Source organism: Bufo bufo, chromosome 6 (assembly GCF_905171765.1).
Source record: "Bufo bufo chromosome 6, aBufBuf1.1, whole genome shotgun sequence".
Taxonomy (NCBI): domain Eukaryota; kingdom Metazoa; phylum Chordata; class Amphibia; order Anura; family Bufonidae; genus Bufo; species Bufo bufo.
Window position 1 is genome coordinate 36,538,473 of NC_053394.1, and position 72,089 is coordinate 36,610,561.

Here is a 72,089-nt window from a genome sequence, read left to right on the forward strand (position 1 = left end):
TAAGTATTATCCCTGTGCGCATTGTAAACGTGAAAAATAATCTTTCTGATCACCTGTCAATCAACTGTCCTTTGTGCCCAAGGGGCGTTCTTTGCGCTGCATTTGTGCCCAGCCGCGCCCCAACTGCCGGATCCTTAGAAACGCCCATCTCATTAGAATTCACTTCGCTGGGCGGTATTTTCCTGTCCCCGACATTCGGAGATCCCGCGCATGCCCAATACGAAGTTACGGTCATCGGCCTCAATAGCATCATCTGCGCATGCGCCGGGCACCCTCACTAGTCGGGATCACATCGCGCCTGCGTCCCCTATGTTTCTTTGAGGCCGCTTCAGCCTCTCCATTCTGCGCCTGCCTAACTGCGCCTGCCGTAACTTCGTATTGGGCATGCGCAGGATCTCCGAATGTCGGGGACAGGAAAATACCGCCCAGCGAAGTGAATTCTAATGAGATGGGCGTCTCTAAGGATCCGGCAGTTGGGGGCGCGGCTGGGCACAAATGCGGCGCAAAGAACGCCCCTTGGGCACAAAGGACAGTTGATTGACAGGTGATTATAAAGATTATTTTTCACGTTTTACAATGCGCACAGGGATAATACTTATATGAATTGGAAACTTATTACAAGACCTAGGAGGGCATATAAAGATCTAAATATGCTCAGAAGGCCTGACAGTGTCCCTTTAAAGCCTCAGGAGCCAGGAAGAAAGTTCCCTGGCCTAACCTAGAGTCAGACCACAAAGTGTGGTACAGCACACAGAAGAAGCTTAGTACTAAGCAAGCCTGTGAGTACAGCAGAAAGAGAGAAAGCAAGCAGAGTTATTGAGCAAGCCTGCCAGTTTAATGCTAAAGCCTGCTGGGACCAAGACCGAGCTTGAAGACTGTTTCTGATGAACATTTATTCAAGTAAAGCTGCTGTTCAACTACATACAAGATCTTGACTCAATCTTTTTTTCATATCCCTCAATTATTCCCCCTATTTATTCCTTCGGAGCCAAAGCCTGGGGTCCAGGTAGGAGCACCGTGACACATAAAGGGACATTTTAGGCCACACTATACCACTCTGCATTCCTACACCTGGGTCGCATTACATAGAGGGCCCTAGGGGGAGGAGCCCGTTGCACATGATTTTTTGATCATTTTTTATGAAAAAATTTGGGAGGAGGGGAAGTCATGAAAAAAATGACAAATTGGCACTTAAATTTTTTATTTGTTACAGCGTTCACCATCCTAGATAAATATGTTTATATTTTAATACTTTTAATAGGCGATAACTATGACCTTCATTTTTTTTATATATTTTTTTATTTTTAATATGGAGTATGAGGGATGACAGGGCTTGGCAGTGAAAACGCCATCATGCCTTCACCATTGGCTCTCTACCTGAAACACCACTTTGCCTCTTTCACATGCAGCCACAGTAAAAACATGCATTTTTTTTTAAACAAAATTCTTTGCCGATTAATTTTATAATATATTTTTATAGGGGTCCAAATTCTATTTTTATGATACGGTGCTCCCAACCTCAGGCCTCTTGCACACGACCGTATGTATTTTGTGGTCTGCAAAAAACGGATCCGCAAAAAATACAGATGACATCCATGTGCATTCCGTATTTTGTGGAACGGAACTATCCTTGTCCGTAATGCGGAGAATAATAGGACATGTATTTTTTTGCGGAACGGAAATACGGACATACGGAAACGGAATGCACACGGAGTAACTTCTGTTTTTTTTTTTTTTTGCGGACCCATTGAACTGAATGGTTCCGCATACGATCCGCAAAAAAACGGAACGGACACGGAAAGAAAATACGTTCGCATGCATGAGCCCTAACAGTCTGATACCGTGACATCATTGCTGACAATATCAGATTGCGTACACACAGGCCCTTTTGACAAGGGAATGTCAATGTCCATTTGTCAATTTAGCAATATATTTCCAGGAGGACTAACAGAGGAACCACACATTGCAGAGATGCTTCTGAATTGTTATTTCATGGAGAATGCAATCATTTACTAAAACAGACGTGTCAGGAGAGGTGACAGCTCCTCTGTGCCTAAGGCCTCATGCACACGGCCTTCTTTTGGGTCCGCATCCGAGCCGCCGTTTTGGCGGCTCGGGTGTGGACCCATTCACTTCAATAGGGCCGCAAAAGATGCGGACAGCACTCCGTGTGCTGTCCGCATCCGTTGCTCCATTCCGTGGCCCCGCCAAAAAAAATAGAACATGTCCTATTCTTGTCCGTTTTGCGGACAAGAATAGGCATTTCTACAATGGGCCGCCTGTTCCGTTCCGCAAATTGCGAAAGGCACACAGGCTGCTTCTGTTTTTTGCAGATCCGCGGTTTGCGGACCGCAAAAAACGGAACGGTCGTGTGAATGAGGCCTTAGTTTGGATAAAATAAAAAAGTGTACAACAGTGAATATTCGTATTATTTTCAAAGCGACATTGGTTGGATTCTGGCGATATCTGCCTAGTTCCATACGGCCGCAATCCCCACCTCTGTTATATCGCTTCATTTTTAGGCATCACCAGAAGATGTGACAATGAAGGTGCAAGAGGGTGCACAATGGGGTTGTGAATGCGGTAACAAAGGAGATACTTTGTGTCAAGTCGGGACATACAATGAAATTGTATAGGATTTTTGTAACCTTGCGTGTCCAAACTGCGATCGTTCCCGGCCTAGCCTCTTACTTCTAAATTTGTACAATGGACTTAAAAAAATAAACCCGTGACGGCTTCACACCAGGTGGCTGCGGCAGCTGCGGTTTAAATGAGTTTAAAAGCGAGTTCATTCTCTCCAAGTTCTTTTCTTCTTTGTTTCAACAAGAGTTGAGGCTTCGCCGGGGGGGGGGAGGGTCCTATGTGAAAAGGGTTATTGGTTATAAATGTTCCGTAAATTTCCCCGCTGATGGGGGAAAAGAGGCCTCAGCTGATGGCTTTGTTAACAGACTCATCGCTGGTTCCTTGAGTGAAAGATGGAGAAGTAATGAGGCAGGTAACAGGTGTGGGAGGGGAACCATAATGCAAACACTCCCGGCCGAGGCCTAGATTCCAATCCAGTGACTGCGCCAGGCATTCGAGCTCACAGGAGGCTTCACGTAGGTTCCTCCTTCAACGTTGTCATTGTATACAGCACGCAAATAAAGGAAACCATTGTCGGTTTACTATGAGGAGATCTAGAAGGTCAGCGACACCGTCACAGGTTTAGGGGACCATATGCCCCAACTGATGCAAATGAAAGATGGACGAAGGAGGTTGTACTGATCACGGAGGGGATTATATGGTGGTATAGAAATGAGTGCTGAGGTTATTTCTGGATTTGATGGATATGTGGCTGATCATCAATCCTGTACATGTATGACTATGGGATGATTTTCATGGTGGCTCAGTGGTTAGCACAGGTGCCTCGCAGACCTGGGGTCCTAGGTTTGAATTTGACCAAGGACAACATCTGCATGGAGTTTGTATGTTCTCCCCGTGTTTGCGTGGATTTCCTCCAGGTTCTCCGGTTTCCTCCCACACTCCAAAGACACATTGATAGGGAACTTAGATTGTGAGCCCCATTGGGGACAGTGTGATGCTAATGTCTGTAAAGCGCTGAGTAATATAGTAGTGCTATATAAGCGCATAAAATAAATACTTGGCCCAGCATCTTTAATTTTTCTGTTTAAACTGCAAAAGACTGCAGGATCGCGCATGCGCTGACTCGGATCTCGGCTGTATCTAGGTAGTCAGACACTTCCCCATGTGGGATGTCAATGGGTTACAATAGCAGCTGAGGCCTAACAATGGCTGTAGGCCTAATATGTTGTCTATCAGGCCGTGTCTGTGGCGTACCTGTCAGGTCAGCTTTAGGCTATCGTATTTTTATCAGGCGGGTGTGCTGGGAGTCAAAACCCCCCCTGATCAGATGCTGATGACCTATCCTGAGGACAACCCCTTTAAAATTTTTACAGATCGGTAGAGCACATGCTACAGGCTTAGGGTTATTTCTAGGGATGAGCGAATCGACTCCAAAGTCGATTCGCATAAAACTTTGTACGGAGCGAGCGCTCCGCACAGTATTAGAGTGTATTGGCTCCGATGAGCCGAAGTTATTATTTCGCGAAGTCTCGCGAGACTTTGCATAATAACTTCAGAAATTGATTTATACTGTAAAAAAAAAAAACATTTCCCGAACTCGGGTTTGGTTCCAAGCGGTACCTTGAAACGAAGTTTTATGTGAATCGACTTTGGATGTTTCATCCGAAATCGATTCGCTCATCCCTAGTTATTTCCTACTTTGCCTGTAAGATGGACACTTTGTAAAATGATGTGGAAAATGTGTGGAAATGTATCTCATCGGCGATGAGAAGCCTGCAGAAAGAGGATGAGGTCATGGTATTTAATGCTTATTATTTTATATATACATATTAGTTTTAATGGTTAAATTTTGTAAGAAGTGAATTTCCCAAGTCATTTTTTTAAAACAATTTAGCAAAAAAAAATTAAAACAAATTGTGCTTCGTAGACTATGCAAAAGGCGCTCTTTTATTAGACCTCATCATTTCAGCAAGCCGCTTCTCTATTTACAAATCCCTTCAACATCCCTGAAAATTCAGCCTTTGACTCTCACTCCTCCGTGATAGGGCTTGCCTTAAAAAACAAGATGTTTTCTTAAGGCAGCAAAAACACTCAACGGGGAGAAGAAAATAAACCATTCAAGGCCAAAGAAGTGAAAATTCTAAAGCTCTGGAGATTCCTAAGAGATAAGAAGAAGAAAAAAAAAAAGAGAAGACTCTTAAAGAGAAGTTCACCGTGTGATGTTTTCATAAGGGAAAGGAGAAGAATCTGAGACGTTCAAGGTGGGAGAAGACATTGACTTGTTGTTTCAAGCCTTGGCTGAAGAGGATGATGCTGCTGATGGGATTGGTGTTAATGTAGTGGACAGCAAAGGTTTTCCCTTCATGTTCTAACAAGGCCTTGCTCAGCCCCGGCTTGTTTTAGGATCCCAGGAGGTTAAAAGTCCCAGGTGCACCTGTACTCTAGACCAAACATATAACTCTTTAGAGGCTCAGTCCCAGGACAAAAGGAACTGACAACTCGGTCAAGGTCCTTCTTCAAATACCTCAGATGTTACTGAGTCCAGCTCCAGAAAATGTGTCCTACAGCTCAGCCACCTGCTGGACATTCACAGCTCACAGATCTTGACCTTTTTGCTTGGAGATGTTTTTGCTTTGCTCCGGACGGAAGGGTATGATCACACGGGAGAAGCCATCATTGTTTTCAAAACAGTCCCAAATCAAAAGCTCATAGTCATAGACACTTATCATCCACCTGCAAGGCCTTCTGAATGGCTGCCATGTGTCTGAGAGCCCTGGTTGATGAGGACTTGGCAGCAGGCTAGTAAGGAATTGGCATTCTGCCATCACAGAGAAGAGGCATTCATTAATGCAAAGAATTAGGGAAAGGGTGCAAAAGCTACTGGTATCTCTGTAAGGCTGGGACTACACCTAGACTTTTTGTAGCACTTTTGATTTTAACAGGCACACGACCACATACAAGTCAATTTACTGTTTGGACCACAGCTGTAGCTCATTGCAGTAAAATCAGCTAAAAGTCCTACAAAAAGTCTAGTTGTAGCCTAGTAACTCGCGGAAACACTAATACTGGCCGCGTGCATGCTGCCGTTTCTTTTTTAACTCCTGCAGAAATGTCCTATACTTCTCCACAAAACGGACAAGTATAGGACATGTTCTATCTTTTTTGCGGGCCAGCGGAAAGAACGTGCGGATGCGGACAACACACGGTATGCTGTCCGCATCTTTTGTGGCCCCATTGAAATGAACGGATCTGCATCCAATCCGCAAAATATGGTCGCGTGGATGAGCCCCAAGTCTGAAGCTACACCTAGACCTTTTTGTAGCAGTGACAGCTGCAGTGCGAAAGATTGCATACAAGTCAATTTACTCTTTTGGACCGCAGCTGTCACTCAATACTAGTTAAAATCAATTAAAAGTGCTACAAAAAGTTTAGGTGCAGCCCCAGCTTTGTAAATACGTACTGTATCTGTTGGGAACAGTCAAAAATGAATGGGAAAAATAAATGATAGACTGCACTCTTTAAAGGAACACTCAGGGCAAAAGTGATACACAGCGCTATGCCTAGTGTAGTGTCAGATGGGGGCGGTACGTGACACAGGAATTTCATTGGTGCATTGTGAACGCCTGTGTCATGCACCGCCCCTTTGGGCCCTGCCTAGACACAACATAGCGTTCCTTTCAATCACACCTCCACCAGAAAATTCTCAAAGGGTTGATCATAATTCAATATACTGTATCCTTTATCTCCTCCTCCAGTGGTCCTGTAGAACAGACGCACTTGGATATGTGCACAATCGTTAAGGTTATTAGGATTAATCCAGTGTTCATGTGAATGGTTGCAGTGGTGCACCTGACCATGGATGGTCCACCGGAACTGGAAAGAGCAGGGGCGAGAGCCTTGGCGCTGGCATTCAATAGGAAAGTGAGCTTTTTGTTTTACATTTATTTCAGTTACCCGGCCATCTCAAATTTTAATGCCTATGGAACTGTATAGACTTCTGGGTTTTCCCACTTCCCTTCATTACCATTCTTTGGTTGAACTTGGTCGAAATGTCTTATTTCAACCGCACTATGTAACTAAGGGCTCATGCACACAAACCCATTTTCTTACCGTGTCCGTTCCTTTTTATTTTATTTTGCAGACTGCTTGCGGAACAATTTATTTCAATGGGTCAGCAAAAAAACAGGTACATTCCATTTCCATATGTTAATTCCGCAAAAGAATAGCACACGTCCTATTATTGTCTGCATTACAATCGAGGATAAGACTCTTCTGTTCCGTTCCGCAATATACGGAATGCACACAGACATCATCTGTATTTTTTGCGGATCCGTGTTTTGCGGACCGCAAAATACATATGGTCGTGCGTATGAGCGTGGCAACTGGTTCAAAAGTTTTAAAGGGACTTTCGGGATTTTTTATATTGATGGCCTGCCCACAGGATAGGCCATCAATAGCCGATTGCCGAGGATCTGACACCCCACTGATCAGAGTAGATCCGGCACCATTGCGTCATGGACGAAGCTGGTTACTGCAGCATTTACTTCAATGGGTAACCGGCTCCATCCACTACACAAGGGATGGAGATGTGCACTTCGAGCTATTCCCTGAAGGGAGTTGGACCCCCGCCAATCTAATACTGATGGTCTATCATGAAGATAGGCCATCCATGTAAAAATCCCAGGAATACCCCATGTCAAGTAATGTCACTGATAGTTTCCTTAATGACGTCAACACCCCTGTGACACATCACATGCATCCAACAAGGGACCCACCAGTCCAGGTCCCTTCTACAAACGTCACCAATGTCCTTACTTTTTGTGATGTTAGAGCTGCCCTTAAAATAACCTATAGGTGATTATGCATCTACAGCAGATGCCTTGCAGTGACACGTGTGTCCTCAGCTCCATTTTGCACCATGAAAGATGAAGGCACCATCTGAATATAAAAAGTAATGCCAGGGACCATGTTTTATCCTACATAATAGCTGATATTCCATTAGTGGGGGCATTGAGCAGGTTCTTTATTCCCAATGTCTCCAACAAAAAAATGATATTTTTAAGAGTCTCAGATATACAAAAATGTTCTGTTTAAAATCTGGGTTCCTTCCAGATGCGGCTTCATAGACAGGAGATTGACTCTTTTGGAGGAGGTAATTATGGCACATGGACTGTGGCAGGAATGTATAGCATCAGATATTTGCACAACAGCGCCCTCTGCTGCTTTCTGTAGGATGAATCCTGTTCACTCTCCAAATAAGCGACTTACACTTGACTGACTGAACACACAGAGCCCTGGATGTGCAAAATGCTCCAGTTAAGGTGTAATGTTTTACAGGCACTGGAATTTTCCAGTCTAATTTTGCTTCCCCCCCCCCCCCCTTCCCCGATGATGTCATCAATAAAGACATCACCAAGGCAATGATGTCAGCCCCGGCAGTATCATCACCCACCATGAACTGGATCACCACTGCTTCCGAGCACAGCTGACTCTCAATTTATAGGGACAGCACCCCTTGTGATGTCATCGTCCCGACCTATAATGTCTGTCACCGGTCTGTGCCCTGTCATGTCTGTACATTGCAATATCCCCGCGATCAGATATGAACTGGCTGTATCATAAATCACCATGATTCAGTCAGTTTGAGTCTGGGAAGCCGTGGTCAGCCTGGGAGATGCAGCTGATACATAGACGGGCGATCATGGTCATGTGCATGAGCCCTATATATAAGGGCGGGTTCTCACCAGCGCTAGGAATTCCATTATAGTGTTCCGTTATAACAGAGATGCAAAATGGAAGCCTTTAAGAGGCATTCCATTTTGCTCCGTCCTAATACATGTCTATGGGCACATATAGCAGTTCCGCTTTTTCCGTTATCCATGACGGGAAAAAAAAAAGTGCTGGCGACAGGACTTTTTTTCCCCCCGTCATAAATAACTGAAAAAAACGGAACCGTTATATGTGCCCATAGACGTATTAGGCTCTTGAAGGCTTCCATTTTTCATTTCGTCCAAAAATTCCGTTATAACGGAACACTATAATGGAATTCCTAGCGTTGGAGAGAACCCGGCCTAAGTCATAATGTGTTGTTTCCTGTCAAGTGATGCTGAAAATTGCAAAACTGAATTTCACATGTGGCGCGGATTTTAACATTTTCACCCTTGCAATGCATAGAGCGAAATCCATGATGACTCCACATCAAAATCTGCATGTAATAGATCCAGTACGTGGATGAGAAATTTATGTCTTGGCTTCATCATGTCCCTCAAAGCGCAGGATAGAAGGAGCAAAGACGAGGTAGTGGGTGCCTCCTGCTTCACCAGTGCCATGGTGAATGCTTTAGTGGATGTTCATCACACATTTCAGAAGTCATCTTTTTCTTCCTCTGGAACTAGTCACCATTCTAATTTTTCCCCACGGAAAATCTACAATAATTTTTTAATGGGATTTCTTACAGGAAATCATGTGTAAAGCCATCTGCTGGAATTTTCCAGGGCGCACGCTTATCAGCCACCCACACATCAGGTGACAACTACTTTTCCCCATGAAAAGCGTCATTCAGAAGGCTGCATCACAGCTCCTATAGAAATACATGCAGTCTTTACCATACCTCCAATATCATACACAGTGCAGAACAATGTGTGTCACTGTACAGCAAGTTTAAAGGGGCTGGACACTTTCTAAAAGAACGTCTAGAAGGCGCTAATCTAGTGGGCACCATTCTAAGAAAGATCAAGCAGGGTTGTAGAGTCGGAGTCAAGGCTAGATTTAGATGGAATCAGAAGTCTGAGGCGGTAGAAAAGTACCAACTCCAGCTTAAATTTTTTTATTAATATTGTGTAATTAATTTATTACCTATCATATAAATTTAGAAAAGTTTAGAAATGTTAATCATAAATTTATTTTATGTTCTATCAATCTAAGGCCCTTATTTATCAAAAACAGTGATCAATTCTCACTTCTCCTGTGTTCTCTCCTGTCTTTATACTATAAGCAGGGTGTTCTAGTGGTGATAGATAATCAGTTCTCACTTCTCCTGTGTTCTCTCCTGTCTTTATACTATAATCAGTGATAAGCAGTGTGTTCTAGTGGTGATAGATAATCAGTTCTCACTTCTCCTGTGTTCTCTCCTGTCTTTATACTACAATCAGTGATAATCAGTGTGTCCTAGTGATGATAGATAATCAGTTCTCACTTCTCCTGTGTTCTCTACTGTCTATATACTATAAACAGTGATAATCAGGGTGTTCTAGTGGTGATCAATAATCAGTTCTCCCATATACCGTGTTCTCTCCTGTCTTTATACTACAATCAGTGATAATCAGTGTGTCCTAGTGATAATAGATAATCAGTTCTCACTTCTCCTGTGTTCTCTACTGTCTATATACTATAAACAGTGATAAGCAGGGTGTTCTAGTGATAATAGATAAACAGTTCTTACCTATCCTGTGTTCTCCCCTGTCCTTTTACTATAAACAGTGATAATCAGGGTGTTATAGTAGTGATAATTAAGCTTGAGCGAATCGCGCTTCAGATCATAGATACAAAGTCAATTTGTAAAAAAAAAAAACGTTGTTTGTAATGCGGTTTCCGTACAGCATTAAAATGTATGGGCTCAGTGTAGCAAAACCTAATCTCGGCCGAAGTTGCGCGAGACTTCGTGAATGACTTCGGTATTCCTATCTGCAGATTTAAAAACTTTTTAAAATAGGAATCTGAAGTTGGCTTTGGTACCAAAACCAACTTCGGATTCCTTTTTTAAAATTTTTTTAAATCTGCAGATAGGAATACCGAAGTCATTCAACAAAGTCTTGTGCAACTTCGGACGAGATTAAGTTTTGCTACACAGAGCCCATACATTTAAATGCTGTACGGAAACCGCATTACAAAGGTTTTTTTTTTACAAATTGACTTCGTATCTATGATCCAAAGCTCAATTCGCTCAAACCTAATAATAATCAGTTCTCACCTCTCCTGTCCTTATACTATAATCAGTGATAAGAAGGGTGTTCGAGTGGTGACAGATAATCAGTTCTCTCCTCTCCTTATAGTATAAACAGTAATAATCAAGGTGCTCACATGGTGATAGAAAATCGGTTCTCACCTCTCCTGTGTTTCTAATCCCTTATACTAGGTATCTTTATGCTGCTCCAAGGCCCAAAACTGTACTGCACATGCTCAGAAGTGAAGACCAGAGTAGGAAGTTCACTAGTGGGCATGCCTGCAGTCAGAACTGCTAGACAGAACAGGAAGACATTAAAGGGGTTGTCCAGGAACCTTTTCAAAGGATCCTGCCTCTGCTATGAAAAGAATCATACTTACCTACTCCCCGCTGCTCTGGTCCTGTGTGTCCATCTTCTGGTCCACGGCTTGTTTCATTAGTCCCTGCGTGAGCGTAATAATCTTCTCTGCTGCAGCCAATAACCGGCTTCAGCGGTGATGTGTCCCTTGTTGATACCAGTCATTGGTTGCAGCGGAACAGATGATCGTATAGGAGAGGAAGTAAACAAGCTGCAGACCGGAAGTTAGACAGTAGACACACGAGGTGCAGTGTGCAGGACCGGAGCTGCTGATGAAAGTGATGTAATAAAGTGATTTATTCACAGACAACTCTTTTATGACAAGCACTGAATATAGCGGCTACACTTTTTACTTGTTTTTTTTCATTCCCATTTAGACTTGCACGATTCTCTGCTTTTCTAGGACGTGCAGAACTTTTCTAACAAATTCATAGATTTCTTACAATTAAGTGTATAACAGAAAAGAGGCAGCTCCTTATGTGTTGTATTGTCTTACAGGATTGATACATAGGAGGAGAGGTTCCCTGCATCTTTCTTTTCCTCTTTTAAGTGTATAACAGGGTTTTCCAGTTAAATGCATACTGCATTACATATATACTTCCAGGAATTTAAAAAATGTTCAGGAATTTCAGAAATTGTATCCTAATAAATATGGTTTAAAGGGAACCTGTCACCGGAATTTGATGTATAGAGCTGAGGACATGGGTTGCTAGATGGCTGCTAGCACATCCGCAATACCCAGTCCCCATAGCTCTGTGTGCTTTTATTGTGGGAAAAAAAACGATTTAATCCATATGCAAATGGACGTCAGACAGCCAGAGCGCCGTAATCTCGCGATGCGCGAGCTAGCGCACGCGCTGTCCTTCCCTGAGGCTGATGCCAGCACAGGGAAGGAACACTATGAGGACACTGCGCATGCGCTAGCTCGCGCATCGCGAGATTACGGCGCTCTGGCTGTCTGACGTCGGGGAGAAAGGAGGAGACTCTGAGGATGCGGGGCGGTGCTGGGCTCCTTCACGCTATACTCATCTCAGGTACACGACACATTTCAGGGTAATTTGCATATCGATCAAATCGTTTTTTTTCCACAATAAAAGCACACAGAGCTATGGGGACTGGGTATTGCGGATGTGCTAGCGGCCATCTAGCAACTCATGTCCTCAGCTATATACATCAAATTCCGGTGACAGGTTCCCTTTAAGTTCTAAGTAGTATCTAAGAAAAAGCCTAATATTATAGTTTACAAAAATAATTTTATTATTAAATTATATCGGCCATGTATGAACTTTGGGTAAGACCATATGTACACATTTGCAGTTTTTCAATGTGCAAATTACAGTCCGCAATGCACAAGAACAGACAGTGTGTCCGACGTCTGCGGTCTGCACCGCAAAAATGAGGTGCGTGCACTACTTTTTTGCGGTGCGGAGGCATGGTCAGAAAACCCACGGAAACACTCTGTAGTGCTTCCGATCCGTGTCTCCGTTCGGCACCGCACATTCCGCATTGTGGACACATTCAAGAGAGCCGCAATACGGGCACGGACCAGCTACGGTCGTGTGCATGAGGCCTTACCCTGAAATCAAGTCAATCATATCTTCACATGAAAAAATGGATGTTAAAAAACAGTCCCCTTCAATTCTATTGAAAACTGACAAAATAGGACGTCCTATTTTTTTTTAATAAACGCCATAGACTACCATTGTTTTTAAAACGGTCATGCGGTTGTGCGAATGTAGCCTTACCGGAGCACGGTTTCCTTTTGATCCATGGATTCGGTTTGTAAACAGCGGGCATCAAGATGGCAGAGATGTAGGTAAGTCACATGATTATTGCCCTGAATGCATCCTTCATTGCACCTGTACAGTACAGCACATTACACCGCTACCTCGAGGAGCAATCTATTTAGCTATTTTTGCAGATTTTATCATGCCGTTTTTTGTTGCAGATTTCTACATCCCCCATTGAAATGAATGGAGACATTCTGCAGCGGATCACAGCGCAGAGAGTAGGGTTGAGCTGTAAACCGGTGTCAACAATATACCGCGGTATTAAGATATGGCGATATCTCTGTTTCCAAAAAAACGCGGTATTTGGTGATGTCATAGGAGCAGTCATATGCGTGCTGACCGCTCCTAAGGCTCCATTCACACATCCGCAATTCCGCAGACCCATTCATTTCTATTCCGCAATTCCGATCCCAAAAAAATAGAACATGTCCTATTCTTGTCCGCAATAGCGGACAAGAACAGGCATATTCTATTAGTGCCGGCAATGTGCGGTCCGCAAAATGCGGAACGCACATTGCCACTGTCCGTGTTTTGCTGATCCGCAAAACATACACGGACGTGTGAATGGACCCTAAATCTGTGTCAGCCCGCCCTTGCATATGCGTACCGTACATATTACTTCCTTCCCCCGGCTCCCCCTCGCTCCCATATTCAAGTCTCCGCCCACTGGTCGAGCACAGGAGCGAGGCGCGCAAAGTCAGGCAGCAGTCCGTGTCCAAGCCAAGGTGGGGGAAGAGGAGTGAGAGACCCTGACGGCCCAGGTGTCAGAAATAAAGGTTGTACTGTCTATGTCTTCTGCGGCCCTGGTCCTGCCTGCAAGCTGCACTGCACATGGTGATGGCACTTGATAAACTATAATGTTTCCCTGTTGCCCCCATACAGGAGCAACAAGTGGACATTACTGTATGGGGGGCCACAAGACATTATTATACTGATGGCGGAGGGGGTTACAAATTGTTGTCCCATACAGTATAATGTCACCTTGTGGCCCCCTAACAGTATAGTTCCTAAATCCAGACAGTATAATGTCTCCTGGTGGCCCCATGCAGTATAGTGACTCTTGTGGCCCACTGCCTGCCGAGCAGCCAGACCATATAGTATATAAACCGACCAAAAGGAGTGGGTCAATACAGTACAAATAACACTAGTGGTACCAAAGTAATCCAAAAATAGCATAATTTTTATTAGAAAATCACAGAAAAACACATGATTGACACAAGTCACACAATGACATTTAATACAGGTCACAATACATATTAAAAACCAAGAGTACCGATGGTGAACTGCCGGTACATATAAATAAAGTGCATGTGCAAAAAAGCTTCCTGATTGGTCATTCGTAGGAAGGTATGTCATACCTACACACTATGGCTCCAGATTTGCATGATTTAACCTATATACATAAATTGTACAACAGATACCAGAATTGGGGGTGATAATACACACCACAAGTGGCTAACTGAGGCAATAGGGTAAATAGAATTATAACAAGCACATAGAAAATACTGACCAAGCAGTTATAGTATACCGTACAGCAACACCACCGGTCCACTCCCCAACGCAAGTTTTGCGTACAGCTTTTTCAAGGGGTACTTAATATACACTGCTCAAAAAAATAAAGGGAACACAAAAAAAACACATCCTAGATCTGAGTTAATTAAATATTCTTCTGAAATACTTTGTTCTTTACATAGTTGAATGTGCTGACAACAAAATCACACAAAAATAAAAAAATGGAAATCAAATTTTTCAGCCCATGGAGGTCTGGATTTGGAGTCACACTCAAAATTAAAGTGGAAAAACACACTACAGGCTGATCCAACTTTGATGTCATGTCCTTAAAACAAGTCAAAATGAGGCTCAGTAGTGTGTGTGGCCTCCACGTGCCTGTATGACCTCCCTACAACGCCTGTGCATGCTCCTGATGAGGTGGCGAACGGTCTCCTAAAGGGATCTCCTCCCAGACCTGGACTAAAGCATCTGCCAACTCCTGGACAGTCTGTGGTGCAACGTGACGTTGGTGGATAGAGCGAGACATGATGTCCCAGATGTGCTCAATTGGATTCAGGTCTGGGGAACGGGCGGGCCAGTCCATAGCATCAATGCCTTCATCTTGCAGGAACTGCTGACACACTCCAGCCACATGAGGTCTAGCATTGTCTTGCATTAGGAGGAACCCAGGGCCAAGCGCACCAGTATATGGTCTCACAAGGGGTCTGAGGATCTCATCTCGGTACCTAATGGCAGTCAGGCTACCTCTGGCGAGCACATGGAGGGCTGTGCGGCCCTCCAAAGAAATGCCACCCCACACCATTACTGACCCAATGCCAAACCGGTCATGCTGGAGGATGTTGCAGGCAGCAGAACGTTCTCCACGGCGTCTCCAGACTCTGTCACGTCTGTCATATGTGCTCAGTGTGAACCTGCTTTCATCTGTGAAGAGCACAGGGCGCCAGTGGTGAATTTGCCAATCTTGGTGTTCTCTGGCAAATGCCAAACGTCCTGCACGGTGTTGGGCTGTAAGCACAACCTCCACCTGTGGACGTCGGGCCCTCATATCACCCTCATGGAGTCTGTTTCTGACCGTTTGAGCAGACACATGCACATTTGTGGCCTGCTGGATGTCATTTTGCAGGGCTCTGGCAGTGCTCCTCCTGTTCCTCCTTGCACAAAGGCGGAGGTAGCGGTCCTGCTGCTGGGTTGTTGCCCTCCTACGGCCTCCTCCACGTCTCCTGATGTACTGGCCTGTCTCCTGGTAGCGCCTCCATGCTCTGGACACTACGCTGACAGACACAGCAAACCTTCTTGCCACAGCTCGCATTGATGTGCCATCCTGGATAAGCTGCACTACCTGAGCCACTTGTGTGGGTTGTAGACTCCGTCTCATGCTACCACTAGAGTGAAAGCACCGCCAGCATTCAAAAGTGACAAAAACATCAGCCAGGAAGCATAGGAACTGAGAAGTGGTCTGTGGTCACCACCTGCAGAACCACTCTGGGGGTGTTTTGCTAATTGCCTATAATTTCCACCTGTTGTCTATCCCATTTGCACAACAGCATGTGAAATTGATTGTCACTCAGTGTTGCTTCCTAAGTGGACAGTTTGATTTCACAGAAGTGAGATTGACTTGGAGTTACATTGTGTTGTTTAAGTGTTCCCTTTATTTTTTTGAGCAGTGTATATACTCCCCATATAGTATATAATGTCTCCTTGTGCCCTGCTGCCTGCCCATACAGTATATAATGTCTCCTTGTGCCCCTCATACAGAATATGTCCTTGTGCCCCTCATACAGTACATGTCCTTGTAGCCCCCATAGAATATATCATCTCCATGTGGCCCCCAAACAGTATAATATCTCCATGTGGCCCCCATAAAGTATATCTCCATGTGGCCGCCATACAGTATAACGTCTCCTTGTAGCCCCCATACAGTATAACGTCTCCTTGTGGCTGCCCCAGTGCCCCATAAAGTATAACGTCTCATTGTGGCGGCCCCAGTGCCCCATACAGTATAAGGTCTCATTGTGGCTGCCCCAGTGACCCATACAGTATATCGTCCTTGTGGCTGCCCCAGTGCCCCATACAGTATAACGTCTCCTTGTGGCTGCCCCCATACAGTATAACGTATCCTTGTGGCTGCCCCATATAGTATAATGTCTCCTTGTGGCTGCCCCAGGGTCCCATACAGGATAATATCTCCATGTGGCCCCCTTACAGTATAACGTCTCCTTGTTGCTGCCCTTATACAGTATAACATCTCCTTGTGGCTGCCCCCATACAGTATAACATCTCCCTGTGGCTGCCCCAGTGCCCCATACAGTATAACATCTCCTTGTGGCTGACCCCAGACAGTATAACGTCATCTTGTGGCTGCCCCAGTGTCCCATACAGAATAACGTCTCATTGTGGCTGCCCCAGTGTCCGATACAGTATAACGTCTCCTTGTGGCTGCCTCAGTGCCCCATACAGTATAACGTCTCCTTGTGGCTGCCCCCATACAGTATAACGTCTCCTTGTGGCTGCCCCATATAGTATAATGTCTCCTTGTGGCTGCCCCAGTGTCCCATACAGTATAATATCTCCATGTGGCTGCCCCATACAGTATAACGTCTCCTTGTTGCTGCCCCCATACAGTATAACATCTCCTTGTGGCTGCCCCCATACAGTATAACGTCTCCTTGTGGATGCCCCATACAGTATAACATCTCCCAGTGGCTGCCCCAGTGCCCCATACAGTATAACGTCTCCTTGTGGCTAACCCAGTGTCCCATACAGTATAACATCTCCTTGTGGCTGACCCCAGACAGTATAACGTCTCCTTGTGGCTGCCCCAGTGTCCCATACAGAATAACGTCTCCTTGTGGCTGCCCCAGTGCCCCATACAGTATAACGTCTCCTTGTGGCTGCCCCCATACAGTATAACATCTCCTTGTGGCCGCCCCAGTGCCCCATACAGTATAACGTCTCCTTGTGGCTTCCCCCATACGGTATAACGTCTCCTTGTGGCTGCCTCCATACAGTATAACGTCTCCTTGTGGCTGCCCCCATACAGTATAATGTCTCCTTGTGGCTGCTACAGTGCCCCATACAGTATAACGTCTCCTTGTGGCTGCCCCCATACAGTATAACGTCTTCTTGTGGCTGCCCCCATACAGTATAACGTCTCCTTGTGGCTGACCCCATACAGTATAATGTCTCCTTGTGGCTGCCCCATACAGTATAACGCCTCCTTGTGGCTGCCCCATATAGTATAATGTCTCCTTGTGGCTGCCCCAGTTTCCCATACAGTATAATATCTCCATGTGGCCCCCATACAGTATAACGTCTCCTTGTGGCTGCCCCCATACAGTATAATGTCTCCTTGTGGCTGCCCCAGTGTCCCATACAGTATAACGTCTCCTTGTGGCTACCCCAGTGCCCCATACAGTATAACGTCTCATTGTGGCTGCCCCAGTGTCCTATACAGTATAACGTCTCCTTGTGGCTTCCCCCATACAGTATAACATCTCCTTGTGGCTGCCCCCATACAGTATAACGTCTCCTTGTGGCTGCCCCCATACAGTATAACGTCTCCCTGTGGCTGCCCCAGTGTCCTATACAGTATAACGTCTCCTTGTGTCTGCCCCCATACAGTATTATGTATCCTTGTGGCTGCCCCAGTGCCCCATACAGTAAAACGTCTTCTTGTGGCTGCCCCCATACAGTATAACGTCTCCTTGTGGCTGCCCCCATACAGTATGATGTCTCCTTGTGGCTGCCCCCATACAGTATAACGCCTCCTTGTGGCTGCCCCATATAGTATAATGTCTCCCTGTGGCTGCCCCAGTTTCCCATAAAGTATAATAACTCCATGTGGCCCCCATACAGTATAACGTCTCCTTGTGGCTGCCCCCATACAGTATAACGTCTCCTTGTGGCTTCCCCAGTGTCCCATACAGTATAACGTCTCCTTGTGGCTGCCCCCATACAGTATAACGTCTCCTTGTGGCTGCCCGTGTCCCATACAGTATAACGTCTCCTTGTGGCTGCCCCCATACAGTATAACGTCTCCTTGTGGCTGCCCCCATACAGTATAACATCTCCTTGTGGCTGCCCCAGTGCCCCATACAGTATTACGTCTCCTTGTGGCTGCCCCAGTGCCCCATACAGTATAACGTCTCATTGTGGCTGCCCCAGTGACCTATACAGTATAAGGTCTCCTTGTGGCTGCCCCCATACAGTATAACATCTCCTTGTGGCTGCCCCCATACAGTATAACGTCTCCTTGTGGCTGCCCCCATACAGTATAACGTCTCCTTGTGGCTGCCCCAGTGTCCCATACAGTATAACGTCTCCTTGTGGCTGCCCCTATACAGTATAACGTCTCCTTGTGGCTGCCCCAGTGTCCCATACAGTATAACGTCTCCTTGTGGCTGCCCCCATACAGTATAAGGTCACCTTGTGGCTGACCCCATACAGTTTAATGTCTCCTTGTGGCTGCCCCCATACAGTATAATGCCTCCTTGTGGCTGCCCCATATAGTATAATGTCTCCTTGTGGCTGCCCCAGTTTCCCATACAGTATAATATCTCCATGTGGCCCCCATACAGTATAATGAATCCTTGTGGCTGCCCCATACAGTATAATGTCTCCTTGAGGCTGCCCCAGTGTACCATACAGTATAACGTCTCCTTGTGGCTGCCCCCATACAGTATAACATCTCATTGTGGCTGCCCGTGTCCCATACAGTATAACGTCTCCTTGTGGCTGCCCCCATACAGTATAACGTCTCCTTGTGGCTGCCCCAGTGCCCCATACAGTATAACGTCTCATTGTGGCTGCCCCAGTGTCCTATACAGTATAACGTCTCCCTGTGGCTGCCCCAGTGTCCTATACAGTATAACGTCTCCTTGTGGCTGCCCCCATACAGTATAACGTCTTCTTGTGTCTGCCCCCATACAGTATAATGTCTCCTTGTGGCTGCCCCAGTGTCCCATACAGTATAACGTCTCCTTGTGGCTGCCCCAGTGCCCCATACAGTATAACGTCTCCTTGTGGCTGCCCCCATACAGTATAGCGTCTTCTTGTGGCTGCCCCCATACAGTATAACGTCTCCTTGTGGCTGCCCCCATACAGTATAATGTCTCCTTGTGGCTGCCCCCATACAGTATAACGCCTCCTTGTGGCTGCCCCATATAGTATAATGTCTCCTTGTGGCTGCCCCAGTTTCCCATACAATATAATATCTCCATGTGGCCCCCATACAGTATAGCGTCTCCTTGTGGCTGCCCCCATACAGTATAATGTCTCCTTGTGGCTGCCCCAGTGTCCCATACAGTATAACGTCTCCTTGTGGCTGCCCCCATACAGTATAACGTCTCCTTGTGGCTACCCGTGTCCCATACAGTATAACGTCTCCTTGTGGCTGCCCCCATACAGTATAACGGCTCCTTGTGGCTGCCCCAGTGCCCCATACAGTATAACGTCTCATTGTGGCTGCCCCAGTGTCCTATACAGTATAACGTCTCATTGTGGCTGCCCCAGTGTCCTATACAGTATAACGTCTCCTTGTGGCTGCCCCCATACAGTATAACGTCTCCTTGTGGCTGCCCCCATACAGCATAACGTCTCCTTGTGGCTGCCCCAGTGTCCCATACAGTATAACGTCTCCTTGTGGCTGCCCCCATACAGTATAACGTCTCCTTGTGGCTGCCCCAGTGTCCCATACAGTATAACGTCTCCTTGTGGCTGCCCCCATACAGTATAAGGTCTCCTTGTGGCTGCCCCAGTGCCCCATACAGTATAAGGTCTCCTTGTGGCTGCCCCAGTGCCCCATACAGTATAAGGTCTCCTTGTGGCTGCCCCCATACAGTATAACGTCTCCTTGTGGCTGCCCCCATACAGTATAACGTCTCCTTGTGGCTGCCCCCATACAGCATAACGTCTCCTTGTGGCTGCCCCCATACATTATAACGTCTCCTTGTGGCTGCCCGTGTCCTATACAGTATAACGTCTCCTTGTGGCTGCCACTATACAGTATAACGTCTCCTTGTGGCTGCCCCAGTGTCCCATACAGTATAACGTCTCCTTGTGGCTGCCCCCATACAGTATAACGTCTCCTTGTGGCTGCCCGTGTCCTATACAGTATAACGTCTCCTTGTGGCTGCCCCCATACAGTATAACGTCTCCTTGTGGCTGCCCCAGTGTCCCATACAGTATAACGTCTCCTTGTGGCTGCCCCCATACAGTATAACGTCTCCTTGTGGCTGCCCCAGTGCCCCATACAGTATAACGTCTCATTGTGGCTGCCCCAGTGCCCCATATAGTATAACGTCTCATTGTGGCTGCCCCAGTGCCCCATACAGTATAACGTCTCCTTGTGGCTGCCCCCATACAGTATAACGTCTCCTTGTGGCTGCCCCAGTGTCCTATACAGTATAACGTCTCATTGTGGCTGCCCCAGTGTCCGATACAGTATAACGTCTCCTTGTGGCTGCCCCAGTGCCCCATACAGTATAAGGTCTCATTGTGGCTGCCCCATACAGTATAAGGTCTCATTGTGGCTTCCCCCATACAGTATAACATCTCCTTGTGGCTGCCCCCATACAGCATAACATCTCCTTGTGGCTGCCCCAGTGCCCCATACAGTATAACGTCTCCTTGTGGCTGCCCCAGTGCCCCATACAGTATAACATCTCATTGTGGCTGCCCTAGTGCCCCATACAGTATAAGGTCTCATTGTGGCTGCCCCAGTGTCCTATACAGTATAACTTCTCATTGTGGCTGCCCCAGTGTCCTATACAGTATAACTTCTCATTGTGGCTGCCCCCCATACAGTATAACGTCTCCTTGTGGCTGCCCCCATACAGTATAACGTCTACTTGTGGCTGCCCCCATACAGTATAAAGCCTCCTTGTGGCTGACCCATACAGTATAACGCCTCCTTGTGGCTGCCCCATATAGTATAATGTCTCCTTGTGGCTGCCCCAGTGTCCCATACAGTATATCTCCATGTGGCCCCCATACAGTATAACGTCTTCTTGTGGTTGCCCGCATACAGCATAACGTCTCCTTGTGGCTGCCCCCATACAGTATAACGTCTCATTGTGGCTGCCCGTGTCCTATACAGTATAACGTCTCCTTGTGGCTGCCCCCATACAGTATAACGTCTCATTGTGGCTGCCCAAGTGTCCCATACAGTATAACGTCTCCTTGTGGCTGCCCCCATACAGTATAACATCTCCTTGTGGCTGCCCCAGTGTCCCATACAGTATAATGTCTCCTTGTGGCTGCCCCAGTGCCCCATACATTATAACGTCTCATTGTGGCTGCCCCAGTGCCCCATACAGTATAACGTCTCATTGTGGCTGCCCCAGTGCCCCATATAGTATAACGTCTCATTGTGGCTGCCCCCATACAGTATAACATCTCCTTGTTACTGCCCCCATACAGTATAACATCTCCTTGTGGCTGCCCCAGTGTCCTATACAGTATAACGTCTCCTTGTGGCTGCCCCAGTGCCCCATACAGTATAAGGTCTCATTGTGGCTGCCCCAGTGCCCCATACAGTATAAGGTCTCATTGTGGCTGCCCCATACAGTATAAGGTCTCATTGTGGCTGCCCCCATACAGTATAAAATCTCCTTGTGGCTGCCCCCATACAGTATAACATCTCCTTGTGGCTGCCCCAGTGTCCTATACAGTATAACATCTACTTGTGGCTGACCCCATACAGTATAACATCTCCTTGTGGCTGCCCCAGTGCCCCATACAGTATAACGTCAACTTGTGGCTGCCCCAGTCAGTATAACATCTCATTGTGGCTGCCCTAGTGCCCCATACAGTATAACATCTCCTTGTGGCTGCCCCAGTTTCCTATACAGTATAACGTCTCATTGTGGCTGCCCCAGTGTCCTATACAGTATAACGTCTCCTTGTGGCTGCCCCCATACAGTATAACGTCTCCTTGTGGCTGCCCCCATACAGTATAACGCCTCCTTGTGGCTGCCCCATACAGTATAAGGTCTCCTTGTGGCTGCCCCCATACAGTATTACGTCTCCTTGTGGCTGCCCCCATACAGTATAACGTCTCCTTGTGGCTGCCCCCATACAGCATAACGTCTCCTTGTGGCTGCCCCCATACAGTATAACGTCTCCTTGTGGCTGCCCCAGTGTCCTATACAGTATAACGTCTCATTGTGGCTGCCCCAGTGTCCTATACAGTATAACGCCTCCTTGTGGCTGCCCCATACAGTATAACGTCTCCTTGTGGCTTCCCCCATACAGTATAACACCTCCTTGTGGCTGCCCCATATAGTATAATGCCTCCTTGTGGCTGCCCCAGTGTCCCATACAGTATATCTCCATGTGGCCCCCATACAGTATAACGTCTTCTTGTGGTTGCCCCCATACAGCATAACGTCTCCTTGTGGCTGCCCCCATACAGTATAACGTCTCCTTGTGGCTGCCCCCATACAGTATAACATCTCCTTGTGGCTGCCCCCATACAGTATAACATCTTCTTGTGGCTGCCCCAGTGTCCTATACAGTATAACATCTCCTTGTGGCTGACCCCATACAGTATAACATCTCCTTGTGGCTGCCCCCATACAGTATAACATCTCCTTGTGGCTGCCCCAGTGCCCCATACAGTATAACGTCTTCTTGTGCCTGCCCCATACAGTATAACATCTCATTGTGGCTGCCCCATACAGTATAAGGTCTCATTGTGGCTGCCCCCATACAGTATAACGTCTCCTTGTGGCTGCCCTAGTGTCCTATACAGTATAACGTCTCATTGTGGCTGCCCCAGTGTCCTATACAGTATAACGTCTCCTTGTGGCTGCCCCCATACAGTATAACGTCTCCTTGTGGCTGCCCCCATACAGTATAACGCCTCCTTGTGGCTGCCCCATACAGTATAACGTCTCCTTGTGGCTGCCCACATACATTATAACGCCTCCTTGTGGCTGCCCCATACAGTATAACGCCTCCTTGTGGCTGCCCCATACAGTATAACGTCTCCTTGTGGCTGCCCACATACATTATAACGCCTCCTTGTGGCTGCCCCAGACAGTATAACATCTTATTGTGGCTGCCCCAGTGCCCCATACAGTATAAGGTCTCATTGTGGCTGCCCCAGTGCCCCATACAGTATAAGGTCTCATTGTGGCTGCCCCCATACAGTATAACATCTCCTTGTGGCTGCCCCCATACAGTATAACGTCTCCTTGTGGCTGCCCCATACAGTATAACGTCTCCTTGTGGCTGCCCCCATACAGTATAACGTCTCCTTGTGGCTTCCCCCATACAATATAACGTCTCCTTGTGGCTGCCCCAGTGCCTCATACAGTTTAACGTCTCATTGTGGCTGCCACAGTGCCCCATACAGTATAAGGTCTCATTGTGGGTGCCCCAGTGCCCCATAATGCCCCATACAGTATAACGTCTCATTGTGGCTGCCCCAGTGTTCTATACAGTATAACTTCTTTTGACAAACTGCCATTTGCCGCTGGGCATTGTAGAAAACTTATGGCTAGCCTCCTGCCCTACGACTATGGCCCCGGGACATATTACCCTTCAAGAACAGTGTAACAGAACTATGCCGCATGTCTGGACTGTTAATAGGACCGAACGCGGTTGGAATTTGTGACAGACCCATCCGTATGGATTAAAAAATGGCACCCAGATAGCTAATTTTATTGTATTTGTGTACTCTGAGCGGCATTCCCCTAATGATATGCCCTCAGACTTGAGCTATCTGGGAATAGGTTAAATGTCTGTGTTTGCTGGGAGGGTGTGACATTGTGTGTTTGGGTGGTGAATCCTGCCCTGTTGTTCCCACATGTGTATTGGTGATTTCCCTTTGTCCTGAGAGATAATTGAATTGCTCTTCGGGTGTCTCCAGGGCAGAGAGGAGGAAACCATGATGCATTGTGGGGATGTGTTGTGTCTGTGTATCCTGAGTGCTACGTATCTGTCCTGTCTCACAGTCCTCCTTCTGGTCCCCTAGGGGCGTGTACACCAGATGGGGACCTGCATAAATACGGGCGGGTAGCCCTCAATAAAGTGTTCATGTTCTTCTTGATCCCTCAAAACGTAGCCTTGTCTCGTTACTGGAGGGAATTGCTGTATCACGCTGGGGATTGCTATGCTCTGCATATTCCCTGGAGCTTTAATCTCTTTCTTCTTGTTCCTGATACCCTCTCCTGGAGGAGAGATCTTTCCCACACGGTCCTGAATGCTGGAGGTTCATTCAGGGTGGAAGGAAGACGCAGCGGCTCCAGTTAAGCTACGGCGGTTGTGGAGTCTGCGGTGGTTGTGGTGTCCAGTGCGGTGCTTGTGGTCCTCGGCGCAAGCTAGGAAGCGTCCATTAACGGAAGGTGATCCGTTACACTTCTCATTGTGGCTGCTCCAGTATCCTATACAGTAAAACGTATCCTTGTGGCTGCCCCAGTGCCCCATACAGTAAAACGTCTCATTGTGGCTGCCCCCATACAGTATAACATCTCCTTGTGGCTGCCCCAGTGTCCTATACAGTATAACGTCTCATTGTGGCTGCCTCAGTGTCCTATACAGTATAACGTCTCATTGTGGCTGCCCCCATACAGTATAACATCTCCTTGTGGCTGCCCCCATACAGTATAACATCTCCTTGTGGCTGCCCCCATACAGTATAACGTCTCCTTGTGGCTGCCCCCATACAATATAACGTCTCCTTGTGGCTGCCCCCATACAGTATAATGTCTCCTTGTGGCTGCCCCAGTGTCCCATACAGTATAACGTCTCCTTGTGGCTGCCCCCATACAGTATAACGTCTCCTTGAGGCTGCCCCCATACAGTATAACGTCTCCTTGTGGCTGCTCCCATACAGTATAACATCTCCTTGTGGCTGCCTCAGTGTCCCATACAGTATAACATCTCCTTGTGGCTGCCCCCATACAGTATAACATCTCCTTGTGGCTGCCCCCATACAGTATAACGTCTCCTTGTGGCTGCCCCCATACAATATAACGTCTCCTTGTGGCTGCCCCCATACAGTATAACGTCTCCTTGTGGCTGCCCCAGTGTCCCATACAGTATAACGTCTCCTTGTGGCTGCCCCCATACAGTATAACGTCTCCTTGAGGCTGCCCCCATACAGTATAACGTCTCCTTGTGGCTGCTCCCATACAGTATAACATCTCCTTGTGGCTGCCCCCATACAGTATAACATCTCCTTGTGGCTGCCCCCATACATTATAACGTCTCCTTGTGGCTGCCCCCATACAGTATAACGTCTCCTTGTGGCTGCCCCCATACAGTATAACGTCTCCTTGTGGCTGCCCCAGTGTCCCATACAGTATAACGTCTCCTTGTGGCTGCCCCCATACAGTATAACGTCTCCTTGAGGCTGCCCCCATACAGTATAACGTCTCCTTGAGGCTGCCCCCATACAGTATAACGTCTCCTTGTGGCTGCTCCCATACAGCATAACGTCTCCTTGTGGCTGCCCCCATAAAGTATAACGTCTCCTTGTGGCTGCCCCAGTGTCCCATACAGTATAACGTCTCCTTGTGGCTGCCCCAGTGCCCCATACAGTATAACGTCTCCTTGTGGCTGCCCCAGTGCCCCATACAGTATAACGTCTCCTTGTGGCTGCCCCAGTGCCCCATACAGTATAAGGTCTCATTGTGGCTGCCCCCGTACAGTATAACGTCTCCTTGTGGCTGCCCCAGTGTCCCATACAGTATAACGTCTCCTTGTGGCTGCCCCAGTGTCCCATACAGTATAACGTCTCCTTGTGGCTGCCCCAGTGCCCCATACAGTATAACGTCTCCTTGTGGCTGCCCCAGTGCCCCATACAGTATAAGGTCTCATTGTGGCTGCCCCCATACAGTATAACGTCTCCTTGAGGCTGCCCCCATACAGTATAACGTCTCCTTGTGGCTTCCCCCATACAGTATAACGTCTCCTTGTGGCTGCCCCCATACAGTATAACGTCTCCTTGTGGCTGCCCCCATACAGTATAACGTCTCCTTGTGGCTGCCCCAGTGTCCCATACAGTATAACGTCTCCTTGTGGCTGCCCCCATACAGTATAACGTCTCCTTGAGGCTGCCCCCATACAGTATAACGTCTCCTTGTGGCTGCCCCAGTGTCCCATACAGTATAACGTCTCCTTGTGGCTGCTCTCATACAGTATAATGTCTCCTTGTGGCTGCCCCAGTGCCCCATACAGTATAACGTCTCCTTGTGGCTGCCCCAGTGCCCCATACAGTATAAGGTCTCATTGTGGCTGCCCCCATACAGTATAACGTCTCCTTGTGGCTGCCCCAGTGTCCCATACAGTATAAGGTCTCATTGTGGCTGCCCCAGTGTCACAGCCATGGTTATGGCCGTGACTCCTTTACCGCATGCGGTTGCCTGCGGTCTGGTTTAGTTGTTCAACCACAGGTAAGGGCCGCTAGTTTGTAGCCTCACTTGTGGTTGCCGCGGGCAACAAGTAGTTGGGTATTGTCGCAGTAGAGCAGCCTGAGCTGGTGCTAGGCAGCTTGCGGCAATGTGCATGCGGTTGCACCTAGCAACCTCTCTGTTAGGTGTGTGTGTATGTTATGCACTTTGTATGTCTGGTGTGCACTGTGACACTTCCCTTTACTGTGGCTGCCCGTGGCAGCGTTTGGTATGTGTACATGTGGTGGCAGTGTCTCGGCCTTCTGGCTGACTCCCAGGACATGGTTGCCACCCATGTCGTTGCCTGCGGTAACAGCTACAGTGTGATGTGCATTTGGACACTTCCCCTTTAAGTGGTTTCACTCCCTGTTAGTGTTGGAAGGGTTAATTCCCTTTCCTGTGTGTGTCTGTGTGGGTGTGGCCACTTTGGGCTATAAAGCCTCTTTGGATATCTGAAACTGAGGGGTTCTTCAGCCATGCTTTGCTGGAGAAACCCTCCTGGTATTTCCATCTGCCAGTGGGGGGCCACCCTTGTGGTCATAAGTTTAAGTATGGTGTTTAGTAGATGTTTGTTTGGTCTTTGTTTATTGCAGAATATGGTTTCCTGGGATCCCGTGTGATGTCTGTGTGTGCGGTGTCCTTCGTGGACAGCAGCACTTGCACGTGGGTTCCAGGTGGTGTGTCTGTGGCAGGTAAGTGTGGTACTAGTCTCACTTACCTGCCACTGCCATATGTCTGTTTATGTTCCCCTTTCTATGTAGCTTGGCCACTTTAGACTCCTGTTCCTCCGTGTCCAGGAGGAACGGGCTGTCTACCCAGCTCCTAGTCCAGGGCCACCCTGAGGGCGAGCAGGAATATCAGGTTCCAGTGTATGAGCCCTCCCACCATCAGGGTCGGCTCATATGGCTAGGAGACAGGGTCAGAATTAGGGATGTGTAGGAGGTGACCTTCTCCCTTATTCCTGTCCTGGCCATGCTCTGACCATCCATCTTCTGATACCGCACAGCTGAGGGTTTTCCCCATCCTCAGCTGTGACACCCATACAGTATAATGTCTCATTCTAGCTGCCCCCATACAGTATAACGTCTCCTTGTGGCTGCCCCCATACAGTACAACATCTCCTTGTGGCTGCCCCCATACAGTATAACGTCTCCTTGTGGCTACCCCAGTACCCCATACAGTATAACGTCTCCTTGTGGCTGCTACCATACAGTATAACGTCTCCTTGTGGCTGCCCCCATACAGTATAACGTCTCCTTGTGGCTGCCCCAGTACCCCATACAGTATAACGTCTCCTTGTGGCTGCTACCATACAGTATAACGTCTCCTTGTGGCTGCCCCCATACAGTATAACGTCTCCTTGTGGCTGCCCCAGTACCCCATACAGTATAACGTCTCCTTGTGGCTGCTACCATACAGTATAACGTCTCCTTGTGGCTGCTACCATACAGTATAACGTCTCCTTGTGGCTGCCCCCAGACAGTATAAGGTCTCCTTGTGGCTGCCCCCATACAGTATAACGTCTCCTTGTAGCTGCCCCTAGACAGTATAAGGTCTCCTTGTGGCTGCCCCAGTGTCCCATACAGGATAACGTCTCATTGTTGCTGCCCCCATACAGTATAACGTCTCCTTGTGGCTGCCCCCATGCAGTATAACGTCTCCTTGTGGCTGCCCCAGTGTCCCATACAGTATAACATCTCCTTGTGGCTGCCCCCATACAGTATAACGTCTCCTTGTGGCTGCCCCCATACAGTATAACGTCTCCTTGTGGCTGCCCCAGTGTCCCATACAGTATAACGTCTCCTTGTGGCTGCCCCATACAGGATAACGTCTCATTGTGGCTGCCCCATACAGTATAACTTCTCCTTGTGGCTGCCCCATACAGGATAACGTCTCATTGTGGCTGCCCCATACAGTATAACTTCTCCTTGTGGCTGCCCCCATACAGTATAACGCCTCCTTGTGGCTGCCCCATACAGTATAACGTCTCCTTGTGGCTGCCCCCAGACAGTATAAGGTCTCCTTGTGGCTGCTACCATACAGTATAACGTCTCATTGTGGCTGCCCCATACAGTATAACTTCTCCTTGTGGCTGCCCCCATACAGTATAACGCCTCCTTGTGGCTGCCCCCAGACAGTATAAGGTCTCCTTGTGGCTGCTACCATACAGTATAACGTCTCATTGTGGCTGCCCCCATACAGTATAACTTCTCCTTGTGGCTGCCCCCATACAGTATAACATCTCCTTGTGGCCCCCATACAGTATAACGTCTCCTTGTGGCTGCCCCCATACAGTATAACGCCTCCTTGTGGCTGCCCCATATAGTATAATGTCTCCTTGTGGCTGCCCCCATACAGTTTATCTCCTTGTGGCCTCAAGTGTTTTTTGCTTCTAAATGGGCATTTATCAAGATAAATTTCTTAATAGCGTCATCGTAGAAATATTTTTGATATTGCCCAACCCTAGCAGAGAGTAATGTTTTTTTTCAGCCGCCATAGGATAACATGGGGAAGTCTTTGCCGTGTATTTTCATGTGTGAAGACACCCTTATGTGTATGGCATGCTCCATTGATTTCTATGTAAGTTTCAAAAACAGCCAAGCACCTGTGCATGTTGGGAGTTATAGTTTCACCACAGCTGCACTGCCGGAGGTTGCCGATCCCTGCTGTAAAGGAATATGAAATGGAGCAACTATTTACCTAGTAAGTATTTCTCAAGACATTTTGGGGTAAAAAAAAAAATTTGAACACTACCCAAATTGTTATTCAGGTCTCAGTTTTTAATGTGCATTTGGACCAAGAGTATCAGAGTACAGTTTTAGATTAAATCATAAGAGCAGCAGACCCAGAATCCAAGAGTACACATCCGTACGCAGCCCCTAATGCGGTTACATACCAGAAGAGAAAAAGTGAGGCGGTAATTGATTTGTGGAACAGACACCGGAATAAAAGACATTTTTATCCACCAGCTACAAAAAAAAAAAAAGTAACCCAGCTTCAAAATAAAGCACTGGAGGAGATTGTACCCAAGATGACGTGGACACGTCTACAGCAGATGTCATCTCACATTCAAATGACGGGTGTGGTGGGGAGTCAAATGTCTGCGCCGCGACTAAGGAGTCATCAGAAGACAGATAAGTGCATTTGCTGTAAGCAAAACAAGGCGTCTCTTCCGGGGAGCAGATGCGCGCTAATGGTTGTCGCCCGCCCTTCCTGCAATTCTACACTGCGTGCCCTATGACAAGCCTGCTGGAACAAGGCCCGGTGCATGCGGTACTGTGAGACACCCTACTGTCGTGTTGCGCGGTACAGCAGCACGTGGGGGGCGTCCGTCGTGTTAATTCTGGAATTTAAAATGACATCTTACAAAAATAGTTCAAGGAGGTGAATTGGCCAAAAAATAACAGACAGACAATCTCCCAACTCTTAGATTAAAAGGAAAAAAAAATAAGTCTCTAGCCACCGAAGTGGTTTAAGTGCTTCAACGTGTGCGTGGTGACAACGGCCTCGCTGACTCGGTTCCGTCTTGGGCCGAGACTTTGGTAAGGACACTGCAATTGGAAACTATGGTAAACTTTGCAGAGTGCATTTCGATAAGGAATCCGGAAAATGAAGCTTTCCATGTGCCCCATGTTGGGTTACTGCTGTAACAGACACGATTAAAGGTATATGCACACGGTCCAGCTCAGAGATGATGGTGCAAGCTCCAGTCAAAGTCCAATAAAAGGGTTATTTGTAGGATGGTGGCACGGCCCGAAATGCGTTTCGCTCCGGATCTAAACGTTACGGGATTAAATGGCGCATGGTGGTATGGTAGTGCTTGGCGGTGACATTCAGGGGGGGGGGAGATTAATCGCTGGAACCCATTAAAGAACACCACATTCGACTGGTTCTTTCTGCGTGTTGTACTGGGTGGAGGTCCGAGGCCTCTGCTCATGCTAAGAACAGGTACGATAAAACATTAAAAGGCTGAGAACCGCTCAGAAACCGTGCCTGGAGCTTCTCCGAATCGTGTGCTTTGGTAGTGCGCTTCAGTGGCTCGCCCTCCGTTCCTCTTGGCGCTTGGTGATGATGTACTTAAAGAACTCATACACGGACCACGCGATGGCCGTGGAGGGCATCTGATAGATGACCCTGGCCTGAACACCCCGGAAGTAGGCAGTCACGCCGCCTATTTGGTAAACCGTCCTGAAGGCATTAGCCATGCCTGTGATGTGTCCGCCTATGTTCTGGGAATTCAAGGCCAGGGATTCCTGCGTGTTCAGTAAGGTCTTACAAACGTCCAGTGGTGTGGTGGCGGCGGCGGCCACCGCTCCCGCGCAGGCCCCCGAGACCATGTGGGAGGTCAGGTTGTATTGTCTTTGAGGATTTAGCGTCTCTTGAAGGAACTCGTATGTCATGAAGTGTATGGCCTGGAACGGGATGTTCATAGTCAGTTGGGTTGTGTAGCTTCTGTAAAAGGCACCAGCGCCCTCGTTCCGCCACACCGCCCTCATGCAGTCAGTGACTCGCCGGTACGGTGAATTGTACATCTGCATCCTCTGCTTGATCACTTGTGAGAATGGAACAGTAAATCCAAGGGCATAATGAAGGCCACGTCCAGATGGGTCCCCAAGTGGAAAAGAGGAAGAAGAGAGGAAAAAATAAAAATAAAATGTTAATGGAATTTTTCAAAGAAAAAAAATTAAAAAATTTTAAAATTAAAGAAATGAAAGCAAACATATCAGCTGTGGTGAAAATACAAGTTCCAGCATGGGACTGTGTGCAAAAGTAGAGCGATATGACGACGAAGTGGGAGGGCTGAGACTTGTAGGGCTCATTCAGACAACCGCCGTTCCACAATTTTTCCGTGTGGACCCATTCATTTCAACGGGGCTACAAAAGATGCATCCGCATCCGTAGTTCTGTTCCGTGGATCCGCAAAAAAGATAGAGCATGTCCTATTCTTGTCCGCAGTCGCAGACAAGAATAGGCATGTCTATCATAGAGCTGGTCGTTCCGCAAAATGCGGAATGCACATGGCCGGTATCCGGTAGCACTTTGCGGACCGCGCACGGTCGTCTGCATGTAGCCTTACTTTAAGGAAAATAGTCCAAGAGCAGCACAGAGTACTTCAGGAGATACAATGGTCAGGATCTGGGAAGACATGATATGCGAGGGCTTCTCTCTCCTCATTCTCAGCAGTCAGACCCCCCCCCCCCCCCCCCACTGATCAAAACTTTTGAAATGTCTGGCATATCAAAAGTTTTCTGAAAACTCAGAAATGTCAGGAGTATTCCCTCTGCAGCCTTCAGTTTCGCCGCATCTGCACATTCGCTTCTTCTGAGTGAATCGGTCGGGAGATGCTCTGATCTTTACTTCTCTAACAACTCAAACACTCATGTATGATAAATTATGATCAAACTGGTAAGAAAATGAGTGTTTATGAGCTGTCAGGGAACAAGAAATAAGGGCTACAGATCCAGGCATCAGAAAAGGTGCAGGCTGCAGATGAAGGGAAACTGAAAGCTGCCCCATTTCTTTGGTTGACCGGAGGCTCTGTTCCCAAGTTTTGACACTTTCTTAATAAGCAAAGTAGTCCTTTGGTGCAATGAGGACATCACCGTTGCTCTTGTTGCACCCAATCTCTGCTCCTTTCTGTGGCCAGCCCCTTCCTTTCTGCTTTGATTGACAGGGCCAGGCGGCGGCAAAGCAATAGTGACACCCTCATTGCACCGAAGGCCTAACCTCCATGTTAAGAAAAAAGCATCACAACGTGGGAACGGAGACTTTTTTTTCCGCAGGTTGTAAATTTCTTAAGATCTCCTTCCCACTGCAAGTGCCCACACAAGTCTGCAAGATTTAACCCCCAGGAGGTGGGTACATTGTGGAATATAAGCGACGCTCCTGCAGTGGCATAGAACAGCATGGGGGTTCAATACCGGACAATGAGTGCAGCCCCCTGAAATAACATCTCTTTACATAACTTAAGCCCAGCGTCAGGGCTCCTCACCTTCTGCCGGATTCATAGCTGCGTCATGTAACAGTGTCGCTACACATCCGGCGGTCCCTGAAAGACAAAAACTGCATCAAGTGAGGGAGTGCAGTGTCACAGCAAAGGGTTAACTCATCTAGGAATTACTGGCGTGAAACTGCAGTAATTGTTATCTGCGCAATACGAAATCTGAACCAACCCCTGCAGATCTATGACAGCGCAGCAGCCCAGGCGGCGAGTATGGCCTCCCCTTCCGGCTGATAGACATCTATGCATGGCCGCCATGGGCATGTCCTGTGTAATATGGGGGGGGGAGGGGGTCTGCCATTAATTGTATGGTGAATGCAAAGTAAAAATACAGCTGGAGGGTTAAGGCTACTTTCACACTAGCGTTTTTTTAGTGGATCCGGCAGGGCTCAGCAAAAACGCTTCCGTTACTGATAATACAACCGCCTGCATCCATTATGAACGGATCCGGCTGTATTAGCTTTAACATGCATGCTCAACCTGAAGCCCTCTAGCTGTTGTAAAACTACAACTCCCACAATGCCCTGCTGTAGGCTGTTCGGGCATGCTGGGAGTTGTAGTTTTGCAACAGCTAGAGGGCCGCAGATTGAGCATGCCTGATCTTGAACATTGCCAAGACGGATCAGTCATGAACTCCATTGAAAGTCAACGGAGGACGGATCCGCTTTCTATTGTGGTAGAGAAAGCGGATCCGTCCCCATTGACTTGCATTGGGGGTCATGCCGGATCCGTTTTGCTCCGCATCCCAGGACGGAAAGCAAACTACAACATGCTGCGGTTTGCTCTCCGGTATGGGAACGCAACAGAATGCATTTTGAAGCATTGCATTCTGTTCAGTCCCCATTGACAATAAATAGGGACAAAACTGAAGCGCTTTTTTCCCCCGGTATGAGCCCCTCAACGGATCTCAATGCCGGAAAACTAAAACGCTAGTATGAAAGTAGCCTAACCCCAGTTCTCTCATTTCCAACCCCCCCACATGGGCTCTTTACTGTCTCATGAAGGGGTTAATAGCCTTTTCAGCTCTTATTAATGCAAGGTTTGTAATAGTGTATTACGGGATCTGCTTGCACATTTCATTTGTCCGATTTATTTTTTTTGGGGGGGGGGGGGGGGGGGGGGGGGGCGAAGCTGCTATCCAGTCAGCGCACAGATTCACCTTTGACCATCACTCAATACTTTACCTCCAGATACAATCTACAGTCAACTTTGTTTTTTACTTATTTCGGACTGATTGCGAGTTGCGTCATGTCCTCTTCTCCGCTCACATCCAAAGCTCTGCTGCAGTCGGGTACCGGTATAGCAACTGTAAGATCTATGCACAGCGGTCTGCAGCGCTGCACGCTGGAGATTTTCACTACATCTCCCAGAATGCATCACAGCAGAAGGCACTCCGTGCACACACCAATCTGCTGCTAGTAAATGAGCGGTGTAAGGCCCCCGCGCACAGATTCCCCCACCGGGACCATAGGACAGAGCTGCAGGCACTCCTATAGCAGTCATCATAATATGGGATATAATAGGCCAATAAAATATGCCATATATGAATTCAGATGGCACAAGTACCCCCAACATTATTCTAGGGGTGCCACCTATATGTCTGTATAACAGGCTGCAAGGAGCAGTCGCTTTCTTACTACAGCGACGCCTGGACCGTCTCCTGAAGACCGGCGCTGTTAAACGGGATTTTCCACCATACAGTAAACATATCCAGAATAAGGAGATAAGTATGAATACTGCCGCTCCAAACTCTAAAGGTCAGCCGATCTCCATTTTGGTGACACTTTGGGGGGGGGGGGATCTTAGGAAGTCAATAATTATCAAATATCCTGTTGATTGGTGGAAAACCCTTTAGGCCCCTTTCACACGAGCAAGTTTTCCGCGCGGATACGTTGCGGGAGGTGAACGCATTGCATCCGCACGGAATCCTGACCCATTCATTTCTATGGGGCTGTTCACATGAGCGGTGATTTTCACGCATCACTTGTGCGTTGCGTGAAAATCGCAGCATGCTCCTCTTTGTGCGTTTTTCACGTAACGCAAGCCCCATAGAAATGAATGGGGTTGCGTGAAAATCGCAAGCATCCGCAAGCAAGTGCGGATGCGGTGCGATTTTCACGCACGGTTGCTAGGAGACGACCGGGATGAAGACCCGATCATTATTATTTTCCCTTATAAACATGGTTATAAGGGAAAATAATAGCATTCTGAATACAGAATGCATAGTAAAACAGCGCTGGAGGGGTTAAAAAATAAATAAAAAATCATTTAACTCACCTTAATCCACTTGATCGCGTAGCCCGGTATCACTTCTGTCCCCTTTACTGTCTAGGACCTGTGGTGAGCATTAATTATAGGTCAAGAACCTTTGATGACGTCACTCTGGTCATCACATGGTACGTCACATGATCTTTTACCATGGTAAAATCATGTGACGTACCATGTGACGACAGGAGTGACGTCACCACAGGTCCTGTTGCTGCACAGAGATCAGATGAAGCCAGAAGGAGATGCCGGGCCGCGAACAAGTGGACTAAGGTGAGTTAAAAAATATATATTTTTTTTTTAACCCCTCCAGCGCTGTTTTACTATGCATTCTGTATTCAGAATGCTATTATTTTCCCTTATAACCATGTTATAAGGGAAAATAATACTATTTACAGATCACCGATCCCACGCCCGAACTTCTGTGAAGAAGTTCGGGTACCAACTGGCCCTGTCAAACAACGCACCCGCAGATTTTCCCGCAACGCCCGTGTGAAAGAGGCCTTAAAGGGGTTATCTGGGTAAAGATATTGATGACCTATCCTCAGGATAGGTCATCAATATGAGATCTGCAGGGGCCCCAACACCCACACCAATCAGCCGTTAGGCCAAGCGTTCTGTGAGCTCCGTGGCCTCTTCCTAGGCCATGTGATGTCACCATACATCGGTGACGTGGCCTAGTTGAAGCTCAGCTCCATTAGAGTCAATGAGGCTGAGCTGCAATACTAAGCACCGCCACTATGCAATGTACGGCGCTGTGCTCGGTAAACTGCAGGGAGACCACATCACTCTCCGGTGAACTGGGACTCGGACCCCCACTGATGTGATAACGATGACCTATCCTGAGTATAGGTCTTCATTATGGTTTCCAGGATAACCCCTTTAGACAACTTATCCCCTTGGCCACCTATATACAACCTGATCGAAGGGGGTCTGAATACTGGGAGCCCCTCCCATGATAAGTGTCCTGTGGTAAAGCTGAAGATAGCCCAGTACAGTGCTTGGCAGTGCCATAGACTTTGAATAGCGCAGCAGCCAAGCAGCCGCACTGGCGCTCCATTCAACAGTGACCCCCTGACCAATCATATAGTTAGCGCCAATTCATGACAATTCCTTTAAAAGGCAACTGTTCAAATGGCTCCTGAGCAGCGGAGCTCCTGTATGACATCCATATACCCTAATAGATTAAAAGGGGTCCCCCGAGATTTCCATACTGATGGCCAATCCTCAGGATATGAGCTCGGCAGTGGTCCAACTCCTGACACCCCCGCCAATCGGCTGTTTGAAGAGGCCGCGGCACTCACCGGAGCTGCGCTCTGCCTGCAGCTTACTGGATAGTGGCTGCGCCTAGGCCATGCAACTGATGTACGGCGACGTCATGAGGCCTAAGCGCCAACGGGGAGCACCGCATCCTCTTCCTACAGCCGATTGGTGGGAGCCCCAGGACTCGGACCCCCTGATTTGGATGACAGTCCATCAACATCAAGGTCCCGGATCACCCCTTTAAGACATGTCGTCACTCACAATCCGTATAGGTCAGGGATGTTCAACCTGTGGCCCTTCAGCTGTTGCAAAACTACAACTCCCACTATGCCCTTCTGTAGGCTAGCCGAGCACGCTGGGAGTTGTAAAGCTGGAGGGCCGCAGGTTGGGCGTCCCTGGTATAGGTAAAGCAAAGTTAAATGACATGATGGTTTCAAAAGTGAATCTTCTGCTCTGCTTCCCCCGATTCCCGAATTCAATGGTTTCTCTTTCCCTTTTTCACTCCCTGAATAACTTAATTTTAACTTTTTCATTCCTGAAACCTGGGACACTTATGTGACACAGAAAAGAGAGGCAATCCAGCAAGGAGTAAGAGGCTGCCGCTCTGACGTCTCCCAGAGATCCGCTGCTGGCATGGACACGAGCTCAGGGTGACAGAGACGCCCGGCTGGCGCACACACGTGGCAAAAGTCTCAGCACCGCCCTGCAGAACAGTCAAAGCAGCTATGCGGAGCGGTGTGTGCGCCGGCGCCCTCCGACAGGTCGCTTCATTAATGGCGCCAGATCCTGTGCAGCAGCGACGTCACGTTACTGCGAGCTTCGAGGGAATACTGCCAGTCACAGCCCTCCTAGCGCGCGCCGCAGGCTCCTAGAACATGACAGTCTTGTGATTACACCACCCACTGTCCGCTAGACGCCGTGCAGGGAACCGGTGAACTTTGGACAAAGCTCAGGATGAACAATTAACAGGAGTTCCACCTCTACGGCATAAAGGGGCAATGTCTACAGCTAAGGGGGTCAGATAGGCTATTACGTCAACGCAAAACACATGGACATCGTCTTATAGCTTTGGGATCTGAATTCAATCCTGGGTAAAGTCTCCAGCGGCAGGGACACAGATTTTAGCGCACTACGCAGGACAGGAACCATCAATACCATTGGCTATATGGCTATTGCCTCCAGGGCGGATAACATCGCTCAGTGTCTTTTTCAGTTTTTCGTAGCAGGCAAAATAGAGGGCGTGGGCGGGGCCAGCGCCGGTGGCGGTCACATTCATTCCTCGCATCGGCCGCCAGAATCCTTCGGTGCGGATGATTTTGGACAAGGCCTCCATGACGTTGCGGTAGCGGGCGGCGGGATCCGGCTGCAGACTCTGCATGCGGGTCTAGAAGAGAGGAGAAGAAGATTACCGTCTGCATCGCGAATACCAATATCGCCATCGAGGGGATGCAGCGCTAGTTTAGCATGGCATCCGCTTCACTGTTTGTGCCCTGCGCCCAGCCAGGATGGTGGAGGGGCCCCAGTGGTCAGACCAGAAAGCGATGGCAACTCCAAGAACCTATTTAAAGACCCTACATAGATGTAGCAGAGCCAAGTCATGTGCGCCAACGTAACACACTTTACATAGGACTGCAGATAAACAGATGGCAATATCCTAAAGGAGCTGTCACAGATTTGGATTCACATCAGTACATGAATGAATCAGATTAAAAGACAAATTGGGCTCTGCTACATATCTATGGATCCTTAGAGGAATTCCAGTCGTTAAAAGTTAAAATCTCCCATCCACAGGATTACTATTAGATCGGTGGAGGGCCCAACGCTGGGCCCCCCACCGATCTTGAGACCTGGTACCCTATACCCCTTGGGGGCCCTGAAATGAACAGAGCGGCAGGTTGAGCATGCGCAGTGCTGCTCCATACATCTCTATACGAATTCAAGAGAAAGTCGAGTACAGAGCTCCGCCATTTGCAGAACTCCCATAGAAATGAAGGGAGCAGCAGCTCACATGCCCGACCAACTGCTCCATTCATTTGGGGGTGCTCCTACGGGTACAGGGTAACCGTTCTCGTGATTGGTGGGGGTCCCATTGTTAGGACCCCCACTGATCTAATAGTTATCCCTTATCCATCCTAAATTGTCTATTGTCTGTGTCTAAAAGTGTTTGAGGGTTCCTGCAGTTCTGACTTAGCCCTCCCTAGTGTGGTTGACCTAACACGAATTATACTCGCCCAGTCCCCACTGCTCCGGTCCTGCGCCGTGGCTGCGCTCAGCAATCTTCCGTTCCCAGGCTTGTCACATCCCCCACTGCAGCCAATGACTGGTCTCAGTGATGAGGGGCCCCCAAGCGGCATGTGACTGTCTGCAGCCAGACCGGAAGACCACTGATCTCAGCCAAGACACAGGACTGAAGTAGTGGGGTCCAGAAGAGTACGAGTCTTTCATTAAAGGGGTTGTCCGGTTTTCAGAGCTGAACCCGGACATACCCATATTTTCACCCAGGCCGCTCCCCTGAGGCTTAAACCATAGGAATGCTGGAAAACCCCTTTAATTAAAGTTTCATATTTTCAGTCTATTAGCTGCCAGAAAAACACAAGCAGAACTCGGGGTTATTACAGTTTCAGAAAATAAATCTAATTCTTTGCATAACGAAGCAATACAATTTTCCCGTATACTTTCTGCATCTGCTTTCAAGATCTCTGCTTGCAGTCATTCAATAGAAGTCTTCACGGTTTCTTTCCAGCGAGTACAGACGTGTCCTGGTCGTGATCAGGACATTTATAAAAGAACCATAAAGGTTTCTCTGAAAGTGACTGCAAGCAGAGATCTTGCAGTACACTGAAAATTTGCAAATCTTTCCATTATACAAAGAAAAACCCTTCATTTGCTGAAACTGGAACCCCCCCCCCCCCCCCCCCCCCTTAAGAAATGACTTCCGGACCCTCATTATTAGACGCGAACGGTATATTTAGCCTACGCCACTAGTCCAGGGCAGACATTTTATAGAATCGCCCCCAAATAGGCATTTGTTAACCTGACACCATAAAGGCCTGATGTTCAGCCTAACCTTCTACTATGTAACGGCCGGAGAGGCTGCCGCATCGCCTTCGGGCTTAGTTTAGGAGGTGCCCCGGAGTTTATGGGCAGTGATGTAAAGAAGCCGTGGCATCCATAGCCTTTACAAGATGGCGGCTGTCTTCTACTGCGCAGACGCTGAACGCCTGCACAATAGAAGACACAGTTGTCTTCCTGGGAAAGCTACGGACATCACGGCTCGTTTACATCACCTCCGAAACTGGTTTTTACACCATTACACAAGCGCATGACATTTCCAAAGTGTATTGAGAAAGTGGACAACCCCTTTAAATACTTCTGAAGGCCTATGCTGGCAGGATGCATCCTATGGCCTCACGCACAAGGCACAGTCGGTGGGGGACAGACCACGGTACCCCATAGGAGAGGCCGGCCATGACTAATCAATCACCTCCAGCAATATGGTCAGAAGATGGTGAACCCCTTTAAGAGCACAGATTTACCTAATGGCATCTACGATGATCTACGGTTGTTGTCACCCAGCTTTTCCAGACAAGGGCTGATATTTACCCGTGGTTTTATGCCCTGTGACTTCACGCAGTTGGCGCCAGCTGCTCGCTGTGATCGCCCTCATTGTCTGCGCTGCGGCCCGGCCAGGATCGCCCCCACATCTGTACAGATTAGTGCGAGGATCCGGTTACCTGCTGCTTTTAATTTGCACGCGGGCGCCAAACCGGTTCCTCATGAAAAGCAGCAGGTAATTACTTAACTCTTTAATGATGGCATAAACCGCAGTCTCTGACTGGCAGCTGCTGGCGACTACACACCCACATGGGCACCTATGCCAGCAGAAACCAGACAGGGACGATGGAGGTGCTCATTGGCATTCAGGGTGGCAGTCGTCGTCCTCAGACTAGTCATTAACAATCCCCTCCAGGCGTTTCTCACTTAAAGCTGGGGCACTGCCAACATCAGAGCACGCAATGGGTTTGCCACCCGGCTTTCCCACCGAGTCCGACATCACTGCGCGACGACAGTTCTGCTGTGCGGGGTCTTAGGAAAGCTGAATCTCTATGGGCAGCAATGCCACTTGTCACCCAGCTTTCCCTTTTAAGGGAACATCTAGTTTTTATTGATACCGTGTTGGTGTGTGCGCGACTGTTTGCTGACTTTTTATTCAATTTTCTTTCAAACTTTTTTTTTTTTTTTACACTTCTTTAATAATTCCCCTAGTGAACTTGAACAAGAAATCATTAGATCCCCAATTCGTTAGCATCGGGGTTTCAGGCAGGGTCTTCTTGGGAACATACGTCGCTGCTGCGTCCTCGGATCATTCAGAAGGAGCGGGCGCCGTCGGGGTACCCCGATCCCCACCAGGTTTTTGAGCTCCCAGATGTTGCGGTCACATTTGACCATGGCATCTGAGGAGTTAAAAGCGTGTGACTGACGTTATTGTCATTGGCGTACATTAGCCCTCGGGGTCTGCTGTTTAAAACAGCAAGCACTTAGCGGCTATAGCGCCTGCGGGTGGGCGCCATCTTTAAATATCCAACTCACAGTGTATATTTAAAGATATTATATCCTGTGGATCGGTCATCGGTGTCTGATCGGTCGGGGCCCCTGCCGATCAGCTGTTTGAGAAGGCAGCGGCGCTCCTGCGGGCGCTGTGCCCTTCTCTGCGCTGTTCCTAGGCCATGTGATATCGCCGTTCATCGGTCACATGGCCTAGGCGCAAGCTCAGCCCCTGCCTGCAGCGTTTTGCTGTCCGCCTGATGATGCGGAGGCAAACGGATCCGTCCTGACACACAATGTAAGGCAACAGGGACGGATCCGTTTTCTCTGGCACAATAGAAAACTGATCCCTCCTCCAATGACTTTCAATGGTGTTCATGACGCATCCGTCATGGCTATGGAAGACATAATACCACCGGATCCGTTCATGACGGGCGAATGCGGTTGTATTATTGTAACGGAAGCGTTTTTGGAGATCCATGACGGATCCGTAAAAACCGCTAGTGTGAAAGTAGTCTAATATTTCCAGCTCTAGGGTGGGCCCTAGGCAGCCCAGTCCGACACTGTGTGCACATCAGATGACGTGATCATGTACGGACGCGTCATCTGAGGAGTACGATGATGGGGGAGGGGGGGATGCGCAATCGCTGCTCCCCGAAATGCGTTCCGTGACGAAGCACATTTTTTTTGTAAAATTGAATCTTAAAATACATGGCTCATCTCTACTGAAAGCTTACAGACCAGAGCATCTCACAGCTGAGGGTTCGCTACACTTCACCTGCACGTTCCCATTCACTGAAAGCAATTAGAGATCTTGAGAAAGGTGAGGCACAGCAGCACAGAGGATGTTGAGGACGTTTCAGAACTTTCCCCTCTGCAATCAGTGAGCCCAGGAGACGACTACCCCCGGGAGGAGCGGATGTTGGGGGTGATGGGCCCCGCTGAGCGGCAGGCAGTGATGGCCGCCTCCCTGCGGACACGTGGTCCCATCCCCCTCGCCCACCATGTGGCTCTCACCTTGACACAGTCCACGGGGTACATGAGGCAGTGCTCCATGATCCCGGCCACGGCCCCGGCCAGCATGTGCGTGGTGACGGTGGAGCCTTCCGGCAGCGCCTCGTACTCCAGATCGCTCTCCTCCGAGCTCAGCTCCCGGCTCCGGCCCATGCTCGCCGACTCAGCAGCAATCAGCTCGGTGTCAGCCCCGGGCCCTCCAGCGGCCGGCCATCCACGCTTCACCCAAGCTCCCAGCACCCGGGCGGGATCCCCGGCGGACGCGCCCCTTCCTTCTTTCAGCACGGCCTCCAGCTCCATCTTACAGTCTATAGGCTGCTCCCGGCCTCCGGTCTGGGCCCCTGAGCGCCGCTGCTGACCCGACACCGCCGTGGTGGCGCCACCGAAACGCCCGCAAACTCGGGGGTCCCCCCAGCACACACCCACTCCACGACAATTGGGCGGCCGCCGCCAGGAGGGAAGGCCGTGTTGCATAATCTCTGCACTGATTGGCCAACCCGAGTGCTAATCATCGCTTGTCAAGCGTTCATTGGGTGGGCGCTTCGCCCTTTAGCGCCCTCTTTGTTTACTGCCCGTTGATTGGCTAAAGGACAAAAAGCGGCGGGCTCGACGGTGATTGGATAAGACGGCTGTCAGTAGAAAACCATCCCTCTCTTTTTTTTCTTGCCTAAGCCCCCTGTAGCTGTCAGCGCGGCTCCTGCGGTCACGTGGCCGGCAGTGAGTAACGGGAAGGGGGCGGGGCTAGATGGACGCTCCCTGTCGGGACTATAATGGGGCGCTTCACTTGAGTACTAGACCAAGGTCAGGGAACCAAGGTCACCTCCTATTATCAGTCAGGTTACGTCAATGATCTCTTCTGGGCTCATCCAAGGCTGGTTTGCTGGAAATCAGACTTTGCCTCCAATTAAAGGAAACATACCCTCCAGTACGTTGACGCTTCATCCAAATGCCCCCTTTTTGACCCAAATCCCTCCTGGCTCTTGAAATTTAATTTTTTTTGGAAATGATCTGTGGCTTTACTTGAATAAATTGACTATTTTGCCGCTGAAAGTGTCTGTTCGGGCTCCTTCGCGACTTTTTGCGCCCATCCGGGAATATTTTATTGCGTCGCATAATTTGCGCTTCGATATTTTTAATGGCACAAAAACCATTGACTGGCAATCTGCGGCAAAGAATAGAACGTGTCCATAGTTGCCAACTGTCCCGAATATGCAGGGACTCTCCTGGGCTTTTCAGAGACAGTCTCGGCAAATTTGGGCTGTACCGAAGCGGAAATGGTCGGGGATAATGATAACCCGTAAATGGGCGTTTCCAGGGACGGAGTTTTCAATGTCCTAATTTTATCTTTTGCGGCACGGACCCAGAAGCCATTGAAGTCAATGGGACCACACAAAACGGACACGGTTGGGTGAATGGACCTTAAGTGACATTCTTATTCAGCTGCCTCTTCTTATCGTGAAGTGTTGTCAGCTGGCGCCATTGTGACGGCCAATCACTGACCACATGGGTAATGCCGATAGCGGGGGATTTTAGGGGTCAGCACTAGAGATGAGAGAATTTCTTGAAATTTGTTTTGAACCAGTCAGAAAATTCAGAACCGAATTGATTCTACCAGTCAAAAGTGCTCCAATTGGCCTGAAAAGTGGTATATAACACTCTGAGGACTCTGGATTTGTTTTCTTTCTCTTGTTTTTTTTAAAATTTTGTTCTCCTTTCATCCCCCGTTAAATGGGTTTTCAGAGAATTAAGAAAATAAAATTACTGAAAACACTTAAATATTACTTTATTATAGATCTATTCCCAAATACCTTTCATTTTTTTTATAATGGCTCATTTTGTCTGGGGAGCAATCATTAGGAGAAATAAAATGGCCGCCGTCAGTGGCGTAGCTAGAAATGACTGGGCCCCACCGCAAATTTTTGAATGGGGCCCCCCTCCCCCAGTAATTTTTTCGCAACCCCTTCCTTTCATGCCGCCCCCATTCCTGTGGATAGTAAAGATCGCTCTCTCAGACCAAGCCCGGCAGCTGTTCCATCCGTTTTCTACACTGTCTATACTGTCACTGTATATAATTTCAATGTGTAATACTGTTGAGGGGGCCCTGACAAAATCTCTTAGTCCTCCTCCTCCTTGATGGGCCCCTTCTGGGTCAGGGCCCCAAAGCAGCCGCTTTCCCTGCTTCCCCTATAGCTACGCCCCTGGCCGCCGTCTTATTAGTACACACAAAACCTGTCCTGATCACACAGCAAGTTACTTCACAACACTGAGGTAAAGAGCTTCCTCGTCCTCCTCTCTGCTCGTCAGGGATTATGATCCCGAATACTGATGGTAAGATCTTCAGCTGAATCTCTGTAGGAATGGAGTTCATGAGGAGACATGAAGCACAGAGAGGAGGTGGCGATGTGGCTGATGGGCAGCAGCACTTGTATGTAGTCTCCATTACCACAGCCTGTCTGTCCGTCCTCTCTGTAATTCATGTCTTTACCTCCTAGGACGGTGGCCATTTTATTTCTCCTAATCATTGCTCCCTAGATAAAACAAGCCATTATAACTAATGAAAGTGTATAAGTACACACAGAACCAGTCCTAATCACACAGGAGGACAAGTTACTTCACAACACTGAGGTTCAGAGCTGCCTCGTCCTCCTCTCTGCTCGTCAGGGATTATGATTCCGAATACTGATGATAAGATCTTCAGCTGAATCTCTGTAGGAATGGAGTTCATGAGGAGACATGAAGTACAGAGAGGAGGTGGGGATATGGCTGATGAGCAGCAGCTCTTGTATGTAGTCTCCATTACCACAGTCTGTCCTGTCCATCCTCTCTGTACTTCGTCTCCTCATGAACTCCATTCCTACAGAGATTTAGTTGAAGATCTTATTAGCTGTATTCAGGATCATAATCCCTGACGAGCAGAGAGGGGGACGAGGCAGCTCTTTACCTCAGTGTTGTGAAGTAACTTGTCCTCCTGTGTGATAAGGACTGGTTCTGTGTGTACTTATACACTTTCATTAGTTATAATGGCTTGTTTTATCTAGGGAGCAATGATTAGGAGAAATAAAATGGCAGCTGTCCTATGAGGTAAAGACATGAATTACAGAGAGGACGGACAGACAGGCTGTGGTAATGGAGACTACATACAAGTGCTGCTGCCCATCAGCCACATCCCCACCTCCTCTCTGTGCTTCATGTCTCCTCATGAACTCCATTCCTACAGAGATTCAGCTGAAGATCTTATCAGCTGTATTCAGGATCATAATCCCTGACAAGTAGAAGAGGAGGATGAGGAAGTTCTGTAGCGCAGTGTTGTGAAGTAACTTGTTCTCTGTGTGATTAGGACAGGATTTGTGTGTACTAATAATGCGGCGGCCATTTTATTTCTCCTGATTGCTCCCCAGACCAAACGAGTCATTTATAACTAATGAAAGGTATATGGATAATAAAGTAATATTCAAGTATTTTCATTTTCTTAATTCCCGGAGAACCCCTTTATGAACGTTGTGACAGCAATAGCAAATAATGTCAGAGTGACACTGACATACATAGCTATGGGTAAACGCATCACGCTGTCACATCTTTTAATTTTAAAAGGAACCTGTCACCAGGATGTCCCCAGCTCTATGCACCAAATCCTGGTGACAGGTTTCCTTTAAAAGCCATAACAGATTCCAAAAATTGCCCCTTGGCCTCTTGCACACGAACGATACGGATTAGGTCCGGATGCATTCAGGAAAACTCGCATCATTTCGCAAGCAATTTCAGTCAGTTTTGTCTGAGATTGCGTTTAGTGGTTCAGTTTTTTTTTGCGCGGGTGATAAAAAACTGAATGCTTACAAACAACATCTCCTAGCAACCATCAGTGAAAAAGGCATCGCATCCGCACTTGCTTGTGGATGCGATGCGTTTTTCACGCAGCCCCATTCACTTCTATGGGGCCAGCGTTGTGTGAAAAACGCAGAATATAGAACATGCTGCGATTTTCACGCAAAGCACAAGTGATGCGTAAAAAAACAACGCTCATGTGCACAGACCCATTGAAATGAATGGGTCAGGATTCAGTGCGGGTGCTATGCGTTCGCATCACGCATTTCACCCGTTCGGAAAACTCGCTCGTGTGAAAGGGGCCTTAGGGTTTATTTACACGTCTGTGGTATGACCATGACAGCATGGACCATGTTTCATCTGTGACACTGTCCGTGATCCATCCATGTTCATTTTCAGTCATGTCATGTGCCATCCATGTTTCACGGACTCTGCTAGGCTGAACATGAGTTTCCATAGCATCTTCTCACAACGATCCATGAAAACCACAGACCAAACACAGATGACATCAATATCTGATCAGTGGGGGATCCGACTCCTGGCACTGCCAACGATCAACTGTTTGAAGAGGCCACAGCGAGCAATGTGGCCTCTTCACAGCTTACCAAGCACAGCTTGTGCCCATGAGGAGCTGAAGAGGAAGATGGGAGTGGTAGTGGCTCTGGTTGTCAGTCAATCACTGCAGCTAACTTCACAATGTTGCTCCCTAGGGCCGCGCGCAGTGAAAGGAGGGTGCACCCTTTCTTCCCTGATTCTGGGGCTCCTGCCTCATGGTAGTCGGGGTGCCCTTGTTGTTGGGTGTTTGGATGGGTGCAAGGCAGGGGGTGTAGAGTGTAATGGCTGGCATATGATGTAGGACTCCAGGCCAGTGGTAGAAGAACACATTTCTGGGGCTCCTGCCTCATGGTAGCCGGGGTGCCCTTGTTGGGTGTTTGGATGGGTGCAAGGCAGGGGGTGTAGAGTGTAATGGCTGGCATATGATGTAGGACTCCAGGCCAGTGGTAGAAGAACACATTTCTGGGGCTCCTGCCTCATGGTAGCCCGGGTGCCCTTGTTGTTGGGTGTTTGGATGGGTGCAAGGCAGAGGGGTGTAGAGTGTAATGGCTGGCATATGATGTAGGACTCCAGGCCAGTGGTAGAAGAACACATTTCTGGGGCTCCTGCCTCATGGTAGCCCGGGTGCCCTTGTTGTTGGGTGTTTGGATGGGTGCAAGGCAGAGGGGTGTAGAGTGCAATGGCTGGCATATGATGTAGGACTCCAGGCCAGTGGTAGAAGAACACATTTCTGGGGCTCCTGCCTCATGGTAGCCCGGGTGCCCTTGTTGTTGGGTGTTTGGATGGGTGCAAGGCAGGGGGTGTAGAGTGTAATGGCTGGCATATGATGTAGGACTCCAGGCCAGTGGTAGAAGAACACATTTCTGGGGCTCCTGCCTCATGGTAGCCCGGGTGCCCTTGTTGTTGGGTGTTTGGATGGGTGCAAGGCAGGGGGTGTAGAGTGTAATGGCTGGCATATGATGTAGGACTCCAGGCCAGTGGTAGAAGAACACATTTCTGGGGCTCCTGCCTCATGGTAGCCCGGGTGCCCTTGTTGTTGGGTGTTTGGATGGGTGCAAGGCAGGGGGTGTAGAGTGCAATGGCTGGCATATGATGTAGGACTCCAGGCCAGTGGTAGAAGAACACATTTCTCTCTTTACTGTAATGCAAAATGGTAGTTGTAGTACATGCAACGATAGCAAAAACAAAGTTCCCACAATATACAGTGTATGAATTTGAGCAAGGATAGAAATGATGGTACTCTTTCATCTCTATATTTCTCAAGTCTCATCTTGCAGAATCTATGGGTGGCAATCTTACTTTTGCAATCATGCCTGTAATGTGCAACTGAGTTGTATAAGTTAGAGATACAACCGGCCAAGTTGTGTCCAAGTGTGAACGGCGCCTTCACTGTATTCCCCTCACTGCAGTAAGGTCTGACTAGCGTCTGTAGCGGTATACCTTACTGACTCCAGTGCTCAGCCTTGCAGATTTCTGAACCTTCTTGTCTCTCTCTTCCTTTCTGCAGATAATTTTACTCTAGTTTGTGGAATAGACTACATTAAGTTACCTCCTCACTCTTCTTTTTCTGACTCACAACTAACTGCCTGAACAAGGGAAGATCCAGGATCCACACCCAAGCTTCCTGTGGGCGCAGTGCCAGAGGGGATTAAGGCGACTTTCACACCTGTGTTTTTGCTGGATCTGGCAGGGTTCAGCAAAAACACTTCCGTTAGGCCGAATGCACACGATCTATACGAGTATATTACTGTAGTGCAGCAGCAGCATGAAGCGCACGGCGTCATAGCAACCAATAACGACGTGCGCTCCTGCTGTCAGCAGGAATCCAGGCAGGGATACCACGGACCCGTTCACGGCCGTGGAACACAGCCGTGTGCATTCGGCCTTACTGATAATACAACCAACTGCATCCGTTATGAACGGATTCGGTTGTATTATCTGTAACATTGCCAAGACGGATCCGTCATGAACTCCATTGAAAGTCAATAGAGGACGGATCCATTTTCTATTGTGGCAGAGAAAACGGATCCGTCCCCATTGACTTGCATTGTGGGTCATGATCCGTCTTGCTCCACATCCCATGACGAAAAGCAAACCGCAGCATGCTGCAGTTTGCTCTCTGGTATGAGAACGCAACCAAACAGAACGGAATGCATATTGGAGCGTTCTGTTCAGTTAAGTTTTGTCCCCATTGACGATGAATGGGGACAAAACGGAAGCGTTCCCCCCCCCCGGTATTGAGACCCTTTGACGGATCTCAATACCGGAAAATGTTAAAGGGGTTGTCCGGGTTAAGAGCTGAACCCGGACCTACCCATATTTTCACCCAGGCAGCCCCCCCGATGTTAGTATCGGAGCATTTTATGCTCTGATGCTCTCCTTTGCCCGGCCCAGGATCGCGCAGAGCAAGGGCTTTTTTATTTACAATAGCACACTGCTGGGCAAAGACTTACGCCCAGCGGTGTGTTTGGTGACGTCACCGGCTCTGATGGGCCAGCTTTCGCGCTGCCCTGGACATTTATAGGCTAGGGCAGCGCTAAAGCCCGCCAATCAGTGCCGGTGACGTCACTGGGTTCACTGCTGGGCGGAAGTCCTCTGGCAGCCCTAAGGAGAGCCCGGTACATCACCGGATCTCCTGAAAATGCCTTTGCCCTGAGCGATTTAGTGCAGAGCAAAGGAGAGCATCGGAGCATTTCATGCTCCGATGCTCTTGTCAGGGGGGCTGCCTGGGTATAAATATGGGCAGGGGTCAAGTCCTGGGAAAAAAAAGTGTGGGAACTCACCCAAGATCCACTGCAAACCCCCCCCCCCCTCAAAAAAAATATATATTTAGCTGAAAATTCAGTGCAACATTTATTGTAAAGTGCCAGTTTACACAAACAACTGCAAAATTAACATGAAATAAACAAATATATATAAGGACCCGCACCTATCAGACAATGGGGGCATTTCCTAGCGATATGCCCCCATTGTCTGAGATGGGAAAACCCCTTTAAAATACAATACATGTGAAAGGCCTTTTGAAAGCTACGTGTAGCGGAAAAAAAAAAAAAGCACAGAAAATCTAGCATGCTGTAATTTGTGTCGCTGCCAATAATGTGCCAGTATAATATAGTTAAAAAAAATAAAAATGAACACTTATACTTACCTCTTTGGAGCGATGCGATGCAGGCCTCTTCCAGCCTGTGTCCTGACTCCAGCGCTGTACGGCTCAGGCCGGCGGCGTGATGACGTCATCGCACCGCCTACGCCGGCCTCTGATAGGCTGCCGGCCTAGTAGTGCCGGCAGCCTATCAGAGGAACAGGAAAAGGGACACACCTCCCTGCCCTGCTCCTCCGCAGCCTTCTGTTTGTATCGCTGTCCTGAGGACAGCGATATAAAGAAACAGATCACCATGGAGATGAGCGTTTCGCTTCCACAATGGAAGCGCTCATCTCAGTGCCTGCCCCGCCGCGGTCGCACACTGCCTGCCCCGCCACACACTGCCTGCCGCCGCCGCACACAGACCATGCTGAAAGGGAACGGCGTTCCTGCCATGAAAAAAGTGCAGGAACGACTTTCCCACGTGTTCCCCCTCGACTCGACCCCTGAATATGGGTATGTCTTTGTTCAGCTTTGAAACCGGACAACCCCTTTAACGCTAGTGTGAAAGTAGCCTAAGGCCTCTTTCACAGGAACGTGTGTCCCCCGTGGCAATGCTGTGAACCGCAAATTGCGGTCTGCAATGCACGGGCACCGACCATAGGCCAGCCGCATGCCGATCGGGACCCCATTCACTTGAATGGGTTCCGCAATTCCTCCGTTCCGCAAAAAGATAGAACAAGTTCTATCTTTTTGTGGAACTGAACGGAACCCCACAGAAGCACTCCGTAGTGCTTCCGTTCCATGGTTCTGGTCCGTTCCGCACCGCATCTCTGGATTTGCGGACTCATTCAAGTGAATGTGTCCGCATCCCTGATGCGAAATGCACACGGTCGTGTGAAAGAGGCCTAACTCTGTCACTTCCAGACATTACCATGCTGGGTATACAGAGCATAAAATAAAATAACAAGCATTAAACAGCAAACAATCTGCCAGTACCCCTTGCTCTGGGGTACTGCACATGGCCGTTCTTTTTAAAGGGATTCTGTCATGAGATTGTACCCCTATAACCTAAACATATGCCCATGTCCGTACTAATAACATGAATCCTAAGCTGGCCTTATAAACCTGCTTGTGGCTTTATTAGCCCAAAAAACAGGTTTATATAACCTGTCAATCAACTACCTAAGGTGCCCAAGGGGACGTCTGTTAATACAGGGTGCCCGGCCGCACCCATCGCTGTCTGGTGCCCAGCGCCGCCTTCCCTGTCTTAATCGTCGCACTCCCTGTCTACAGTGCCGCCTTCCTCACCTCAGCGCCGCCTCCGCAATCCTCCCGTCCCTCTGCCAGATCCTGCGCGTGCGCACTAGGCTCAGCCTGATGCGCCCAGTGGCGTATCCAAGCTATGGCAGCCATGGCTAGTGCCATAGGCGCCAAGCGGGGGGGGCGACCAGGGCCGATCCTACACGGGGTGCAGTGGGTGCCCGGGCCCCGCACCCCAGCGCTGCGGCCCTGGTGACAAGTGGGGGCGGCCGCGGCCGGCGGCAGGGCAGAGCAGGAGATGAGCGCCTCCATTGCGGAAGCGCTCATCTCCATAGTCATCTGTATTGCCGTCCTCAGGACGGCAATACAGATGCCTGTCTGTGCTGCGGCAGAGGAGGGAGAGGTGTGTCCCCTCCTGTTCCTCTGATAGGCTGCCGGCTTAGTGCTGGCAGCCTATCAGAGGCCGGTGATGGCGCGATGACGTCATCGCGTCGCCTGAGCCGTATAGCGAGGGACACACAGACGGAAGAGGTGGCCTGCATCGCATCGCATTGCTGGAGGTAAGTATAAGTGTATTATTTTTTTTAATTTTTTTATATAGGTACAATACTGGGCTGGCACATGATAAGGGGGGCTACTGGGCTGGCACATAAGGGGGGCTACTGGGCTGGCACATAAGGGGGGACTACTGGGCTGGGCTGGCACATGATAAGGGGGGCTACTGGGCTGGCACATGATAAGGGGGGACTACTGGGCTGGCACATGATAAGGGGGGACTACTGGGCTGGCACATGATAAGGGGGGACTACTGGGCTGGCACATGATAAGGGGGGCTACTGGCACATGATATGGGGGGCTACTGGCACATGATATGGGGGCACTCTGGCTACTGGCACATGATATGGGGGCACTCTGGCTACTGACACATGATATGGGGGGCTCTGGCTACTGACACATGATATGGGGGGGCTCTGGCTACTGGCACATGATGGTGGGGGGGCTCTGGCTACTGGCACATGATATGGGGGGGCTCTGGCTACTGGCACATGATATGGGGGGCTACTGGCACATGATAAGGGGGGCTACTGGCACATGATAAGGGGGGCTACTGGCACATGATAAGGGGGCTACTGGCACATGATAAGGGGGGCTACTGGCACATGATAAGGAGGGCTACTGGCACATAGGGGGGCTACTGGCACATAAGGGGGGCTACTGGCACATGATATGGGGGGGCTCTGGCTACTGGCATATGATATGGGGGGCTCTGGCTACTGGCACATGATGGTGGGGGGGCTCTTATTTCTGGCACATAATTGGGGGCACTCTGGCTACTGGCACATGATATGGGGGGCTCTGGCTACTGACACATGATATGGGGGGGCTCTGGCTACTGACATGATATGGGGGGGCTCTGGCTACTGGCACATGATGGTGGGGGGGCTCTTATTACTGGCACATGATTGGGGGCATCTATGGGGGCACATCTTACTGCAGATTATTGGGGGGCACTATAGGGGCATCTACTGAGGCTAAAAAAGAAGATATTTTATATGGGGGCTCTGTATAGGGGCATTTTATACTGGGACACATTATGGTGGGTACTATGGGGAAGGGGGGGGCACTATGGGGGTCATCTACGGGGGCACTGAGAAGGGGTATTTTATATTGGCACATTATGGGAACATTAGCTCAACTGGGGGCATTACAAATGTTTTGCATATTATAAGGAGAATTATTACTACTGGGGGGGCATTATGGTGGGCTTTATTACTCCCCCATGGTATGACCCCCTAGTAGCAGCACCAGCCTCTCCCTGCTCTGCTATCCCTCTGCCCTTTCTCCAAATCCTTATTATGAAATCTTTCTCATTAGGATAAAGCACAACATCAGCTCCGCCGAGCCCCCGGCCAAAGTGTTGAAGTGGCGTCCGAGATCCCCAAGGGCCAAGTCAAGTAACTGTAAGTTTTTATGGGGGTTCTACAAAAGAGCTATCGTGTTTTTTTTTTTGTTAAGGTTATCTGAAAGATGGGTTTAAAATATTTTGACAGGGGCGCAGTTTCAGTGCTTGCCATAGGCGCCATTTTCACTAGATACGCCTCTGGATGCGCCCGTGCGGACTCCTGGCAGCGGCTTCGTTGAGCGAAGTGCGCATGCGCCGGCCTGATGCGCATGCGCACTTCGCTCAATGTACATTGCAAGCCCCGGTGGGCAGGGTCCTCAGACCCTATGAAGCAGTCTGTCACTGAGCCCATGTATATATTGTACTTGTTTTATATGTACTTTGCCCCGGAATTAATAGCACTCACACTGCTTTTCTGTGCTCTGCCCGGATGAGGACATACAACCACCCCATTCCGAGTGAGGGGAGTAGAGATCTTCACCATCATGTCAGTCTCTGAAGCAACAATTACTGGTATCAGCACCTGGGGAAGCAGGTTTCGGTCGGGTGCCCCATAATGGCGTCATATCCTTCCTTTTTGGTTGCCAAGTCATAACAGGAAGGTTTGTCACATATAAAAAATACTGACTTTGGTGAGGTTAGAGATGTCCACGTAGACTGGTATATAATAGGACAGATGATACAAAGTGGTAAAAGCATATAAACTATAGATAGTGAGGGGCACACACCTTATAGAAATAGGAGAGAAAACCCAATGTGGTTAAATAAAAATGTAATAAATGCAGTAGTGAAACAGGAAGAAGCACTGAAAAGCTATAAGACATGATATAAAAGAAAAACATACAAAGGTAGTAAAGCTGGGACAGACTCGATGACAAAACAGTGTGTGTGGGGGGGGGGGGATTTATCAAAACGGGTGCAATTAAACTGGCTTAGTTGCCCATAGCAACCATTTAGATTGATCCTTGCATTTTCCAAAGGAACTCTGAAAAATGATAAGCCAATTTTCCTTTGCATTAGGGCTCATGCACATGACCGTGGTTTGGTTCCGCATCCGAGCCGCATTTTTTAACTTCAATGGGATCACAAAAGATGCGGACAGCACTTCGTGTGCTGTCCGCATCTGTTGCTCCGTTACGTGGCCCCGCAAAAATTATAGATCATGTCCTATTCTAGTCCGTTTTGTAGACAAGAATAGGCATTTCTATAACGGGCCGTCCGTTCCACTCTGCAAATTGCGAAAGGCACACAGGTAGCATCCGTGTTTTGCGGATCTGCAATTTTGCGGACCGCAAAAGTTCACTAAAATTCCTAGATCCTTTTCCATGTCAGTGTTACCAAGTGTTTTACCATTTAGTATGTATGGGTGACTTGCATTATTCCTTCCCATGTGCATAACCTTACATTTGTCAGTGTTAAACCTCATCTGCCACTTCTCTGCCCAAGCCTCCAGTCTATCCAGATCGCTCTGTAGTAGTATACTGTCCTCTTCAGTGTCAATTACTTTAACTGCGAAAATTTATATTTTACTGTGCAAGACTAAAGACTGTGCAAGTTAAAGATCATTAATAAATATATTAAAGAGAATAGGGTCCAATACTGACCCCTGAGGTACTCCACTAGTGACAGTGACCCAATCTGAATGTGTACCGTTAATAACCACCCTCTGTTTTCTATCACTCAGCCAGTTACTTACCCACATACAGACATTTTCTCCCAGTCCAAGCATTCTCATTTTATATACTAACCTTTCATGTGGTACGGTGTCAAATGCTTTGGAGAAGTCAAGATATACGACATACATTGAATCGCCGCTGTCAAGTCTAGAACTTACCATATTTTTCGCCACACAAGACACACTTCCCCCCCCCCCCAAAGGTAGTGGGAAAATGCCCCTGTGTCTTATAGGGCCCCTGTGTCTTACATTGCATTCTGCGATGTATCAGCCGGGAGGAAAGAGGGTGTCACGGGGCGCCAAAGGCGCACTCGGTCTCCCATCAGCCCGCAGACCTGCTGCTTAGCTTCGGGAGCGAGGATCTGTGTTTGGCCTCGTTCCCAGGGCGGCTTTGCTAGCTGGGAGGCTCCCTGCTCCTAGGTCTGCCTTGAGCGCCGAACTGATCACTCGGTGCTCGACTTGTCTGTCTGTCGGTCATGTGACGCTGGCCACGTCACATGACCCTCACTCCCCACTATAAATACAGGCAGCCTGCTGGCCACAGGTTGCCTGTTAATTCTAGGTTCCTGGCTATTTGTTGGACTACTGATTACTCACCTGATCCTGTTCCCTGACGATCCTTTGCCTGCTCCTCCTGTACTGCGCATCCCTCCTGGTATTGTGACCGCGGCTCCCACCTGACTACTCTTTGCGGACTCCTTTGGTACTTCTCTACTCTCCTGGTATTTGACCTCGGCTTCTCCTGACCATTCTCCTGACCCTTTGTACTGCGTAGCTCTCTTGGTTCTGACCCGGTCCGTTCACATTCCGTTATTTGTCTTGTCTGTCTTCCCTGCACATATCCTAAGTTAGGGACTGCCGTCTAGTTGTCCCCTGTCATTAGGACTTGTGAGGCAAGTAGGGAGGGCCAGGGGTGAGGGTGGAGCGCAGTGGTCACTATCCTCCCCCTGTGTGTAGTGTACGTGACCGTCACAGATTAACAGGCCGTAACCTAACCACTGTATCATGAATCCTCTGGTGACCCTGACTGACCATGTCTCTAACCTGATGCAGATGGTGCAGGAGCTAGGGGAGAAACTCTGTTCTTTTGAGCTAGGACAAGGTACTTCCATCCCTCAGGCCTCCAGTCCACATTTAGAGCCCCAGATTAAGCTTCCTAAGCCCTTTTCTGGAGATCGGAAGAAGTTTCTTTCCTTTAAAGAAAATTGTAAAGTTTTTTTTCCGTTTGCGCCCCGTATCCTAGAAAGCATTACTATTCACAGTTCACAGCATATATATAGCAAGAGCAAGGTAGGAAGTGCTTATGAGTATATATACACACTGATTCAGACACCACTGCAGTCACTTTCAGTCTGTGGTAGTTTCTATCCTAGGAAGGGGCAATAATCTCCGAGCATTTAGGAGACTGATTGCTTTGGGGTAAAAGCTGTTCTTCAGCCTAGTGGTGCGGGCATGTAGGGCTCTAAGACGTCTACCAGAGGGTAGGGGAATGAAAAGGCTGTGGCCGGGGTGAGTTGGATCCCCGCAGATAATGTTTGCCCTGTTGCTGTAGCGAGCAGTGAAGATGTCCTCCAGTGATGGTAGCTGAGTACCAGTGATTCTGCCAGCCATTCTGATGATGCGCTTGAGGGTCTTCTTGTCCTCAGAATAGCAGCCGGAGTAACACCCTGTAATGCAGTATGTGATAACAGACTCTATGGTGCACCTGTAAAAATTGACTAGCAGCTGTTTTGGGAGTTGTGCTTTCTTCAGACTCCTCAGAAAATAAAGCCTCTGAAGGCCTTTTTTGGTAATTTCTGTTGTGTTTTTTATCCATGACAGGTCCTGACTAATATGAACTCCCAAGAATCTGAAACTTTGAACTATCTCCACGTTTCCACCATTAATTCTAATGGGATGGTGTCCATTTTGTTTCTTCTTCCTAAAATCCAGAATTAGCTCCTTTGTTTTCTTGGTATTGAGTATGAGGTTGTTGTTCTTACTCCATCTCTCTAGGTTCTCAACCTCTTTCCTATAGGCTGTTTCATCATTGTTGGAGATTAGGTCTATCACGGTCGTGTCATCTGCAAATTTTATAATGGTATTGTGAATAGGTTTACAGTCATTTGTGAAGAGGGAGTAAAGGAGAGGGCTCCACACACAGCCTTGCGGTGCCCCAGTGTTTAGTGTTAGGGATGAAGAGAAGGGCTTGCCCATGTGTACGATTTGTGGTCTTTTTGTAAGAAAATCCAGTATCCAGTTGTACAGGTGTGAGCTGAGACCCAAGTTGTTCAGTTTCGTTGCCAACTTGTTGGGAGGGATGGTGTTAAAGGCCGAGCTGTAATCAATGAACAGCATCCGCACAGCTGTCTCTCTGCTCCAGTGTGACAGCGCAGTGTGAAGGGTAAGTGAGACGGCATCCTCAGTTGACCTATGTGCTCTGTAAGCAAACTGGTATTGGTCCATGGAGGTGCAGATCTTGCTCTTCATGTGCCTGAGGACAAGTTGTTCAAAGCACTTCATAGCAATAGGAGTGAGAGTCACCGGGCGATAATCACTTAAGGTCTTCACCCCTGCCTGTTTTGGAATTGGGACAATTGTGGAGGACTTCAGGCAAGTGGGGACAATGGCCTGCTCTAGTGAGCTGTTAAACATACTGGTAAACACTGTTTTCAGCTGTTTAGCACAGTTTTTTAGGACTTTTCCAGGAACTTCATCAGGGCCAGCTGCTGTGTGGGGATTAATGTGGTTTAAGGCCCATTCTACCTCATGAGCTTTCAGCATCAGGGAACATGGTGGAGCCTCTTGCTGGGCTAATTTGATGATAGGCAGCTCATTGTCTTTGTCAAATCGTGCAAAAGAATGATTTAGGTCATCAGGAGAGAAAGAATTTCCAGTGTTGATAGAACAGGTGTTGCTCTTATAATTCGTACACCCTGATATTACGAAATGTAAGCTTTTGGTACCTATAACAATATTTCTGGGGGTTAATAAATGGCCGGGTAAGGCCTTTATTGACTCTGGTTCAGCGGCCAGCTTTATTGACTCTGAGTACGCCATTAGACTGGGTATTCCAATTTTTTCTCTTCCTACACCTATCCATGTCATGGCTATTGACGCCACTCCCCTGGTAGGTGGTATGGTGAGGTCATGTACCTCAGAGATTTCTTTAACCGTGGGGGTGTGCCACTCTGAGAAATGTTCCCTCTTAGTCCTGGAGAACTTACCGGTCAAGGTGGTACTAGGGTTGCCTTGGGGGAGTTGGTGAAATGGGGACCTAAGTGTGACTCATGCTTATCTGTGGTACAATCTGGGGTCTCAGTAGAATCTGATATATTACCCACGATCATTAGGGAATATTCTGATGTGTTCTCATCGCCTACCCCGGAGGTTCTACCACCCCATAGACCTTATGATTGCGCCATAGAGTAAGGCCTCTTTCACACTTGCGTTGTTGGGATCCGGCATGCACTTCCGTTGCCGGAGGTGCCTGCCGGATCCGGAAAAACGCAAGTGTACTGAAAGCATTTGAAGACGGAACCGTCTTCCAAATGCTTTCAGTGTTACTATGGCACCCAGGACGCTATTAAAGTCCTGGTTGCCATAGTAGGAGCGGGGAGCGGGGGAGCGGTATACTTACAGTCCGTGCGGCTCCCGGGGCGCTCCAGAATGACGTCAGAGCGCCCCATGCGCATGGATGACGTGATCCATGCGATCACGTGATCCATGCGCTTGGGGCGCCCTGACGTCACTCTGGAGCGCCCCGGGAGCCGCACGGACGGTAAGTACACTGCTCCCCGCTACACTTTACCATGGCTGTCAGGACTTTAGCGTCCCGGCAGCCATGGTAACCACTCTGAAAAAGCTAAATGTCGGCTCCGGCAATGCGCCGAAACGACGTTTAGCTTAAGGCCGGATCCGGATCAATGCCTTTCAATGGGCATTAATTCCGGATCCGGCCTTGCGGCAAGTGTTCCGGATTTTTGGCCGGAGCAAAAAGTGCAGCATGCTGCGGTATTTTCTCCGGCCAACAAACGTTCCGTACCGGAACTGAAGACATCCTGATGCATCCTGAACGGATTACTCTCCATTCAGAATGCATTAGGATAATCCTGATCAGGATTCTTCCGGCATAGAGCCCCGACGACGGAACTCTATGCCGGAAGACAATAACGCAGGTGTGAAAGAGCCCTTAGTAGAAGGTGCCAGGTTTCCTAAGGGGCGTATTTATAATCTCTCTAAGCCCGAAAGCAAGGCCATGGAGGATTATATTAAGGAAAGCCTCGGTAAGGGGCACATTAGACCTTCTGTCTCTCCTATGGGAGCGGGGGTTTTCTTCGTTAAGAAGAAGGATGGTGGTCTTAGGCCTTGTATAGATTACCGGAAATTGAATAAGATCACTATCCAGAATAGATACTCTCTCCCATTGATTCCGGATTTATTTAACCAGATTCTGGGGGCAACCTGGTTTTGTAAGATTGACCTGAAAGGGGCATAAAATCTAATCCGAATCAAGGAGGGAGACGAATGGAAGACAGCGTTCAATACTCCGGCAGGACACTTTGAATATCAGGTTATGCCTTTTGGACTCAGCAATGCCCCAGCTGTTTTCCAAAACTTTATGAATAATATTCTTAGAGAGTTTTAAGGTAAATTTGTCATTGTCTATCTTGACGACATTTTGATATTTTCTCCTGATTTCAAATCTCATGTGTCTCATGTTAGTCAAGTATTAGAGGTGTTGAGGGAGAATCAGTTTTCCGCTAAACAAGAGAAATGTGTCTTTGGTGTACAGGAGATACTGTTTCTAGGGCATGTCCTGACCCCTCACGCCTTCAAGATAGATCCTGGTAAGGTACTAGCTATTAAGGAATGGGTAAGGCCTTCATCCTTAAAAGCCTTACAACGGTTCTTAGGTTTTGCCAATTACTACCGTAAATTTATTAAGAATTTTTCAGTAATTGCTAAACCGTTGACCGAACTTACTAAGAAAGGGGCGGATTTGGAGAACTGGTCTACTGAGGCCATTACTTCGTTTGAAACACTAAAAAAGGCATTCAGTAGCGCTCTTATTCTGATCCAGCCCGATCAGGAGAGACCTTTTATTGTGGAGGTGGATGCGTCTGGAGGACGGCGCAGGAGCAGTCCTTTCACAAGGTCCTACTAGTCTAACTAATCTGAGACCGTATGCATTATTTTCCAGAAAATTTTCTTCCACCGAGAGAAACTACGACATAGGGAATCAGGAGTTGCTGGCCATTAAGTGGGCATTTGAGGAGTGGAGGCATTTTCTGGAGGGGGCAAGGCATTGTGTAACTGTCACTGACCATAAGAACCTTATGTTTCTCGAATCTGCTAAGAGGTTGAGTCCCCGTCAGGCTAGATGGGCACTGTTTTTTACTCGTTTTGAATTCTCCATTACTTTCAGGCCTGGAAGTAAAAATGTGAAGGCTGATGCATTATCTCGGAGCTTCCAAGCTTTTCAGCCTACAGAGGCACCGCTTGAATCCATCCTACCAGCAAATATCTTCGTAGCAGCCTTAACCCAAGATATCTCGGCTCTCATTAAGGCTGAACAACATCTGGCACCGGCAACAACCCCAACAGATAAGTTGTTTGTCCCCATACAATTTTGTCTCCAGCTGTTGGGTGAGTGTCATGATTCTGCCTTTTGTGGACATCCTGGTTTTGAGGGCACTAGAGAGCTGGTTTCTAGATCTTATTGATGGCCCACTCTATTTAGGGATGTCAAGTCCTACGTGTCAGCCTGTGAGGTTTGTGCTAGGTCTAAGACACCTAGGACTCACCCTGCTGGTAACCTACGACCCCTACCCATTCCCAGTAGACCCTGGTCCCATATCTCGATGGACTTTATTACTGACCTGCCGCCGGCGGAGGGTAAGACTGTGGTTTGGGTAGTGGTCGATAGGTTTAGCAAGATGGTTCATTTCATTCCTCTGTCTAAACTCCCGAATGCCAAGACCCTGACGTCTATTTTTGTGAAAGAAATTGTACGGTTACATGGTATCCTGGAAAATATTGTATCTGATAGGAGTGTGCAGTTTGTGTCCAAATTTTGGAAGGCTTTCTGTCAAAGATGTCAGATTTCGTTGGGCAGACTGAACGCCTTAATCAGTCTGTGGAACAATTCCTGAGGTCGTATTTTGCTAATCACCAGCAATTATGGGTTAAATACCTTCCAATGGCAGAATTTGCTTTGAATAACCGTGTTAATTCTTCTGCTGGGGTCTCCCCTTTCTTTTGTAACCATGGTTTTCATCCCCGTTTTCATTCTGGGTCGTCCGTCTCCTCCTCTAACCCTGAAGCGGATAAACTCTCCTCCGAACTATGCACAGTTTGGGCCCGGGTTCCCAAAAACTCAAGGCCGATAGAAGACGTTCCAAGGGGGTGAACTTTCAGGTTGGGGATAAAGTATGGTTGTTCTCCAAGAATCTATCTCTGAAGGTAGCTTCTAGAAAATTTGCTCCTCGTTTTATTGGACCGTATAAGATCACAGAGGTGATTAATCCGGTATCGTTTAAGTTGGAGCTGCCCGAGTCGTTCCACATTCATTATGTATTTCATAAATCTCTACTTAAAAAATATTTTGTACCTGTTGTACCGTCGAAATCCTCGCCTCCGCCGGTTCTTGTTAATGATGCTGTCGAGTATGTGGTGTCTAAGATAGTGGATGTCAGGAGAGTGCGTAATTCCTTACAGTACCTGATTCACTGGAAGGGGTATGGACCCGAAGAGAGATCTTTGGTTCCTGCTAGGGAGGTTCATGCTCCTAGACTGGTTCAAAAATTTCATTTAGAACACCCTGAAAGGCCATCGCCTGAAGTCTTGGGTCCGGTGGCCCCTCGTAAAAGGGGGGGGGGGTACTGTCACGGGGTGCCAAAGGCGCACTCGGTCTCCCATCAGCCACAGACCTGCTGCTTTGTTTTGGGAGCGAGCATCTGTGTTTGGCCTCGTTCCCAGGGCGGCTTTGCTAGCTGGGAGGCTCCCTGCTCCTAGGTCTGCCTTGAGCGCCGAGCTGATCACTCGGTGCTCGACTTGTCTGTCTGTCGGTCATGTGACGCTGATCACGTCACATGACCCTCAGACCCCACTATAAATACAGGCAGCCTGCTGGCCACAGGTTGCCTGTTAATTCTAGGTTTCTGGCTATTTGTTGGACTACTGATTACTCACCTGATCCTGTTCCCTGACGATCCGTTGCCTGCTCCTCCTGTACTGCGCATCCCTCCTGGTATTGTGACCGCGGCTCCCACCTGACTACTCTTTGCGGACTCCTCTGGTACTTCTCTACTCTCCTGGTATTTGACCTCGGCTTCTCCTGACCATTCTTTGCTTAACCCTTTGTACTGCCCCGGTCTGTTCACATTCCGTTATTTGTCTTGTCTGTCTTCCCTGCACATATCCTAAGTTAGGGACTGCCGTCTAGTTGTCCCCTGTCATTAGGACTTGCGAGGCAAGTAGGCAGGGCCAGGGGTGAGGGTGGAGCGCAGTGGTCACTATCCTCCCCCCTGTGTGTTGTGTACGTGACCGTCACAGAGGGGCTGGAGTCCGGAAACTTGCGGCGGGGCCCGGTGCAGTCACTGAACTCTTACACCGGGCCCTGCTGCTCACAGCAGTATTTCTAAACAGTAATCCTTAACCTCTTAATAACTTTAACTAAAGTTGCGCTCTCCCCTGTATCAGCACTTACTAACAAGCATCCGTACCAGGCAGAGCGGCTGGCAGCATTACGTCACTCACTGACATTGCGCGCCTGCTCCTCCAACTTTATGAATGAAGCAGGCGGAGCAGGCACGCAACGTCAGTGAGTGACGTAACGCTGCCAGACGCTCTGCCTGGTACGGATGCTTGTTAGTAAGTGCTGATACAGAGGAGAGCGCAACTTTAGTTAACGTTATTAAGAGGATAAGGATTACGGTTTAGAAATACTGCCGTGAGCAGCGGGGCCTGGTGTATTGGGGGACACTGTTATGGGGGGGATATGTGGATAACACATATATAGCAGTGTCATCCACAGATCTCCCCCATAACAGTGGCATCCACAGATCCCCCATAATAGTGTCATGCACAGACCACCATTAGTTCAAAACCCACCAAAAGCACACCTTTTGGGTAAAAATATTTATTTTCTTATTTTCCTCCTCAAAAACTTAGGCGCATCTTATAGGGCGAAAAATACGGTACCTCCTCATAGAAACTATGCTAGGTACAATACATAACAATACAATTTATAACAATACAAAACAGCAAATAACAAGCCATTTGCAGATAGCCCTTGCTCCAGGATACTGCACCGCCAGATCCCTTTGTAGGTCAGTGGTGTTTACTGGAAGATGGATTCCATTATCAATGTGTGAACATAGCCAAAAAATTTATTTCTTTCAATTTTTGGTTCTTTCAAAAAAAATAACCTAAGAGGATTTATGAATGGTGATGAGATGGGTCTCAAACGGGGAACCCATTCTATAATGAGTAGATGCCCTAGGGAGCAAAGGGAAAGGGGTTGTCCTATCTTGAAGCGCTTCTTTAATATGTCTTAGCGATATATGAAAGTTAGAAACCCAAAGTGCTGAAACCCAAACGATCGCATGGACGAGGAGGAAGACACGCTCACACAGAGCTCAGCTCTCTCCTCACTACAGACAGCAGACTGGAGATGGGCCCATGGACTTTCTAGTCTTCTGCAGCGAGTAGAGAGAGTGCACCATGTGAGTGTTTCTCTCTCCTCGTTCTAGCGATCGGTGGGGGTCTAAACACTCAGACTCAGACCCTCATCAATCAAAACCTTTGATATGTCGCTCAGAGTACATGAACACTTTAAGGGCTCATGCACACGACTGTATGTATTTTGCAGTCCGCAAAAAATACGGATGACATTTGTGTGCATTCTGTATGCGGAACAGAACAGCTGGTCCTTCATAGAACAGTCCTATCCTTGTCCATAATGCGGACAATAATAGAACATGTTCTATTTTTTTGCGGAATGGAAATACGGACACATGGAAATGGAATGCACACGCAAAAAAAACGGAACGGACACGGAAAGAAAATACATTCGTGTGCATGAGCCCTAAAATTGAGGAAATGCAAAAAAGTTAGGCAAAAAAAATAAAAAATGAGATCAAATAATCAAAGTTGGGCTGCTAAACTCAACTGACAGAAGTATTAGCTCTGTACAGTCTTTCATTCACTGACAGCAAAAGGTTTTAAAATGTAACTGAATCAGAAAGGGGGAGATTTATCATCGCATTTTTATACGCCACTTGTGATAAATTTTTATGGAAGTGGCGCCGCCCTCGCCACTTTCTGAAAAGGAGGGGGCAGGGCTAGCGGGTCCAACACATGTATCTTCATTTGCATCTGTTTTTAGGCGCAACTGAAGACAGAAATCTACAGCAGCTCCGAACTGCCATCAATTTAATTCTGGCGCACAGACTGCCGGAGAACGCGGCTAATGTATGACGCCTGCTACTTGTCATAAATTAGGTGCAACCTTCGGCAGCGGAGTAGATTTAAAATGTCAGCCTTTGATTAATCTCCCCCAAAGTGTATTAGAAAGTTACAGTACATTTCTTTATAAAGTGACTAAAAAGCACTTGTCAGCAGGATCAAGCCTATTAAATCAGGTCTATTGCCTGGTAGGGTTGACCCTGCTTGTCAAAATGATACCTGTCTTGGGAAAATCGATTGCACTGTTCCTGAGAAAAAAATACTTTTATTCTTTATGTTAATAAAGGCTTCAGTGCACTGAGGGGCGGGGCCTAGCCCCTCAGTGCACCTAGGCTTTCCATTGCTGGCCACGCCCCTCGAGACACTGACGCTCGCATATGTATAAAGAATTAAAGCCCTTTTTCTTGGGAACACCGCAATCAATTTTCACAAGACAGAGATTGTTTTAACCCTTTAAAGTAAAAGGCCATTTTTTGTTTTTGCGGTTTCGTTTTTTTCCCTCCCTGCCTTCCAAACTTTTTAATTTTCCATTCACATAGCCATATAAGGGCTTATTTTTTTTTTTGTAGGACAAGTTGTATTTTTTAATGGTTCCGTTTAATTTACCATACGGCAAACAAATTCTTTGTTGGATGAAATTAGAAAAAATCATCTGCCAAGGTTACGGTATTTATGGTTTTGTTATTACAATGTTCACTATATGCAATGTCCTTATTCTGCTGGTCAGTACAATTACAGTGATACCAAATTTGTATCGTTTTTTTAATCATGTTATACTATTTTTTTTAAAAATAAAACGTTTGAAAAAATATTTTCTTTGCATCGCCATTTTCTGACACCCATAATTTTTTTTAAAGATTTCTGTATACAGAACTGTGTGAGGGCTTGGTTTTTGGGGTACATACAACTCTTATCATCCATTTTTGTTCCATTTTTTTGAAGTGGATAAGGTGAATTGTGCAATTTCTTCCATTACGGCATTAGGCCTCATGCACACGACCGTGTCCGTTCCGCACATTTAGCGGTTCAGATGCGGAACCATTTATTTCTATGGAGCCGTTGAAAATGCGGATATAGTCCACCGTTTGTTATCCGCGTCCGTGGTTCCAGTCCGTCAAAAAAATATAACCTGTCCTATTCTTGTCCGCGGAAAACGGTTCAAGTCAATGAGACCGCTAAAAATGCGGATGCACAACCGTATATCATCCGCGTCCGCCTCCGTTTTTCTACAATCAGTTGCATGGCAACCTGTCTGCCAGAGCTTATGCCAATAAAATAAAAATATTACCGGAAGTTGAAGGTCACAGGTTATGCAGATTGCTGATTGCTAGGCACCTGAGCTAAAGGTTTGGAGTGTGGTGTGGCAGTCAGTGGATTGGGCTGTTCAGCCAATATGCCTCGCTGGAATGTAGAAAAGCTGATCACTTTGGTGCAGGAGAGGCCCGAACTATGGGACACCCGGACAAATGCCTACCAGGACAGAGTTCGGAAGGAGTCGGTCTGGGAGCAAGTTGCCCGTAGCATGAGGCGGCCCGAATGGGCAAAAGCAGGTGGCAGAGGTCGGGCAGATTTAGGTAAGTGCCAGCAATGTCGTTGTACTGTCCTGGCCCTGTGTTGTCACTAATGATGTAGCTATTAATTCCATGAGGTCAGAATACTGTATATTTGTTGTGGGCCAGCTTCATTTTGCATATGGTTTTTGGAAGAGTCCTGCACGTTATACCATACACTATAATTTTTTACTTTAAATGGCTGTCCCTCCCTTTGCTACAGCAAACAGTAGTCATGTCTAACCTGTATGTGCACTTTTTATTTGGTGACACATGTGTCCCTGTTGTAATTGAGCATCCTATAGTTGTCACCATCCCATATTATAAAGTATTATAAGGAAAAGAGAAGTGTAGCAGCTCTCACCTGCCCTTCCTTTGGTTGTGAGCACGGATGGCCCGTGTCAGGTGCGGGCAGCAAATACAAAAAGAAGTTGAGAGAAATCCAGCTCCACTTGGATAAAGGAATGTGCGTTTATTCAGCTTGCGGTTAAAAACTCATCCATGAAATACAAAAATTAGCAATCTTGTCTACATGTTTCGGGCTACCAGAGACATTTCCAGCCCTTCTTCATGACACAGAAAGACATTAAAAGTGAGACCTTTTAAAGGGGAGGGTGCACCTGTGTTCACTGATTGTTTCCACAGGCCTGTAACCGCCCCCAAGAAAGGGTACTACACCTTCAGTTAACTCTTCTCATGAAAATTAAATGAAAGAAAAAACAAAAATATAACCATATGTATGCATAGAAAAAAGAAAAGTATAATAACTATGCAAAAAACTATGCCATACAAGGGTATACATATAAAGAGGATACATGGGGTATGAGCCGGATATGTAGCAGTGTTTTAGCAGACTATGGTGGAATGTAATGGAAGTCAGATCACCAGAAAATTAATTGCTATAACATTCTCAGGAAAAGGAGAAATTCACATACCAAAATTGTTAGGATGTGGATTATTGCTGCAAAATCAGATCTAGGCGTTTATTAAGCCCCTCAGGTTGACGTGTGTTCAGCGAAAAAATCCAAAAGAATTCTCTGTTTAATAATTTTCTTCTATAGTCTCAGGGGTCGAGTCGAGGGGGAACGCGTGGGAACGGCGTTCCTGCACTTTTTTCATGGCAGGAACGCCGTTCCCTTTCAGGGCAAAAGGACCAGGAGGAAGCGGTGAAGGCTTTGTACTCACCGCCGCCTTCCTGGTCCTCGGCTGTCGGCTGTGAGGGCTGCGCACAGGAGCCGAGTGAGTCGCTCTGTGACGTCACTCCGTGCGCAGCCTACAGCAGTAGAAGAGGAGCGTCTGCGTCCAGGAGCAGGAGAGGTAAGTGTAAGTGTTTTTTTTTCCATATTTTATTTATATGAGAGGCACTGACGGGGGGGGGCTGATGAGAGGCACTGACGGGGGGGGGCGCTGATGAGAGGCACTGATGGGGGGGGCGCTGATGAGAGCCACTGACGGGGGGGGGCTGATGAGAGCCACTGACGGGTGGGGGCTGATGAGAGGCACTGACGGGGGGGGCTGATGAGAGGCACTGACGGGGGGGCTGATGAGAGGCACTGACGGGGGGGGCTGATGAGAGGCACTGACGGGGGGGGGGGCTGATGAGAGGCACTGACGGGGGGGGGGCTGATGAGAGGCACTGACGGGGGAATTCCCACACTTTTTTTCCCAGGACTTGACCCCTGTATAGTCTCCTCCACGCTTAGGCAGAAAAACTTTTTCTATGCTAAAATAGTATTCATTTTTAGTTGTTTTTTTTTTTAAAGTTCTGTACTGTAATTGTCATTTACATAGTTTTAATGCTGGCTTACAAACCACAACATGGATTCAAAAAAGTTCTAATAAAATGACAATTACATACTCTTATTATAATAGAGCATTGATGCTCCAACTGCGTCCCTCCAGCTGATTTTTTAACTACTACTACCACCATGGCCTTGTGAGGCCTGGTCCATGTTGTTTGTCTGGGAATGATGTTATTTTTTGTTTTCCTTACATAAGGAGGTTTTGATGGTAGAAACAGGCCAGATACAGACGGACAGAATATCAGCACTGGTTTCGGTCCTTGAATGTGTATACCTCGATTTGTGCTGGACAGCTCCGAACGCCAAGCGATGTTCTAAAAATAGTTTCCCATTTGGCGTTAGTAATGTTTTTTTGTTTTTTATTTTAGCAAATAACATTGAAGGTGACAATACAACATTAGAAAACAATATGTGATGTATGCAGGCTCGCCGTATGTAGTACACACACAGCTCTTTTTATTTTAAAAACATTACGTACTTCGGAAATGTAGTAGTCAAATGATGTAATATATGTTTTCATGTCATTTTTCTATACAGTACTGTGGACAGTCTGGAGGACCCAGAGGACTCAGATGTTGGAGGAAGTGACAATCCAGTGGTTTTTTCCCCAGCCAGTAGTCCTGCCCCAACACCGGCTGAGGAGCCTGACCAACTATCCCTGGCCCAGCCCACCATTTCACCGCGGAGCCCTGAAATAGCCCAGCAGCCTCAGCCCAGGCGTCGCCGGTATGTCCCACACTCTTCCTCTGGGCAACAGACTCGGGAGATGATAGATGCTCGAGTCATTGAGTTCCATGCCCAGAGGAGGAGTGATGGACAAGAAGAGTCTATGTTGAGGGGCCTTGCTCCATTATTGAGGCAGGTCCCTTTAGAAAAACATCATGAGTGTGTTGCTTCTATAGCCCTTGTCATACAAATTAATGATATGTGTTGAGGAAGGGTTGAGACGCATGCATATATATATACATACATGCATGCAAACACGTGCGTGCATGTATGATATATATGCATGCATTAATCACGTTATAGGAGGATGTGCGCGAGGTGTTCCCAGCATCTGCGCACATCTGCCCTTAGTGGCCCACAGGGGCTCATGTAGGCCCCTGTGGGATATATGTGATCCCTTTTAATATATGTAGGGGCTTGTGCCCCCTTATAATGTAGGGGCTTGTGCTGTGCCCCCTTATATATATGAATGTGGCCCCTTATATAGTCCCCCTTAGAATGTATGATTAATGTATACATGTGTATGGATGTGCCCCAAGCATCAATACACATGTATATTATATATATATCCCCCCCTTACATGGACACAGATGCATCAATGTAAATGTGCCCCAATTATTTACATTGATGTAATCTGGGTGAAGGCGCCAGGATGACCGGACAAGGTCCGGTCATTCTGGTGAACTCAAAAGGATTCAAATTCAATAGAATTTGAATCCTTTTGTTCTAATTATCTGCAGCCCTGCTGGAGATAATTAAACATAATAGAGAGAGAGGAGATACCTCCGCTCACTCTATTATGTGCATTCTGCCATCGCAATTACCATTGCGATGTCCGGAATGCTGAGAGCTACAGGCGGGAGATCAAAGGATCTCCCGCCTGTCAGCAAGTGCACGCGGCCCTGCGGCGCGCGTGCAGGGACGCGCGGGCAGGCGCGGTGACGTCATCTGACCGCGCCGGCCCACGTGTCCTGCACTGTGGTGCGTGCGCGCGCCCCCTGGTGGCGCGGGAGTGCGGGCCGCCGGGGGGATAAATATCCGGTGGCCCCGGCACTCTGGAAGTCTTCATCTGGGCCCCCACCTGGGAGTCCTGCGCTCCGGGAGTCAGGGCAGCTGACCGGACCCCCCCCCTTCATCTAGGAGAGCGCGATCGGCGCTCAAGGCCGCAGTGAGGATCGGGACCCCCCTGGACGACATAAGTATCACCCCCTTATTCCCTGACCCCCTGATTAACCCCTATCCCACCAACACCTCTGGTATCCCTAACCCTTCCATACCCCACTGTGCAACCCTACCTATAACCCCTACATTGATACACCCCTGGTCCCTATCTCAACCCTATTATGGACCATGGTCCCTGTGTGTCCTGGTCCCTGATACCCTTGACCCTATACACCCCTTGTTCCCTGTAACCCAAACCCTAAATCCCCTGATCCCCTATTGACCCCTGGAACCCCACACCCCTGGTTAGCCCTAATTAACCCCTGGTTCCCTGTGTGCCTGCTCTCCCCTGGTACACCCCCATAGACCCCTGAACCCTGGTGGCCCTGGTTCCCTGCCTTGGTTCCTCTGTAGAGCATGCTTCTGCTCTGCAAACAAATCCTCTGTAGAGCATGCCTCTGCTCTGCAAACAATCCTTTTTAACCCTTCGTCATACACCGTAGGGACAGTGAATAGTCAGGTGGGGTGGGTTGTTATATACTTGTATGTGTGAACTGTATAGATAGTTTATGGGTGGAAATGGGAATGTGTAGTGTAGTTTAGGATTGTATATTTAGTGCTGTATTGTAGTGTACTGCGTGCGTAGTGTATTGTTAGTATTGCGTGCGTAGTGTATTGTTAGTGTATTGCGTGGTGTAATAAATACCGTTATATTTGTACCCTTTTGTGTAGCGTGTACTTGTTAGCGGTAGCGAGTTAGTAAGGCGCATGCAGTTAGAATAGCGACTAGTGTAAAGCATAGCGAAAGTATTGTGTTATTATTATATAAAGGCATAAATAGGCGGAGTCATCAATAGATGGCTCCTCCCATTTATGAATATTAATTATTGTTATTTGCATAAATATTAGTGATTAATATTCCCCCTTTACAATATGCGTTGCCACATATTGAGCCTCCCACCTCCCCAGCACGGACGCAGCTACCCCCAGTCTCCACACCCACCTCAAGGGCCATCTCCCCTCCCCCCCACCATACCACCGGTCACAAGACCCAACACTCCCCCTTGGGCAGCCAAGTTATTAGCCCAGTTTTGCAACAGGGGCCTGAGATCCTGGCCATGTACGCCCAGGCTCATCATATGGGCCAGGCTCCTTTACGCGAGACCTGTGTCAAATGTTATATATATATATTATTTTTTTTTATACTTTATGGCATTGTCTGGGATTTGGATTTGTGTTCACCATGTTTTCTGTAAAGTTTATGTCAAAACTTTCAATTGCCTTGTCTTAATTTTTTCAATACACATTTACAGTTCTACACATTTCCACTAAACATAGACATGCACAATAGTTCTAAAAATATCACTTTATTTAGAGGAACATAATCAGTATTTGGGTAATGTGAACATGAGGTATTAGATTTTTTGGACCATATAGGCAAAATACTAAAGATGTTAATGACCTTTAAATTTTGGTGAAAACATCATTAGTATTTATATTTACTTTGAACTATGTTATGGCCAAAAAATCTCAGCCCGCAAGCCCACGTCAAGGGTCCTCATTCTCTTGCGAGTCCCTACACTCAACTACCACAATAAATTTCCATAATCTATATGAAAAATAATAAAACGCTAACGAGCCCAGAAGATATCAAAAACTGCCACGAATAGCGTCCCTCTGCCATGGCAAGGACCCCTCTGGGCTGAAAAAGTAGTCTGCATAGAGTTCCCGAACTGCAATGCCTGCAGTCCCAGGTCGTCTATGCAGGGTCTTTTCCAAACCTGATGACGTAGGAAAATCTTCCATGTCAACAGAAGAGGAAGCCTCATGAATCCTGGTGAAGTTGTGTAGAACAACACAAGCTTGAATCACCAGGGTAGCATTCTCTGGATCCATCTGTATAGATGAGAAAAACACCCTCCAATTGTTAGAGAGTATTCCGAAAGCGCACTCAACATATCGACGGGCACGAGTCAACCGGTAGTTGAAAATACGCCCACTGACATCAAAACCACGCTTTGGGAAGGGTCGCATAATATGGGGAGTCAATGAAAACCCTTCATCCGCCACCATGACAAATTGAGCCAGCGGACCTGCATATCCGGGCAGTCTTCTGGACTCGAGCAGGGCAAGTTGGTTGGGACGAAGCCGATCACCCATTCTAGAAGCACTAAAGATGCGAGCATCTGCTGTGCTTCCATAAGCCCCGATATCAACCATTATAAACCGGTAGTTACTGTCAGCCACAGCCATAAGCACTAGCGAAAAATATTGTTTATAATTGAAGAATCGTGACCCTGAGTGAGGAGACTTCTTCACACGGATGTGCTTGCCATCCATTGCCCCGAGGCAGTTGAGAAACTGCGCAGAAAGATTGAAGCCCTCAGCAATCCGAAACCAATCGTCCGCCTTGGGCTGTGGCATCACCGTCTCTCGGAGTTGATGCCAGATGACATGGCAAGTGTGCCGCACAATCCGAGAAATTGTTGAGGTTCCCAAAAGAAACTCAAAATGCAGGGATGCAAAAGAGTTCCCAGTTGCAAGGAATCTGTTGAAAAAAGAAATAAAAAACATATCAGTAAGCAGCAAAAAAAAGGGAACATCAGATACATGATTCCTCTAATGTTTGATATGAGACGTGTTTAACCACCTCAGCTCCCCTACCTTAAACACCCTTAATGACCAGGCCACTTTTTACACTTCTGAACTACACTAATTTCACTGTTTATTGCTCGGTCATACAACTTACCACCCAAATGAATTTTACCTCCTTTTCTTCTCACTAATAGAGCTTTCATTTGGTGGTATTTCATTGCTGCTGACATTTTAACTTTTTTTGTTATTAATCGAAATTTAACGATTTTTTTGCAAAAAAATGACATTTTTCACTTTCAGTTGTAAAATTTTGCAAAAAAAACGACATCCATATATAAATTTTTCTCTAAATTTATTGTTCTACATGTCTTTGATAAAAAAAAAATGTTTGGGTAAAAAAAAAATGGTTTGGGTAAAAGTTAGGCCTCTTTCACACGGGCGTTGCGGAAAAATGTGCGGGTGCGTTGCGGGAACTCCCGCGATTTTTCCGCACGAGTGCAAAACATTGTAATGCGTTTTGCACTCGCGTGAGAAAAATCGTGCGTGTTTGGTACCCAACCCCGAACTTCTTCACAGAAGTTCGGGCTTGGGATCAGTGTTCTGTGGATTGTATTATTTTCCCTTATAACATGGTTATAAGGGAAAATAATAGCATTCTGAATACAGAATGCAAAGTAAAATAGCACTGGAGGGGTTAAAAAAAAACAAAAACATTTAACTCACCTTTATCCACTTGCTCGCGTAGCCCGGCATCTCCTTGTGTCTCCTTTGATGAAGAACCTGTGATGACGTCACTCCGGTCATCACAAGGTACGTCACATGATCTTTTACCAA

General features: G+C 47.8%; 1 protein-coding gene across 1 annotated transcript; it reads right to left on the bottom strand.

Annotated features, from left to right (window-relative positions):
• Positions 1–29,342: 29,342 nt before the first annotated feature.
• SLC25A28 (solute carrier family 25 member 28) lies at positions 29,343–41,971 on the bottom strand. The gene is made up of 4 exons (XM_040438194.1): positions 41,675–41,971; positions 37,268–37,496; positions 32,576–32,632; positions 29,343–31,135 (listed from the first exon to the last, which is right to left on the bottom strand). Exons 1-4 carry the CDS (start codon positions 41,969–41,971, stop codon positions 30,615–30,617), a joined length of 1,104 nt encoding a protein of 367 aa, XP_040294128.1. The 3' UTR covers positions 29,343–30,614.
• Positions 41,972–72,089: the final 30,118 nt, after the last annotated feature.

Excerpts from the sequence above, each read along its gene's own strand:
- SLC25A28 (XM_040438194.1), bottom strand. The coding sequence starts at position 41,971 with ATGGAGCTGGAGGCCGTGCTGAAAGAAGGAAGGGGCGCGTCCGCCGGG. Across the intron at positions 37,497-41,674 it reads ACCCCGTGGACTGTGTCAAG|ACCCGCATGCAGAGTCTGCA; the intron begins GTGAGAGCCACA and ends CCTCTCTTCTAG. Across the intron at positions 31,136-32,575 it reads AGCTATGAATCCGGCAGAAG|TGATCAAGCAGAGGATGCAG; the intron begins GTGAGGAGCCCT and ends CATTCTCACAAG.